At 37.6% G+C, this 72089-nt stretch overlaps 2 protein-coding genes across 5 annotated transcripts; one reads left to right on the forward strand and one right to left on the reverse strand.

The window, feature by feature from the left end:
- Positions 1 to 17739: 17739 nt before the first annotated feature.
- On the forward strand, positions 17740 to 29947 carry pnpla4 (patatin-like phospholipase domain containing 4). 3 transcript variants are annotated; one of them, XM_041781910.1, is made up of 8 exons: positions 17740 to 17925; positions 18787 to 18906; positions 19123 to 19311; positions 21392 to 21486; positions 23116 to 23251; positions 25861 to 25926; positions 26008 to 26160; positions 28446 to 29947. In XM_041781910.1, the coding sequence occupies exons 3-8, from the start codon at positions 19132 to 19134 to the stop codon at positions 28575 to 28577; spliced, it is 762 nt and encodes a 253-aa protein (XP_041637844.1). In that variant the 5' UTR covers positions 17740 to 17925; positions 18787 to 18906; positions 19123 to 19131; the 3' UTR covers positions 28578 to 29947. The 3 variants fall into 3 exon arrangements, with proteins under 3 accessions (XP_041637844.1, XP_041637845.1, XP_041637843.1); XM_041781911.1 differs by lacking the exon at positions 18787 to 18906; XM_041781909.1 differs by lacking the exons at positions 17740 to 17925; positions 18787 to 18906 and having other exon boundaries at positions 18950 to 19311.
- Positions 29948 to 30094: 147 nt separating this feature from the next.
- Positions 30095 to 51953, reverse strand: sts (steroid sulfatase (microsomal), isozyme S). 2 transcript variants are annotated; one of them, XM_041781907.1, is made up of 10 exons: positions 51856 to 51953; positions 45943 to 46121; positions 43755 to 43876; positions 43422 to 43544; positions 42934 to 43345; positions 42570 to 42706; positions 38308 to 38445; positions 36195 to 36354; positions 35822 to 35943; positions 30095 to 33879 (listed from the first exon to the last, which is right to left on the reverse strand). In XM_041781907.1, exons 1-10 carry the CDS (start codon positions 51892 to 51894, stop codon positions 33533 to 33535), a joined length of 1779 nt encoding a protein of 592 aa, XP_041637841.1. In that variant the 5' UTR covers positions 51895 to 51953; the 3' UTR covers positions 30095 to 33532. The 2 variants fall into 2 exon arrangements, with proteins under 2 accessions (XP_041637841.1, XP_041637842.1); XM_041781908.1 differs by lacking the exon at positions 51856 to 51953 and adding an exon at positions 51609 to 51723.
- Between the last annotated feature and the right edge of the window lie 20136 nt (positions 51954 to 72089).

Raw genomic sequence — 72089 nt, forward strand, 5'->3', positions numbered from 1 at the left:
CACTTTTTTGCCCATTTTGCCACTGTTTTGCCACTTTTCACCCAATTATGCTTTTCACCCATTTTTTTGCCACTGTTTAGTTGTCTTTTTACCATTTTTTGTGCCACCTTTTGCCCATTTTTATATTTTTGCTACTTTATTGCCCCCTTTTGCCATCTTTTGCCCATATTGTGATACTTTTTTCCCATTTTTGCCCATTTTCCCCAATTTTGCCCATTTTCTGCCAGCTTTTGCCATCTTTATCCCAATTTTCTGCAGCTTTTAACCACTTTTAATTGATTTTTGCCACTTTTTTTGTCCATTTTGCCACTGTTTTGCTACTTTTCACCCATTTATGCCACTTTTTCCCATTTTTACCCATTTTAGCCACCCTTGCCCATTTCTACCACTTTCAGCCGACATTTTCCATTTTCACTATCTAATGTATTTTTGCCACTTTTAACCCATTTTTTGTCACAATTATTCTATTCTCCAAAGAAAAAAGGTGCCCCATTTCTTCTGCATCATTTTGTGTCCTGACATTCCTGCACATTATGGCCTAGCTATGACGTCTGACATTACATTCCAAATGTAATGAACCCCAGAATCAGTAGACAAAAAGAATACAGACTTTATGTGCTACATTTACACACATCGGATTTTGGTTCTGATTTAGGACTCCAGCCAACCACAGTGAGAGCCATTATCCACACATTGAGAAAACTTGGAACAGTGATGATTAATCTAAGCGTGCATCAATGACTCACCCAGGTGGTCACAAAAGAACCCAGAACATTTTATGTATTTAATATAATCGAATAAACCACAGATTGGCAACTTGCCCTGGTATGCATGATTTTGAAGATTACAGGCCTCTTGAATTGTGTTGTTTAAAGTCTAAGTCTAATAGTTTTGCATAATCATGTATTTCACCAACTAAATAAGGAATACCAGATATTTTATTATAGACAGAAAATAATCAAATAGCTCATTTCTGATCCATGAGGTATAAAGTATCAGTATCGTGATATGAAACCTGGTATTGGCATTGAAATCAAAATGTAGGTATTATGACCACACTACACCCTACCACATGGCCATCACAGCCCAAACCACCTTCAACTGACATGCAAGATCCAGGTAGTGTCAATGCTGATTACTAGTATGAAGTCCATGAGTATCCATGAGCCCCTATGAAGACCAGGACCTTGGAAAGCTTTCCTCTTTTTCCCTCCAATGCTAATCACCACTTGCGAAAATGATCACTCTCCTTTAGTTGTTGCAAATTGATGTCATTAACAATTTTACCAGTGTTAAGAAAAATAACAAAACAATGACAGTTGAACTTTTATCGACTGATTTCTTCTGTTTTTAGAGGTTTTTTTTAAGAGACTAAAATCTGAGATTGCTGCAAATCCAAGGTCAGCCTTCTTCTCTTTTTGCTGCTTTATCAATGATGCTAAGCAGTGTGTATTCCAGGACAGGGTGTAAAATAAACCAGAATCATCTCATATGAAGCCCACGTGGAGCTCTACTTTATTTATTGATGACATTTGTAAGCAGAGCCTGAAGCGTGGGCCGTAGTGGAACGTAAACGTCACTCGGATGTGCCACAAAGACGAGATGAGAATGCGTTTTGGGGCTAATGATGACACAAAAGCCCATCTCTCTCTCTGCTCCTCCCAATCCGCAGATGGATTTTCAGCTTATTTTTGGAACAAAAGATAAATATTTAATCAGAGTGAAAAACCCACAGTGTCAGGACACGCCGCCGTCAGTAGCTTCGAGGTTTGGCAAGAAGCAATAATTCATGATGGGGTCTGTTTGATGTTTGTAGAAAGTTATTCTGCAGATTTTATGCAATAAAATATTACTATTAACCACAGAACATCCCAGTCTGGGTCTTATGAGTGCAGCGAGTGCTAACAAGTGTCTCCTGAAGACTTTTTCTCCTCTAAGGTCAACGTTAGAAATCAGCTGCATGTGCTACATCTACTTTCATAGATCATGGGAGAAGCATCAGGGGAAGGAAAGGAACTGGAGTGAGGCAACAAAAGCAAAGCTATTATTCTCAATAGTTAAAAAATAATCTATTTTGACTAACAAGGTGACTACCATTGTTAAGATGGCATCCCATGAAGATTTTCTTCATGTTTACAAGTTACTGATAATTCAAATTGGCTATCAGGAATGTATGTATAGTTTTAGAAGTAGATGCGTGTGTATGGTGGCTTGCTTTAGCTAACATAGCTACATAAGCTACGTAGCTAACGTTACTCTGTAAGACAATGTAGCAAAGTTAGCGTAAACAAAGTGAGCTTTAGAAAACATAGCTAAAGGTAACATACCCAAGTAAGTTATGTGGATAACATAGCTACATAGATTATGTAGCTAACATTGGCTTCATAGCCTTGTTAGTACATCCATAAGCTTCATAAGCTTTAGCTATATAAGCTACGTAGCTAACGTTACTTTGTAAGACAATGTAGCTAAGTTAGCTTAAGCAAAGTGAGCTTTCGAAAACATAGCTAAAGGTAACATACCTTCGTGAGTTGTGTAGATAACGTAGCTAACATTGGCTTCATAGCCTTAATGGCCTGGCTCCTACCTACATCTTAGATCTTTTAACCCCTTATGAGCCAGCACGTACCCTGAGATCCTGGGGCAGGGGTCTGTCTTCTAGTTGTCCCAGGGGCCCAGATGAAATCTAAAGGGGACAGGGCTTTTTCGGTCAGGGCCCGGGGCTCTGGAACTTCCTGCCTGAGGAATTCAGATTGGCTGAGTCAGTGACTTCTTTTAAATCTCTTCTTAAGACATGCTTTTATCGAAGAGCCTTTCTGGATTTTTCTTAAATTTTAACTCCTCTTATTTACCTGATTTTATTTGAGTTTGACATGTCTTGATCTTTTTACCTGTATCCAATTTGCTGCCTGATTACTGGTATTTTATTTGCATTGTATTTCCTTTTCTTGCAATGTATTTTTCGTGTGAAGCACTTTGTAACTTTGTTTTAAAAAGTTCTCTATAAATAAAGATTATTATTATTATTGTTATAATATCCATAAGCTTCATAAGTTGTAGGTATATATGCTACGTAGCTAACGTTACTCTGTAAGACAATGTAGCAAAGTTAGCTGAAGCAAAGTGAACTTTAGAAAACATAGCTAAAGGTAACATACCTACGTAAGTTATGTAGATAACATAGCTACATAGATTATGTAGCCGACATTGGCTTCATAGCCTCATTAGTATATCCATGAGCTTCATAAGCTTTAGCTATATAAGCTATGTAGCTTCGTTATCTATATAGCTTACACATGTAACAGAGCTATGGAAGCTTAGTTTTCTATGTTAAAATATTTTCATGGAGGTCAAGCTTTCCCCCTCGCCTCATATGGACATTTGCAGTAGATAACCTTTTTACTGTAACTCTTCTATGAAACCTACTGTGGTAAAATGCTCCACCTCATATGCACATTTGCACCAATTAAACAATTTACTGTAACTCAAATACTGTAAGAAAGCTCACTGCGGTAAAATGTCTTTCTTCATATGCTTATTTGCACTGATTAATCTAATAACTGTACTCAAATATTGTAAAAAACCTTACTGTGGTAAAAAAAAAAAAACCTCACCTCATATGCACATTTTATTAATGTAAACTATTTTAATTTATCTTATCTACTTGTTGTAAATCTGCCTACATCATTGCATAATTTATTCTTCTGAATATGTTTATTCAGTATTCTAGCACCCTTTTCACATCTTGCAATCATACTTTCAAAGTACGCTGACTTATGTGTTATAGAAAAAATACTTAACACAAAAAATTAAGGTTTATGGTTGAAATTCTCTGTTAATAAAATAAAAATACAGAGCTAAATATTCATTTTCAGGTTTCTAAATTGGGTCTGGGAATTGCTGAAACTGAATATTTTCCTATCATGGAACACTGATTTTTTTTTTTTCTTTCTATGTGAGCACTACAGGTAGAAAGCCTGGGTTTCCAACAACCTTACAGTGTTTGCATGCACAGCACACAGCCAGGCTACTTCAAAGTCAAGCATGTAAACATGGTGTGGGTCCAAGTCCCTGAAGAGGATCCCACTCTGCTTCTTCTGACCTGAAATGCTCGGCGTTTCACTGCAGCTCTCTTATCTAATCTGCATGAGATGATATCATGTTCTGCAGAGCAGAGATAACAGGAGTGCAGGTGTATATTAAAGGTTTCGTGATATTTCATGGATCATATCTGGATGTAGATTTAAGATAAAAGTGGGTGGAGATGTTTCTAAATCAGCAAAGAAAGATGCTGCTGCTCAGGGAAAGAACGCTAGTTCTCACAAACAAACCGACCCAAGGCTGTGTTTTGGTCATTTTCTTTGACAAGACTGAATTGAAGCTTAGAGTCGAGATGCTGCAGTCTTGTAGTTGGATGTGAACTTGTCCAATTACACAGACACCCTGAAACTTTTAGCCCTTTTCTTTCCAGTAAACTCGTCCCATCACGGGAGGCGATTGAGTTTCGACTGAGCCTAAATGTGATACCAAACAGCTTCTCTTTCTTCCCCCTGCCTTTCCTCCCCAGCCTGAGCATCCGTTGTAGGAATCACAATCACTGTTTTTCATCCTCTTTTCTCCTGAAGGATATCCAATTTTCCTTTCCTTACATAGTTTGTCCTCTATTTTCCCGAGGAGACGCAGAGAGATTTCAGAAATTGCTTCTGCTCGTTTCTGTCATCGTTGCAGTGTGAGGTTTTTTTTTTTTTTTGCTCGTGTTGTGCCCTCTGAATGCTAACGTCCTCACACGCTCGCCTGTATCTCTATCTTTGTTTGGATGATTCAATCAAAGCTGCTTGTGTGTGTGTTTGTGCAGGAGAGAAACTCTCTTTCTTCTCCGTCAGTAACTAATCTTTAATTAGTCCCATAGGATTCAGGCGCCGCAGTGAGAAGCCTGTGATACTGAGCTGATAGTCTGATGAATCATGTCCCGATGAGGTGAGTAATCCTCATCTGCTGGCGCTCTATCTGCACAGATATGACAGCTACATGTTTGAACGCCGTCGATGTTATTGTCCTAATGACCTTTTAGGCTGACATTCCGTCACCGCTATCATCTGCTACTGTTTGCTTTTGTGGGAACACTCTTTAATAAGATAGATGAAAAAATCAGCATCATTGCTGGGTGAAATGTGAGGTAGAAAATGCAAGTTAACCAGTGAACAAACTGCAAGAAAAACAGAGTTTATAACTGCTAGTTCACTTGGGAATTAATCAGAATTTAACTGCTAGTTAATGAAGAAAAGAATTATTAACTAACTGCCTTTTTACTAGGAATTAAACGAGAAACTAACAGCTTGTTTCAGATGAGTTTTATAGGCAGTTAGTGTCTTATTCATTGCTTCATAAGTAAAATAATGTTACTGTTCCCTACTGTAAAGCAGGGGTCATCAAGTAAATTTGCACAAGGGCCAGATTTAGTCTCAACAGAAACTCTGGGGGCCAGACTTTCAAATACACAAAAAATAAAATAACATTTTGGTCTGATTGAAATATTATTATAGCAGTATTTGTATTTTCCTTTAAAATACAGGACATTATCTATAATGCAGCAGGCCACAAGGAGACAGGCCTGACAACAGAATTGGACCGACCCCACTTTTTTACTATATGCCTCTTTAACCCAGTTTTTGCTTGATTTTAACCCCTTTTGAACCACCTTTCCTGCATGTTTTATCCCCTTTGTGCCACTCTTTTATCCATCTTTCCTACTTTTCTTCTATTTGTACTACTTTTTAATCCCGTTTCATTACTTTCTTGCACTATTTTTTGTCATTTGTAACCAATTTTTGATACCTTCTGCCCCTTTTTCCTCTTTTATCATTTTTTTCTTTTTGGCCACATTTTAACCTCTTTTCACAACTTTTTCAGCCAATTTTTGCGACTCTTCTGCCAACCTTAACCCTTTTAAAATATCTACTATTATAAAATTTCTGTAAAAACGGATAAAATTTTAAGTATTCTAAAACAATTTCAATGTTAATTGTTTGTGGGATGGATTTATCAGCTGCAGACATTTTAAGCCAAAGGATACTCTTAAAATTTCTTTTCGTCCTTTTCTGAATTTAATGATCTTTTGGAGGCTGGACAGGAAGAAGGCTGGACATATCAAGGAAGGTCCTGATATGGCCCCCGGGCCGCCAGTTGATGATCAGTGCTGTAAAGTTTTACCACAAAGCATTTATTAGAAATGAGGTGACCAAGGCCTACCAGGCAGCTCCAAAGGTTCTTTTCTTGGTCCCCTTAGTCAGTTCAACCTTCACGTCACTTTTTGGATATATCGTTACGCTGATGACACCCAACTGTACCTCTGTACACCCCCTTGATTGCTCATCAACTGCCAACACAACATAAAAGCATGGATGTTTTTGAAGCTACACAAACTGATCAAAAACAAGCTGTTGCTTTTGAGGCGCTGCTCTAGAACAGTGGTTCTCAACCTCAGGGTTGGGACCCCCATTGGGGTCGGGAGACACTGAGAGGGGGTCACAAGATGTTCTAAAAAAACTAACAATATTTTTTAAATTACACTGTTGCCACTTTACACCAATGTTGCTGATTTTTTTATTCAATTTTAGTCACTTTTTCAAACTAATTTTGTCAATTTTAAAATACTTTTTTCCTCTTAAAACCCATTTTTTCCCATTTCAAACTCTTTCCAACACTTTTTTCGGCCTGTTTTTGCCACTTCTAAACCAAGTCTTGCCATTTTGCACCTGTTGTTGTCTCTGTTGACCCATTATTGCCTCTATTAACCACTTTTTACCACATTTTATGCCCATTTTAACCACATTTCACTACTTTAGATGCTAATTTTCACCAGTTTAACCAATTTCTGCCAATTTTTTCCCATTTTTCTGTCTTAGTTAACCCTTTTTGCCAGTCAATATCAATTTTTCATCCCATTTCACCAAATTTACCACCCATTTTTGCCAATTTAAAGTCAATTCAGCCACTTTTTAATTCCGTTTACTACTATCTATGACCATTTCTCCACTTTAACCAATTTTGGACACTTCTTGCTTCTTTTTTTTGCCAATTATATCATATTTTTGCCACTTGTAACCAATTTCTGCTACTTTTAAAATCCAATTCGACCATCTTCTCCACCATTTTTTTCCCATTATTAACTTATTCTAGCCATTTTAACCCATTTTATTGCTTTTTTAACAAATGGGATCTAAATCCATTTTTAAGAAGGCTATCTACCACATAAATGAATAAAAATTATACTTGCTTCTTTGGTAAGAGCAGTTATTTTTCAGGGTAAAGCTCCCCCCTATATCCCCTTTAAGGGCGACCCACGTGACTAATCTTAATTGTGCATGGTTATGTTTAACCACCTACAGCTACAGTGAGGGTCCCCAGCCTCTTACATCTTTATTTTGGGGTCCTGGGCTGAAAAGGTTGAGAACCATTGCTCTAGAAGGTTGGAAACCTGGACCATTTCAACATCTAATCTCATACTTTTGACTTTCTGCCCCATGATTACACTTTTTTTGTTTGAATTTTATGTAATTAATTGATTGTTTTTCCCACTGTTCTAAAGTTTTTCCTCATAATTCCAACTTTTCACACCAATTTTGACTTTTTGTTTCTTAAGCTCAATGAATTTTCTCATTATTTCTGCATATTTTTCTCACAATTTAAGATGTTACCTTGCAAATTCTTTACCACTTCCTTGTTAATTCAGAGTTTTTATCATACAGCAGGGGTCATCAACTACATTTATCCTAAATAGGCATTGGAGGTTGAACGCTCAAATAAACAAAATAAATTTTGAAAATAGTCTAATTAGCATATTTTTTGACATATATTTTTAATTCTTTTAAATGTATGTAATTTTCAGGCTTCAAATGTGAGATCAGTCCCTATATTGCAGCCAGCCACAAGGGGGCAACTGAGATATTTTAGCTTAATATTTCTGTGGCTGTAGAAGGAAGCAGTTTTTAATCAAGAATGAACTAAAAATATATGTTTGAGATGCAATAAAAATGGAGGAAACATTGTCATTCCTGATTAAACTGTTTCAATCTCAGTTGTATTTAAAATTGTCTTAATAGCTGTAGGGAGTTTTTTTTTGTTTGTTTGTTTGTTTGTTTGTTTGTTTTTTAAAGATATAAATAAAGAAAAGAAAAAAAAAGTACCGCAACATTTGTCCTCTAGAACTCTTCCTCTGCACATATTTGAATTTGATCATGTTCTGGGGGCCTGATGTGGCCCGCAGGCCGCCAGTTGATCATCACTGTCGTCATTTTATCACAGTGGTTTGACCATTTTCTCCTCATTTTGTCTTTTTAATCTGAAAATTTCTTTTTTTTTTTTTTTTTTGGTTACTATTTTGATTTTTTTTTCCCAGTTATGACTTCTTTTCTTCAAACATAAAATGTTCACATTTTATTTCATAATTTTAGAGTTTTATATCATAATTTCAGCACGGTCATGTAAAGGACTTGTTTAACTCACATGGTTTAACCTTTTTCCTTGTTATTGTATGTATTTAGTAAAAAATTAAGTTATTATCTTACCATTGTGACATTTTTGCATCATTGAGTTTTTTAAAATTATTTTAAAATTTATCTTCTAATCTTCATTTTTTTCTCATTATTTCTACATTTAATCTCAGTTTTAAAGGTCACATATTGTACCCTTTTAAGACAAGTTTATATTGGTCTCGGAGGTCCCCAAAACATGCCTATGAAGTTTGTTGCTGAAAAAACACTCCAGTATTGGATTTTTGCATGTCTAAAAAGGCCCTCTGTTTCAGCCCTGCTCAGAATGAGCTGTGTCTGTGGCTTTAAATGTTACTGAGCTGTCTGACTCCACCCCTGACCACGCCCCTTCCAGGAAACGGATTTGGCTTAATGGATGTGGCTCTCCTGATCCTCCTCTCAGCTGAGGATCAAGAGAGGAGGGTGAAACTTTCTTCCCTGGGGCGGGGCTAACTCCCCACATGACATCATGAGGGGAGAACAGCTTGATTCAGCATGGAGAAAGAGGGGGTGAGGGAATGGATGTTTCTGATTCTGGGGAGATTACAGACTGATTTCAAGCCACCAAGTTTCACACTGACTATGTGTTGTTGTTCTCAATTAATTGTTTCCATGTATTTTATTTTATTTTATTCTAATATTATTCAAATATTTTTCATCATTATTAGTCTCAAACAAATTGAAATTTTTGTCTTCTAAGTTAAATATTTTTTTCCTAATTATTTCTACAATTTATCTGATGATTTTAACATTTAATCTTCAAATCTGAAATATTTTCACAGAATTTGATTTCTTCCTGTTTTATCTCATGATTTCAACATTATATCACACATGTTTGAGTTTTGTCATGATGATTTGGTTTTCATATCTTAAAATTTCAACTTTTTTCCCCCATTTTGATTATTTATCTGACAATAATGACTTAATATTTTCTTTAAATGTTGTTTTATCTATTGATTTTAATGTTTTATCTTATAGCATCCACATCTAATCACAGAAATTTGACTTTTTCCTTATTTGTATATTTAACTATATAATTTAAACGCTTATTCTCATAGTTTTAACATTTTATCTTACAATTATGAATTTTTAATCAAAAAATTAACCTTTATCTCATAATGTTGTGTATTTAATGTTAAACCTAAACTTTTATTTCACTCATTTGACTGTTTTCTTATCATTATGTCGTCTGATAACATTTTTACCTTTTATACTTTGTAAATTCACTTTATAAACTTGTCTTTTCATCTCTTTTATCCAACAGTTTTCTAATTTTGATGTTGAATTTAATAATATCAATGTGCTGTCACAACATAATTTGGATTTTTATCTCATATTTTTTATCTTTTAATGTCTACTTTTTATGTACCTACTTTATTTAACATCTAATTATGACTTTTTTTCTTTACTTTTTATTATATGATTTTAATGTGTTATCTCATAACGAAAACATTTTATATAATAATTTTGACTTTTTAATATATATTTTTTCAAGTTTTATATTTACATTCTTTTTCATACTTTTGACATTTAAATCTCAGAACTACAGTATGATGTTTCTTTTATGGATTAAAAAATACTTACAGCAGTTACAACTCTGAAAACTAAGGATGATAACATTGTTTAGTCATCTTTTAATGAATACATTTCAGTGTAAATGTTCTACAGCTATTTATTCACCTGGTACTTTATAAATGTGCCTTCAGTAGTGTGTCTTATTGTAAAGTGCGACCATTTTTTTTTTTTTTTAATTGTCTCGTCCCTCTGCAGCAGCCTCGCCCTCCCTGCTCCTCTTTCAGTCTCCCTTTGATTTCTGCCTCTGCTCCCTCTTTTTCTCCCCTCGGTCTGCAGGAACCATTTGATCTTTCCACAGATTTATTTTATCTCTGTGACCTTGCGCCGTCTTTTCTGTGGGAGGGAGCTTCTACTTTCTCCTCAATCTGTCCATAAAGGCCTTTATCACCCCGGCCTGAGAAGTGTAATTACGACAGTTACAGGGAAACATGCAGCCCTCTCCTCTCAGAACGGGACTCTGATAATGTTCCCTCCAGCGTTTTTCTCAAAGTGCCTCTTAATTATAACTTTGCTCTGGATAATGAGTCTGATAGCTGAAATTGGACTTCTTCCTTTCTTTTTATCCAGTATTTTTCTATGCACACTCTCTCTGGTTGCCCCCGGCGTTTTTAAAAACGGAAAAATCTAGCAGCTCCTTTATCTGAGGGAATAATTAAATCACAGCTCGGTGCTAAAGCATCATGACCTCTGCCGCGAGAACAATGTTGAAAGAGTCAGGTTAGCGTAGCGCAGTAATAAATGTCACTTCTGATTGAAAAGAGCTTCCTTAGAAGCGACAAGGCCACCGCACATTCTTGATTCATGTTTGTGAAAGCCCACTATCTCCTTTCATTCACTTCAAAGAGACTAAATGTCAAGAAAACGTTGCTTTGAAAATGTTCCAGAAAGGAGCCAATAGGTGCTGGGATTTAATTGGGACGAGATTTTAAAGCAAGTACAGCACAGTGGCCCTGAGAGGCTGAAAGAAAGAGACTAAGACCTTGTAAATTCATTGGAAAATCTACACATATGTTGAAGCAGTGCATGTTAGAAGCCCAATTAAAACCTGATCCAGGGTGTCTGACACCCTTTACAACATTTTCATGATACACTTGTCGCCATTCAGAGAATGACCAGACCAATCAGCATCAATTAAGGAGAAAGAGGTGGTAGACAGCTTACTGATAGTTGAGAATCTTGGACTCTTCAACACACCAAATCCAGTGTGAAGCACGGTGGCAGCATCATGCTGTGGGGGTGCTTCTCGGCAGCCAACCCTAGAGGGCAGAGGGTAAAATGAATGTGGCAATTCTGGAGGACAATTTTATTCAGTCTGCAAGAGAACTACAGAAGACTCACACTCACCAGTCACTTTATTAGGTACACCTGTTCAATTGCTTGATAACATAAATAGCTAACCAGCAAGTCCAATGGTGGCAACTCAATGCATTCAGGCAAGTAGACAGGGTCAAGACAACTTGCTGAGGTTCAAACCGAGCATCAGAAAGGGGAATAAAGTGGATTTAAGTGACTTTGAATGTGGTATGGTTGTTAGCGCCAGACGGATGGACTGCTCAGAGTATTTCAGAACCTGCTAATCTACTGGGATTTTCACATTTACAAAGAATGGTCTAAAAAAGGGAAAATATCCAGAGAGCGACAGTTGTGTGGACGATATAGCCTCCACAGTCCCCAGATCAAAATCCTATGGAACATCTTTGGAACAATTGCATCATGGATGTGCAACCAAAAAGTCTGCACAAAAGTTTTCAACACGTTGTTGAAACTATCCCACAAAGAATTAAGGCAGCTCTGAAGGCACAAGAGGGTCCAACCCAGTCCAACTAGCAAGGTGTACCTAATAAAGTGGCAGGTGAGTGTATGCTCCTTCAAGATGATTTATCTCAGCTTTTGTGGTTACCTGTGTTGTTGTTGAAAATCAAGCTTTGGCTGTTTGCTCGGTGTCGGAATCATCTTGAGCCTCACTCGAGCCCTGGGGGTCTCTAGCTTCTAGCTTTATGTTAGTCTGCTAGCTTTGGTGTTTGGAAAGACTTGATGCCGAGTTCACGGCGGTGGAGAGTTGTTTCAGGCCTGGGCACAGTTTACATTTCACTGTCATATTCCTGTTCTTTTGTGCAACAAATCCAAAGTAGTGTTCATATCTAAAGAACACATGGACTCTAGCTAATGTGTCATTTATGTAATTCAGCCAATGTTGAGTGAGCACATGTAAAAAGGGATGCCTCATTTGTTTACACCGGGTTACACCCAACAGAGCTTCTCATGTTTTAAACTACATGTTAGGTGTGTAATTGTGTTTTAGTCCAACTCTATTTGCTGTATCCTCCTTTTGTGCTCCATCATAGAAGCAAACATTTCAACATTCAAGATTAGCTAGTGTCCAGTTTTTGTGATTTGCATGTAGTAAGCATTTAGCATTAATATTTAACATTCATCCTGCATATAAGCTTCACATTTTCTCAGATCTTCATGGTTTGTGGTCTCCCCTCTCTGCTGCAGATTGTTGCTGTTTGGAAACTCGCGAAGCATCGAGTGTGTCCAGGGACCGTGAGGGAAACTTTCCACCCTCGGACTAATCAAAGTGTTTGAGGTGAGTCAGCAGCTCCTGGAGGCAGACCGAAACAGCTTAACAAACTGTTAAATAACCTCAGCTCCCTGCACACTGCATGCTTTCTCTGCTCTGACCACAGAGAAAATATCTCATCAGGTCATCTTTGGTCTGCTTTCATCCAACAGATGTCACAAAGATAAAAAAAAAAAATCACTGCACCTACCTATGGGTTAATTTGTTTGGAGTTTCAATGGAGAAATATCGAGATGGAAGTATTTCTACTTTATAACAACTTCATTTGTAGGGGGCTTTAAAAAACAAGGGTTTACAAATTGCAAAGTTTACAAAAGACAAAGAGAACAGAACAATGGCACCAACAACATCAGCAGAATCCAAAAAGTTCAAGAACCTCAACAAAATGCGGCAAAGATAATAATCCAACAGCTTCATAACACTTCAAGACCCAAATGTCATGAAACGGCATGCAAACTTAGACATCAAGGGTCATCATAAAAGCACAGAGGAAATGAAATATGCTTAAAAACTTGGGAAGATAGAAAATAAAAAAAAAACACAAAACAAATAATAAGTCAACATCACAGCAAGTCTATAAAAATGTATTTTAAAAAGTAATTTTCAAGATGTCACTCATCCTGCATGGCTTATCTCCTCAGGTAGGTCATTCCAAAGTCAAGTAGCCTAGATAGAAAATGCTTTTTCACCTTTCAATTTAAATCTCAACTTTGGAACAACCAAGAGGCCTGCACCCAAGGATCTTAGGCTGTGGCCACGGGCGAGGAGCCTTAATGGAAAGCACTAAGTGAACTTTGAGTTCAAGTCTAGACTTTGGAACGACCAGAAGGCCCCAGCATAAGGATCGAAGGCTGTGGCCTTGCTTGTAGGGGGTTAATAATTGAATATGTAGCTTTGAGCTAGGCCCATACATGCTTTTAAAGTAATTAGTAGAATATTAAAATCAATTCCAATACTAACAGGGAGTTGAAATTTGAGAGATGTGATGTTGTCTGTAAAAAAAAGTGAAGTAAAAGATCCAAAGCGTCCAAATAAGAAGACATCACGAAAAGTTAGTCTATAAAAGTGTTTTTAAATAAGTGATTTAAAAGATGTCCCTGATTTTGTTCGCCTTATTTCCTCAGGCAGGTCATTCCATAGTTGAGAAGCCTTGATAGAAAATGCTTGGTCACCTTTGCTTTTAAGTCTCAACTTTGGAATGACTGGGAGGCCTTGACCCGAGGATCAAAGGCTGTGTCCTGGCTCATCAGGCATTGAAAATTTTTATATATCGCTTGGAGCCAGGTCCAAAATCATGCCCAAAACTCACAGGAAGCCAATGCAGGATGACTAACATTGGGGCTGATGTGATGTCATCTGTTAAAACCAGGGAAATACAAGATCCAAACTGCCAAATGAGAAGACATCCCATAAAAGCAAGTCTAGGTCATTCCAAAGTTGAGGAGCCTTGATGGAGAATGCTTAGACGTCTTTGGTTTTAAGTCTTGAGTCTGGAACGACCAGGGGGCCCTCACCTGAGGGTCTAAGGCTGCTGCCTGGCTCATAGGGGGTTGATAATTCTGATATATAGCTTTGAGCCCAGCTTATAAATGCTTTAAAAGTAATTAGTAAAATCTTAAAATTAATTCTAAAACTAACAGGGCACCAATGTAGGGAAGCTAAAATTGTGGTGATGTGACGCCATCTATTGAAACCTGGGAAATGCAACATTCTAATCGCCCAAATAAATACACATCACACAAAAGCAGGGTGTGTGAAAAGGAATTTTGCCTTATCTCCTTGGGCAGGTCATTCTAAAGTTGAGGAGCCTTGATGGAGAATGCGCGGACATCTTTGGTTTTAAGTCTCGACTTTGGAATGACCAGAGAGACCCTCACCTGAGGATCTAAGGCTATGGCCTGTCTTGTAGGGGATTAATAACTAACAGGGAGCCAGTGTAGGGAAGCTTAAATTGGTGAGATGCAATGTTGTCACTTAAAAACCAGTAAAGTACAAGATCCAAGTGGCCCATAAGTATTCTCAAGACATGACTAGGTTCAAGTCCTTCAAAGGCCCCAAAATTTCCTCTTATCATATCATTCAATGTTCATTTATTCTGAACTTTTAGCTCCATTCGTTGTGAAACAATGCCCCAACATGTTTTCTCACTTGTGATTATTGCCCGTAGCAAAATGGAAAAGGACTTCACATTCATCTTCGCCTGGAGCCTCCAAAGCCGCCCCTGTTTGAAACAAAAAAAGAGGTTGTCTTATTTTAGCAGATGCACTGCATCTTGTACAATTTCTACCATGCACTTTGTGCTGCTTTGAATCTAAAACGGGAACAAAACTCTTTGAATTTTGACTTCTTGAAGACTTTTCTACTTTCAATAAGAGTTCTGTGTTACCCTGAGGACTTTATGAAAGAAAAAGGTTGTTTTTAGGGATTCCTCTTCAGTCAGATCATCATCATAAACGCAGCATCCATAAAAGCTCGTGTCGTGACTCGCTCAAACATTTCTTGCTTCTAAACCATCAACATCATCTCTCCTCCTCCTCCAAACAAAAACACATTATCCTCCCCGCGCTAACACCATCACCTCCTCTGATGGCTCTGCTTCTCCTCCACTGTGTCTAACCCCTAATCCACTTCAGGCGATACATAATCATAAGCAACACATAAGGAGCGGCAAAATTTGTGCTGACGTGCAGGGAAAGCAGGACGAGAGTGAAAAAACGAGGAGAATTCAGATGATAGCAAAGTCCAGGGGAAATAAATGCTGACTGAAGAGGAAGAGGAGGAAGAAGTGCACTCCAGGGAAGCTGCTTCAGGCGGGAAAACCACAAAGTAGGGCTGGTAATAAAAGTGCACTCGGGTTTATTATTTGGGTTACTATATGATGGACTATTAAACATCCTGTGGGAGGAGTTTTAATGCAACTTTTTGGGCAAATACTGCAAGAATGTAGGACATTTTTCATCCAGAAGTGTGCAGCTAACTCCACACAGAAATAGCTTTTCATTATGTTTGGAAGCAGCTGTGGATGTGAGGTGGGTTTCAAACAAACCTTGTGTTTTAACCTTGCACAAACGCAGCAGCTGCAGTATCACACTTTTAATTGGGCTCCTGTGTTTCTGTGAGGCAGCTGCAGCTCCAGACAAGATGTAATACATCGTCTGTATAAAGAGTGGAGATATCCCCATGATAGCAACCTGTCAATCACGAGGAAGCCCCGCCTTAAAGGAGCTCCCCTACCCTCAAAGTCGACTCCGACATCCCTCTCCCCAGCGACATTTCCCAGCTCCTCAAGAGATCAAGGGATTTCAAGGCATCTCAAGGCCAGATGGGATGTATAATCCCTCGAGTGAGTTCTGGGTCTGGCCTGAGGTCTCCTCCCAGTTGGGACGTGTGTGAAAGACCTCCAAAGGGAGGCAGCCAGGAGGTATCCTGATCAGATGCTGGAACCACCTCAACTGGCTCTTTTGCTGCAAAGAAGTGTAACTCCTGCAAACGTAATAAAACACAAATGTGATCAAAAATATGTAGCTTTGTGCTCACTGTTTCTCAAACATGTATTAACGTCCCACAGATTTAATGTGAACATGAAAAATGAGAGTTATGTTCACTGTTTGTCACCTTTTTGCAGTATGTTAAAGTCAGCTTAAGTTCAAGTCCCATCAAAAACAAAGAGATGGAGATTTTTGTTCGCCATGAAACAGGAAGTTTTTCCTGAGTCTTATATCTTAGCAAAAAAAAAAAAAACTTGAATGAGAAAAGGAGAGGATTGAAACCAATTTTAAAGATTCCACAAAATCCAAGAGGTTTCTTCTGGCATATTATAATCCACTCTGCTAAGATTCATGCTTTTACTAGTGTTGTAAGACACCAATCAAACTACTTCCTGATTCATGGCGAACAAAAAAACTGCCCTTGCTTTTTGTTTTTGTTTTTTTTTTTTGTTTGTTTGTTTGTTTGTTTTTTAAAGGAACTTGAGCTCGGGCTGACTTGAACCCACCGGCAGTTATGAAAAGGTCACACATGCACAGAGACGGGAAATCAATCCCACGACAAACGCATCAAAGCTTCAGCATATGGTGCCGACTCCACTATCGGAGCTAATCTTGTGGCTTTTTTCTTTCTTTTCATCCCATTTACTCGTGGAGAGGACAGTGGCTATGCATATTTCTAACGCAATATGTAGTATATAAATACTCTCACGCAAATGTCAAATTGGCCATCCATTTCCACACCTTAAATGAACATCATGCCGTATTGTACAAGACTTGATTCTGAGACCATAAAATTGTTAGGAAAAGGCATACTGGGGAAATAGATTAACTTACAAGTAGTCAGATTTTCAGAATGCATAATTTTTTTTAAATTAGGGAGGTGCTCCTGGATCTGCTAAGAAAATTAGGCCAGGAAAAAACAGTTTAATCTTTTACGTCTTTCTAAAATTCACCTGAGAATAAGTCTCTGAAGTTTTTTGTGTTTGTTTTTGTTTAATTCCCCCCACATTTTTACCTATATACTTCTGCTTAACTTTATTAAAGCTTTTTGTCTTTCCTATTGGCTGGTATGGTTGTTATAATTTTAAAGTAATGTGTTACTTTGTCTTAGTGTGTCAGTAAGCTTTTATTCATTTTCTTTCATCTTTTTGCATATTGTTGCTTTGCATTTTGCTTAGTTTTAGTTGTTTTTAACTGTGCTCCTAAACACTTTAATTTGGATAAGACACAGAAGGATTTTACTGGATATTTTTTTAGTTAAAAAACTTTTTATATTAATTTGTTGACATGTTTTTAAACATATGACTATGTCATAAAATATTTTTCTTGTTTAATTGATTGTAATTTTTAGATTTTAGGAAATGAAAATCCCTAACACTGCATTTTTAACAGCTCAGAATTAAATTAATTTATTGTTAGTACAATTATTGCAGTCATTTTCGGGATTTTATTATAATAGGGGAAAGTGAGGATACCTGCATTAAAGTGCGATTTAACACAAACAACGGAGGTTGTTTTACTTTGAAAGTCCAGACCGGAAGTGCCTTTGTTTACCTTTAGCAGTTAGCCTCACAGCTCTGATGCTACAGCGAACACTGCAGTTATAAACCGGTATTTTAGCTCAGTTTACCGACGCTAACTAGCCGTCCACTTCTTCAGGCACGTAACGAGGTGGTTTACCGTCGTTACGTTAAATTTTGACCTCAAAATGAGCTGACGTTTAATATTTAACGACACTTTTAACACGGTATGTCCACTATTCAGCCTAAAGGTGAAAATGTAACAGATAACATGATATAGGTTGTTTTTGGCACTAACTTTTATAAAAGTTGCTTTAATAGAAAATAACAGTTGAGCCTTTGACACTGAATCAGTTTGACGCATGTACGAAGACTTACATTGTAAATGTATATGTAATAACAGCACAATCTTTCAATCTAACCATATAATTAAGAGTATGGGTACATATTTTCAATGAGATGTCTGACGTAAAAGTGTTTCAGAGCTCCATATACTCTGCTTTGCTTCTGAAATAACACTATTTTGAATTTTACTGTGATTTAAAAAGAATATCACCCCTAAAAGAATCCTAACCACATAAGATACAGCAAACAAGCTTCATGTGCCTTTTCAGATCTAGAAACAGCTCTGCGACTATGATATTAGATATTTTAGCAGAAACCTGTGTAAAAACACATTTCTTTTCACAGATCAAGCTGTAATTCTGACAAACAGCTTAGATGATAACCTGAGTAAAGTCAAAATTTCTTTTTAAAATGCTGATTTCATTTATTAAGGGAAAAAAGACATCCAAACCTTCATTGAAAAAAGGAAAACTATTAAAACTGATGTTAATTTTTGACATCCATGTGTCAGCTTTTGTTTATATGAGTCCTGAGGCTCCCCAGCTCTTCTTCTGGGTTGGAAACTACTGAGCTAAAAGATCTCAAAAGCAACACCAAGAAAAAAATAGAAACAAAGCCATTGATATCAATCAGTCTGGAAAGGCTGGCAAAGCCATTCCTAGAGCTTTGGGACTCCAGCTAAACACAGTGAGCACCATTATCCACAAATGGAGAAAACTTGAAATACTGGCTTACCTTCCCAGGAGTGATCTGCCTGCCAAAATGACTCCAAGAGCGCATCGACAACTCATCTGATATTGGCAGAAATCCAGTTTCGTGCATCGCTTTAAATCACAGTTATAGAAGAGATCAACCTTTCTAAGGTGAGCTGATTTGACATGCATTTTCACCCAATCGCATGGCAAATATCCTCGCAATCGGTGCTCTGCAAGCTGCAAGGATACCAGTTTTCCAGCTCTGCCTTGAATCAGTTCTTTGCTCTCACTTTTGACCTCATCATCCACCTGTAGTCTTCGATGAGGGGTTAAGCAAAATTAAAGCGTCAAGCCTTGTTGATTTTTATCATGGTGTCCCTGCAGGTCTTTCTGATGGCGATCCTGAACCTGTCCTTTGCTGCGTGTGGATTCTTGGGGATCTATCACCTCGGGGCCGTCGGGGCTGTTCTCCGTCACGGTGACAGGCTGGTGGGCTCCCTCAGGGCGTGTGCAGGGGCCTCAGCCGGGGCGCTGGTGGCTGCTGTGATGGTTACAGCTCCTGACAAGTTAGAGGTAGATTTCACTTCCTCATTCAGACACAGAAACAGAGAAACAGGTGGTTAGGGGAAACCTCAGGGGGCTTTAGGAGGTTTTCAAAGACCCAGAGGACAACAGGGATAGAAATCTTCAGATCATTGAGAAAAAATCAGAATGTTAACAGCTGTAGCTCCACTGTCGACATTGATATTTCCTCCTTCTGACAGTTAACAGATCGTGAGTGTTGGATTAAAGACTCTGTCAGGATGAAGTGCTTCTCTCAGATACTCGGCATCAAAGATCTGACATCAAGCAGGAGAAAATGTCTGTCTTATAAATATTTAAGCACAGCAGTCTTAAAAAATGCATAAAGTAACATCCAAAGATCACAAAAAGGGAAGGATATGCGGCTAACTACATTTCAATTTCAAATAATGATAGTTTTATGATGTTTCCTGGAAGTAAGTAAAGGTTAACGAGACATGGCTGAGATTATTGAAATGCAAATTCACAAAAAAGGACTAAAGTGATTTTTAAGTGGATTGATTTGAATATTCAGGAAGATAAAGATGTTCAATCTCTAAAACTTAATTCCATTTTGGTGTTTTAGTTTGTGAGGGAGAACTTTTTTTTTAGTTATACCATTTTACATTCACTTTTAATCACATTTTAGTTTATATTTGTAAATCTTTCTCAATATGACTATCATAATAACTGTGCTGGCACAACACATTGACACCCCCATCAAAAGTATGAGCTGTTTTCAAGGGGAATTCTCTTATTTTAAGATTTAGGCTCCATTTTTTTAAGAGTCACAAGGGTTGAAAAACAAAAAAGTACAAAAATATCAAAGTGGGGTGTTTTTTTAACCCTTTACCTACTGCCGGAGCGGCGACGCTATGTTTAATATGTCCGTAGTATTATTACCGTAACTCCGTCAAAGTTTGTCCGATCAGGAGAAGACGGGGTTGGAAAGCTGAGAATTGTGGGCATGCGCACATATATGGCTCATTACGGTACTCGCAACCATATGACATGGGCATTCATAGCAAAACACCACTTTTGTATTGTTCTTCTTTTAAACTGCTGACAATTCCATATAATGTGCGATAATCATTAACCAGATGTTGAAAAGTCAAGTTCAAGTACTCCTGGGAAAAAAGGGACCAAAGCTCTCAGCCTTACAGCCATAATAACAAAATATGTCCAAATCGCCATTTTAAACTCAGTAGGTAAAGGGTTAATTACTTGCAAGTTGCCCAAGCTTCCTTAACCTTGCAAAGCAGATGGATTGTCCAGATTCCATGTCCGTCATCAGTTCCATCTTGCAAAGCTCCAATCTGATACACTTGTCCCCAGTCCGAGAATGACCAGACACGAGGAAAAACACAAGGAAAACCCAACAAACATCTGCCATAAAAACGTGAAAAACAGAACTATTAGAGAGAAGGGGGTTGGCATACCTTACCTCCGGAACCCCTGAAATGTAAAGTTGGATATCGTCTGCATAACAATGGAAGTGACGACCATCGTAACGGATGATGTTTCCAAGGGGAAGTTGGTAGACAATGAAAAGGACAGGACCAAGCATTGAGTCTTGAGGGACACCTTGAGACAGGGGAGCTAATGAGGATGTAGTTTACTCCATCTACATCATATATTTTGACATCTTTTGAGATCTTTTTCAAAGGTTCTTCCTGTCAACGCCATTTGTGAGGTGTTGCCTAGATGGATGTGAGATCGTCAAAGATTGAAACTGCTTCACTTTTATAGGTTGCAAATTTGCAAAAAAATGACAAAATCTCTCCATTTACACCTTAATGTACATGTTCCTTCTGATTTTAGTTGGCCTTTTCTTCAAGGACTGATATTAAGAACTCATTAATAGGAGATCAAAACAAATCCAAAGTCCGTCCTCTGCTGTCTTTGGTACTTTTAAAAATACCAGTGTGTGCCAAGCAGAACTGGTCAGCTCCTCCAGGTAAATTTGCAGAAAATGCATGAATGGAAACATAGTAAGCATTGCTGCAATCACAGCTAATTTAGGAAGACAAAACAAAGAGTGACTTAATAATGGCTCTTGAGTCATAACAGTATTTGTTTTCTTTTCTTGCAGCATTGCAAAGATTTCACTTACAGGTTTGCCGACAGCGTAAGACGACAGAGATTTGGAGCCGTCACACCGGGATTCAACTTCATGCTCACTCTAAGGTTAGGAGACAGTATCAGCAAATAACAGGGTTCCCACAGATTATTAGAACGTCTTTAACCCTTAAGAGTCCTTTTAATATCCCAACACATTTGTCCCTAACGACAAAAAATGTCCGCTTCCCAAAAACTGCGGTAAAAATTATACATATTATTATTTTTTCCTTTTAAAAGAGTTAGTCTTTTAAAATGAATTCAGCCCGAAATATACATATAAAATATTAAGAATAATTTTGGGATTTCAACCCGTTATGTTTACACAACTCTACTGTTTATCTTTAAAAGATAAAAAAAATTAAAACAAAATATATGATTATTATTGTTATAAGGCACTGAGATAGGTCAATGATTGGCAGCAACATCGATTTTGATGCATTGGTCTTTTTTTTTTGTTGTTTTTCTTTTTTTTTAACCTCACACTCATGCTTCTAGCTACAAAAAAATGTCAGTTCTTAAAATCAGCTATAAAAGTTTTATATATTACTATTTTTTTTTTTTTTTTTAAAGTACTTCAGCCTGAAATATACATATTAAACATTGATTATATTTTGGGGATTTTTAATCCTTTAAAGGCCAGTATGTTTACACAACTCCACTGTTTTTAATAGAACAAAATCATGAAAATTAAATACACATGGGAAAATGAGGAATGGGGAAAAATAGCGCCATCTGGTGGACAATTATGAAAACAGGAAAAAGTGAATGCTAGTAGTCAAAAATGAAATCTTAACATAAAGGAATGCATTAGTTTATGTGAAAATAAATGTGGGATCATAAATGACATTTTCAATGGTTTTCAATGGGACATTTATTGTCCTTAAGGAAAAATGTGTAAGTTTTTGTGTAGCTTAGCCGTTTTAGGCTAATTTAAGGAACTGAGATGGCAATTCTAATACATTTTAAAGTGAATATCCTTTGGCAAATTTGAGCTATATTCATTCAATACAGCCAAAATGGCTTGAAAATAAAAAACTGAAGAGCACAAAATATCCCTAGGATCTCGAAAGGGTTAAATTTCTTAAATGTCTTACGTTGAGATCTGAAAACTTCATCATGTTAGCATCGTAAGAATTTTGATTGTGAAACCTTTACAGTTCATAATTTAGCTGATAAATTCTATTATTTTTCCTTTTTTTGAGTTAAAAAAGTGTCCAGCAACCCTGGAAGGAACCTACACTCCAACAAGCCAGGCAGTCATGCTTTTAGCCCCTCATGGCGCTGTGATTTTACATGAAAAATATTCCAATCCAAGCTCAAAAAGATACGGAACAACCAGGGAAAGTAAATCAAACATGATATGCCAAACATGTGGACTGTTTTAGGCACAAAGCAGCGATAACAGACATCCTGTAGAGAACAGATGTGTAGAAAAATTGCCTTAAAATCAAACCATGACATTAGTTTATCAGCACCACAGAACCAAAACAAATATTCATCAGCTGGTGGCAGAAAAAGGTTTATATAAGCCGACTCTGTCTTTCCCTTCATCAGTATGCGCTAGCAGTAATGTGTACGTTGAACAGATTGAGTAATAATTACACGCCGATATAAAAAGCCGTGTTTTTATAACGCCCCAAGGGGATTTCATTTCAAACTCCTGACAAACGAGCGTCTGTGTGTGAACGTCTCCAGGGAGGGGATTGAAGAGATTCTTCCTGCCGATGCTCACAGCCTGGCCTCCGACCGCCTCCACGTCTCCATAACGCACTCAAAGAGCGGGAAGAACCACGTGGTGTCCACGTTCACCTCCAGGGAGGAGCTCGTAGAGGTAAACACCTCATCCTTCTAAATATCACACCCATCCTTTAGAGGCTTTGTCATAAATGTTTTACATCTTTGTTTTTATTCATTTTACTGCTCAGTGTTTGGAGTTTATGGCTTTGACCACAAAATGACTCCTGCAAAGTCACTGCTCATGTTGTAAACGTCGGCATTTGATGTTTATCAGTGAATCAGAATGACATGTACATTCACTGAAAGTTGAGCTTTTTTAAATCAGTGGGGTGACCACAAAAATATTAAAATTCTGTGACGGTTTATGAAATATCACATCTTTCCCAGGTCTGCATGGTTCGGGTCATTGTCTTGCTGGAAAATCAGTCTTCTCCCAAGCCGTAGTTCTCTTACAGACTGAAGATTGTCCTCCTGTATTTTGCCGCATTCATTTTCTCCTCTACCCTTACAAGCCTTCCAGGGCTGACTGCAGAGAAGCATCCCCACTGCATGATGCTGCCACCACAGTGCTTCCCAGTGGGGTTAGTGATGTGCAGAGTTTGGTGTCTGCAAAACATAGAGTCTGGTGGCCAAAAAGCAACTTTTTGCTCTCATCAGGCCAAAGAACTTTCTTCCCCTTGACCATGGAGTCTCCCACATGCCTTTTGGCGAACTCTTTGACTGGTAAAGAACCCGAGCAACAGTTGTATGCAGAGTCCCTCCCATCTCAGCTGCTGAAGCTTGTAACTCCTTCAGAGTAGTCATAGGTGTCTTGGTGGCGTCCCTCACTAGTTTCCTTCTTGCACTGTCTCTCAGTTTGTGACGGTCTAGTCTAGGCAGATTTACACATGTGCCATAGTCCTTCCATTTTTTGATGATGGATTTAACTGAACTCTGGGAAGGGTTCAGTGCCTTGTAGGGGTGTTGTGAAAATAACAATACACTGAGATATCACGATGTTTCGCGGCATGAAAATGAATAATTTACTTTGTTGGTGCGGTAGTTTGTGGTGTAATTCCCCCCCTTGACCACTAGTTGGTGTCAGGCATTAGACTCTTCCCTCTTCTCCTTTGTTTAGACAATGAGATCACGCGAGCCAGTTGCTTGTGCCGACACAGAGCTTCTGCTGCATTTAGAGTGATTATGTGAACTTATTTTGGCTTCCAAAACATTAAAGACGGTACAGACTTAGACAGGAGTCAAGTCATTTGTAAGATATGCCACGCCAGGGTGAAATACTCAGACAGGACGACAAACCTGAGAGCTAGACATCATAGCAGTAGCTTGGCAGCTAACGTGAAAGGAGCCTGTAGAAGCTACCGCTGATCTTAACACATACAACCATAAATACACAGTCAGTTCTTTGTTTTATGTGTAAGGACCTGCGCCGGTTGCCCGTCACATCATACCGTCATGCCAAAGAGAGTTAAAACGCTAGATGATGCAGGGCCATTTATTTTATAATACACTATATATATTTTAATTAATATACTATATATTACTATATATACAATTTTAATACTTTTTTATTAAAAGCTTAATTCTGTTATGTTAAATTCCATATTAACTTAAAATTACATAGATAGATAGATAGATATATATCTATATAGATATAGATTGACAGATATAGATAGATATAAATATATATAGAAATATATATAGATATATATGAATAATATAGATAGATAGATAGATATAAATAGATATATAAATATATATATACATGTATGTATATGGATAGATAGATATAGATATATAGATTTTGTATGGCAATATATCGATATCGGCACCCCAGTATGAGGATAGGTATCCTATATCCTGATTCTTGCCAATACACACCCCTAGTACCTTGGAAATTTTTTGTATACATCCCCCAACTTAAACTTTTCAACAACCTTTCCTCTGAGTTGCTTGGAGTGTTCTTTTGTCTTCATGATGTAATTGTAGCCAGGAATACTGATTTTTTTTTTTTTTTTTTTTCAAAATTGACATTATACCAACTATGATTTATTTATAAACTCAGTAAAAGGGTAAAACATCCAAGGGATAAATACTTTTTATAGGCACTGTATATTCTGGTAGAAGCCTCATGACAGCAGCTCAAGTTTTGTTGTTTTCTTCTGAGCAATGACAGTTATCCTTTCTGTCCTTAAAAGAATCAGCAAATGTATTCAGTCTGTGGCAGGATGTAAATGGAGCAGATGAAGCTGGCAAACACCAAAACATAAAAGAAGATGTCAACAAAAACTTCAGAAACTGCATGTTACAAAGAGTATTTTCAATAATTCATGGCTAAAGAGACAGAGACTGGAGCTTTGCTCAGTGTTAGCAGCATGGGAGAAAACATGAACAGACCTTCAACATCAACGGCAACAATCCCCTAAATATTCCAGGCAAACTTGTCCGCCTGCCGGCATGGTATACATACAGAGTTACAGCATCATTACTCCTCACTGTGATTGCTTTAGAGAGCTTTTTATCACAAATGAGTTAAAGAGAGTCACAGAAATGGGCGAATTATAGCAAAAAGCCTGAAACGTTTTAAATATTTCTCACACATCTTTGCTTCATGCACATCTTCAGTCTCACATGCAGCAAAATCTTTCATTTTCACGTGAATTAAAGACAAAGTGTTCATTTTCTCTCATATTTTACCTTCTTCAGGCTCTTCTCGCCAGCAGCTTTGTGCCTGTCTACGCCGGACTCAAACCTGTGGATTTCAGAGGACAGGTAAAGATCAAAAACAGGACATTGGTCACAGGTATTTGATTTTGCTCTGCCTGTCTGCATAGATTATTTTCCTTTCCTCAGAAATGGATCGATGGAGGATTCACTGACAGTCTACCCATTCTGCCTGTGGGACGAACCATCACTGTGTCCCCGTTCGCTGGACAGCAGGATGTTTGTCCTGTCCACAGGGGGCGCTACAACACTCAGCTAAGACTGGCCAACATGAACATAATGGTGAATACTGGATTGTTGTATCACATCAGTCAGGAATGAGCTCTGTGTGTCCTTAAATTTGTAGACTAATCGTTTAGTTTGTTTTGAGACAGCCACCTTAAAGGTTCGAGCATTTAGATACCAAATGGTAATCCTTAGTGTTTGATATCTGATAGCTAAGACTTCATAGAGTTCCTGTCTGGATTGGCTTGGTTGTGGAGCTGCAATGAATAAAAAGGAGGGATAAAGGGGAGAGCTACCCAGCCAAATGGGGGTCCATGGAGATCAGGAAAATCATGGTCCATTTTGAAAGCTGGGATATCCATATTTGATTTTTTTCTTTACCTGAATAACAACTCTTATCAAAGCAACAAATATTTTTGTATTTAGTTATGCCATGGTTTGTAGCCATTTTCATAATGTTAACCCCTTTTCTTAAAACAGAATAAAAATGGGTTCAAAGAAGCAAAACGGTGTTTAAAGTGGCACAACTGGGTTAAAAGTAACAAAAATGGGTTAACAGAAGCAAAATAAATGTCGTAAAGTCAGAAAATGGCTTAGAAAGTATAAAAAAGAGCAGAAGAAAGGTGAAAAGGGGGTTACAAGTGGCAAAATAATGGTTAGGAAGAGGAAACTGCAGTTAACATCAGCAAAAATTAGCATAAAAAATTGTGAAAAGAGGTTACCAGTGGCAAAAGAGTGGTGAAAAGGGTGAAAAAGGGTTCAAAATGTGCAGAATGGGCAAAATAGGATTAAAAGGAGCAAAATAGGTCAAGATTGCCAGGAAAAAGTGGATAAAAGTGGAAAAAGGTTAACAGGCAAAAGATGTGTGAAAGTGAAAATGGCAAAAATGGGTGAACAGAAGCCAAAAAAGTCACAAAAACAGCTTAAAAAGTATAAAAACAAGCAGAAAAAAGGTGAAAAGGGGTACAAGTGGCAAATAAGAGTAAGAAAGAGGCAACTGCAGGTAAAATCGGCAAAAAATAGCATTAAAAAATCAATGAAAAGAGGTTAATTGTTTACTGAGTAAAAATGGACATAAAGAGTGATAGAAAGGGTTCAACATGTGTCAGAATGGGTGAAATATGATTAAAAGGTACAAAAGTGGGTCAAAATTGGCAGTAAAAGTGGATAAAAGTGGATAAAAGTGGAAAAGGGTAAACAGGCAAAATATAGGTACAAAGTGGCAAAAATTGGTTTGAAAGGGTCAAAATGGGTTTAATTTGGCAAACAGCTAAAAAAAAAAAGTGGTGAAAGGTGATGAAAAGTTGCAAAAATGGGTGCGAAAATACAAAAAGTATTAAAAAAAATGGCAAAACAGCAGAAAAAGTAGTGAAAATGGGTTAAAAAGTGGTAAAAACAGGGAGGAAAAAGTGGTTTTAAAGAGGATTAAGAGGCAAAATGAGTTTAAATCAGCAAAACCTGGCATAAATGGGTTCAAACTGGCAAAAACAACAGAGAAGTGGTGAAGAGGGGTTACAAATGGTGAAAGAAACAGGGAGAAAGTGGCAAAAGCAAAAATGGCTTAAAAATTAAAAAAAAAACAAGCAGAAAAAAGGTGAAAAGGGATGAAAGAGTGGCAAAAAATAGAGAGAAAGTAGCAAAAATTATTTGAAGTTGCAAAAAAACAGCAGAAAAAAAGTGGTAAAAAGGGGCAATTTGGGTAAAAATTGCATAAATTAAGACTAATAAAAGTGTCAAAAATTGACTGAAAAATTGTTTAAAAAGCGGCACAAATAAATATCCTAAACATCAGACCCAATGATAGCTTGATACACTCTCCAGCTCCAAAATGAAGTAACTGTTAGCCGGGATAGCTAGCACCAATGTTACTGGTTGATATTATCAATAAATCACAGCTGGGGAGGCCCATTCGCTAGGTTTACAAGCCAGCCAAATCTGTGGGCGGGTCTGATCTGTGGAAGTCAACCAGTGAGCAAAAAGCAAAAGGGACGGCTTGTTTACATCCTGTTTTTATGTCTATAATCATCCTTGCTCAGAGAGATGGAAATTGTGGCTCTTTTTAAAGCTCCAGACCATTTGACTCAATCTAAGTGCCACCCAAATGGCTCTTCATTTAGTACCACTGTGGCTTTTTATGTCTACAAAGGTAAAACCACACGAGGGTTTAGCTGCCCAGTGTTGTCCTGATCTGGTCTGAATCAAGGACCAGTCTGTTACGAGTAAATCAGAATAAAATCATCTGGCATGCAGCCATCTTTACGCTTGGTTTTATGTGTTTTTTTGGCAGATCTGTCAGATGGATGCCTTGTAAATTGTGACATAAATCTGAAATTTTTTCTCAGCTCTCTGTAGAAAACATCAAACGTCTGAACCAGGCCCTGTTCCCCCCGTCCAGCAGCAGCATGACGTCCTACTATGAGGAGGGTTTCAACGACGCTGTGAGGTTCCTGAAGAGAGAAAAGTGGATAAGCTGACATGAAAGAAGCAATTTTTAGACATGTTGGGGAACATTTTAAGGGTTTTAATGTATTTATTCACTGCATGGTTTTGATTTTTTCCTGATAAAACTGTAAAAGCACCAAACAAGGATGCATCTTCACCAAAGTGGGTTTGTTTGGATCCTTTTTTTCTCCAGGATCAAGGCCTTAGTTTTTATTTATAAAGCTGAGCATGAAAGAGCGCGTGCATGGCTGTGAGCCTCAGTCAGATAAATGCTATCTGCTCTTTCTCCTCGGCTCTGTGTGACAGCAGCAGAACATGATGAAAAGCGCTCATGAGAACATGGACTCCTCATCAATTTTCCAAGGAGGCTTTTAATTTCCCCGCAGCTGGAAGCGTTGAGAGAGAGAGACAGAGAGAAGAGGGGGGGGGAGAAATATTGGACAGTGCAGCACTTCACAGGACATCATGGATGTTGGCACTCCCTCCGGACTGGAGGATGGAGCGTCATCTTTGAAGTGCCGGCCGTTTCCGCGGGCTTTCTGTGCTGCAGGGTTAGCGTTTGATTCCCTCCAGCGGTGGGAGACGTGAGCAGGTTCTCCATCAGCTGGTTACGTGAGAAAGAGCGGCTCCTCCCTCAGGACGCTCGCATGTTGAAGGAGACGCACCAAGCTGCTGCTGCTCCAAGGAGGAACCAGTGTAATTGATTACCTTGTAGTAGCTACACAGACGGGGTATTAATGCTCAAAGGGAGCTGAAATAAAACCTTTGCTCTTTTTACTGCAGAGAAAAGACTTAAGGGAGGGGAAATCTATACTTTTAGCAGATAAAATACTCTAAAACAGCCTACAAAAACAGATCAAGGCCTCATTTCCCAGAAGCTGCGTCGATTAGGAGGCATTTCCCACAAGCCTTAAAGCTCAGCGTATATGATTTGAGCAGCTCATATCCTGAAGGCTTAGGTAGGGCCATGCTGTGCAAAAAACAATCAGAATTTTTAGTCAAATTTGTTTATTCAAGATGCAATCAACCATCAAAGTACATAAAGCAAACAGAGCAGAAGTTTCAAGTAGGTCAGCTGAGTCTGAAATTAAATATGTCAACGTACTGCAATGTTCAGCTCTACACATCATGCTAACATTCAGTTGTTCAATTATTTCAGTTAATTTCAAAGCCTCAATCTAGCTGTTTCCATTGTCCATTTGTGGGGGGAAAAAGGATGTAGGGCTGGGCAATATGTAATCTTTTCATGGTGTATCCAGAGATGTAGTTTTTTTTTTTTTTTTGCAGTTCCATTTCCTGGTTGAAACTCTTTTTATTCATTTTTTTTTTAATTTTCCAGATGAAGACTCATTAGAGTCGAAATGTGTTGAAACCCCTGCTTAAATAAAGGATTTTTACTACATCAGAGTGCCTCGGATTCTCAGTTCTGACTGCCATCTACACTATAGACTTTTACTGATAAGTTAGCAGGCAAGTCATCGCCCCTTTTTTTCTGCATATGATTAATTTTCTTTTATTTGGAAAAAAAACTCAAAAGAAAGGAAAAAAGTTTTTTCTCCCCCTTTTTTCTAGTTTATTGACAGAAAAAACAGTTACCATTACACCATAAAGACAAAAGAACACTCCAAGCAACTCACAGAAAAGGTTATAAAAAAGTAAGAGGAGGATACAAAAAAATTTCATTTCAATCAAGAGTATCCAAACTATGGCCAGGGGGCCAAATGTGACAGGTGAGCCGTTTTTTATTGGCCTGCAGGAAAATTTAAAAATGCAAATAAATGTAGCCCACATTTTAACCCAAAGCATGTACTTGACAGCTTTGGTCTTTTCAGTTGCAACATCAGACTGTGCTGCTATGTTAATTCTGTAAACAAACATTTTGACAAGAATTTGTTGATGTAGGGTTTTTTTCATGACTAAGTTGAGACAACTAGGTAAATGGTAAACATATTGACTAGTAGGGGTGCACCGATCGATCGACCAAAATCGGTATCGGTGCCGATTTCCTTAATTTTGGGGGATCGGTGATCAGCCGATACTTACATATGAAACTGATCTTATCCGCCAATCTTATCTACCTCTACCTACTAAAATGTGAAAAATAAAGACTAAAGGAACTGATATAATTTAGTAGTTTGGACAGTAATGCTCTAAACTTTTCAATTATATTTGAGAGAGCGACCTCGTGCAGTTAAAACAACAAGTTTGTATTGTTTCACGGGTATTGTTCAGTGTTTTTCAATAAAATAAGATTGGAACATTGAAGGTGTATGCTGTCAGTTATAAAAAAATCAGTATCGGTCAAAATCGGAATCGGCAGGTCAGGCTTTTTAAAGATCGGTGATCAGCCAGAAAATTGCAATCGGAGCACCCCTATTGACAAGCAAAGCAAGGAAACCTTGATTGATGAAACTTGATGATGGAAACAAAAAGATTAAAGCAGCAAATAACTGTGCTACTTTGCTATTCTATCTGCTCCCTCCCAAGGTCCAGTTTATAAAGCATATTATGCTAATCAAGACCAAACACTTCTTAAAGGTCCTACAGCTCCATGCAGTTGGCTCTTTCTTTTTTTTTAGATGGCTGTTCCTCAAGTTTATCAGTTAAAAAGTGCATCTTAAACTACATCAGACTGGTTTTACTAAGTTTTATTAACTACAGGTGAGCTATGTCTAATTGGCCCTGTCAGCCTTGTGTTTTTCTGAATGCAGTCCTAATTGAAATAAGTTTTGACACCCCTGAGTTAAATCCATCAGCAAGAAACTGAAGGACTGTAGCACATGTGTAAATCTGCCTAGATCAGGCTGTCCTCACAAAATGAGTGAGCGTGCAAGAAGGAGACTAGTGAGAGAGGCCACATACTTTTGTTTAATTGACATTACCTTGTTGAAATCTGCTTTCATTTTCACTTTGACATTAAAGAGGATTTTTTTTTTTTTCTCGAAAAACACGAATTATTTTGTTCATTCAGGTGTGTTTATACCTTCTTCCCGTTTTGGGTCAGAAAATGTGCATTTATAACCTTTAAAAGTTATCCAGATTTCACATCTGTCATCAGTTCCAACTTGCAAAGCTTCAAGCTGACTTGAGAATGACCGCACCAATCAGCATCACTGAAGGAGAAAGAATAGGGAGCTACAAGGGCTGAACGATTTGAGAAAATAATCTAATTGCAATTTTTTCCCCAATATTGTGATTACAATATGATATGCAATTATGTCTTGCATTCCTCATCTTATGTATTTTCCAATCAACACAAGCTCTAAATCATTCTGTATTAAAATCAACACAATATTAGACTAAACCAGGATTGAACAATTTTGGGAAAAAGCTGTAATTGTAATTATTTTGACTCCTTTTGCAAACTGGATATGAATTGTTTTAGTTAAGAGAGTGATCATTGTTGTGTCATTCTTACATTTATTAAGAAAAACGTACACAGATGAAGCATGATATGTAATGCATAACATCTAAAGTTTTAAACTGGTATTTTTACACTTAGAAATTTAAGGATTTAAAAACTCGAAATTTTTTGCATCACAATGTAATTTTTTAAACTCCTCTTGTAATTATATGACTTCATAATTTCAAAAGTTTACATTTTTTTGCGCATAAATGTACGTATTCTCTCTTTTTCCATCTTTAGATGGCTTTAACATGTTGTCATATATTTTGTTTCTAATATTGATTTTAAAAATAATAATAATAATAATAATTCTGACCAAGCAGACCTCCTTAGAGATCTTTGGCGCCCCCTGGGGGTGAAGTGACTGCAAGCCTGTTAACAATGGTGGCTGGTAGAGAGAACTGGACTTTTTTTATTAAAAGACAAGCAAAACAGTATGGACTAGGAGGTTGCAATGTGGTTTGATTAAAAAAAAAATATACTAAGGTTTATCGCTTTGGTATTGTGAAAAACATTTATATACTATATCAGTGGTTTTCAAATTTTTTTGCCCCAAATCTCACAGCACACCATATTCATATTCATGCAAAGCAGCACGTTGGTCCACGTTGCCCAGCCCTAACAGGAGGATGATTTTTTAATACTGTTAACTTTGTACAGTTTTCTCACAAATCAGTCATATAAAAAGATGTTATTTGATACTCAACTATTTCAGAGATCATTAATATAAACATGTAAAGCCCTAAAATGTTAGGAGAGTGCAATTTTAGGAGTCATTTTCCTGGTTGTAATGCATCAGAAAATCAAGAAATCACAGTTTATTTTCAAGATTTGGGCAAATTTTTTAAGAGCATGTGCTCTAATTGTTTCTAAATTGAACAAAAATCCTCTATAGTTGCTTTTATCTACTTTATGTTAACAATGAAAGAGCAAATTAGGAAAGGTTCAATTGTGTTTTTGTCACTGAAGTTCAGGGTTACGGTTTCTAATGAGCCCTTTCTGTATTTTAATCCAATTTACTGCTGTACTGAAGCATAACAGCAAATTAATACCATATTAAAACAGAAATATCAACATGTAAAACGAGCCTTCCAGTGCAAACCACAAACAACATCTCCTGCAGTGCTTCCCCCCGTTGGCATTATGTAACCCCACCTGCTGCTCCTGCTAATGAGGCTCAATTAAGACTTCCCTTAAATTACTGTCTCCACCCGGGGCGAGAGATTCCCCGCTTTTGTTTATTATTTGTGTTGTTTTTTCAGCTCGTCTTGTCGGAAAAAATTCAGGCCTCCGCCTGGAAAGAGGCCAGCTAAAGGAGCAGGTTTATTACAGTAATTATTCAGCTGCTGACTTCAGGCTGAAGAAGTAGATGAATACACACACCTGGGATGTGTCACAGCTCTGATAAGCACAAAAAAACACAGTGGGAAACGTACCTAATGGGTAAGGCTTACCCATTGTGTTCTTTGGCTCTTTTGCAAAAATGCATTCATGCAATGATCCCCTAGAATTCTTCAGTGCATTTAAGTCTCCTCTAGTCACATCAGGAGCTTAAATTTTACCTCCTAAATCACCGTCTTCCTACTCGTCCTCCTGGCACTGACAGAGCTGTGAGAAAGTGGAGCAGCAGGGCTGCATCCAGGGCCTCCACACCACGCCACCTGCTGTCATCTGGCTCTCTCCCGGTGTCACTGACCTCCGATGTGTCTCTGCGGCCTCGTTCATCACGGCCAGGATGGAGCTGAAGGCAGGCTCGGTGTCAGGAGTCAGCGGCGTGGTCTCCGATGGGTCCCTGGAGAGGTCGAAGAGAAGTGGAGGATCATGGTAGGTCACGTCGCTGCAAAAGCAGACGTGAGTGTGGAGACACGATGTTTCGTTCTCTGGATAGAAGTTTGGAGTGAAGAAAAAGGATTTCCACACTGAGCTACCTGAAGAAACAAAAATACTAAATTAAACTTCCTGCATTAAAGCAAAGGGTTTTTATTTTAGTCGTTTTTCAAGGAAGGCATCGATGCCATCAGACTCACATTACTTCACATAACACTGGAGTTACAGGTGTTACCAGAATTTTTTTTTACTTTTCTTGTGTGACTTTCTTTTAGAACTGTTAACAGTTCACCACAGTATTTGTAAGCTGCTGCACATTCAAACTGAAAGGAACCATCTGAGGTGGTTCAATATTTGATCAGGATGCCTCCTGATCACCTCCCTTTGGAAATCTTTCAGGCCAACTGAGAGGCAGACCCAGAACTCAATGGAGGGGATTTATAACCATTTCTACTGATCCTTATCCATTTCATCTAAATCTACTGGATGGTGATTGATAACGTCAATTGAGGGACCCCTGTCTGGGGCAAGTTGCATAGCCTCCTGAAATCAAGGCCTGACGCTGAGAGGGTGGAAGGAAGGATGGATGGATGGAATGAAGGACAGACAGAGGGATGGATGAATGAATGGATGGATGAATGGATGGATGGATGAATGGATGGATGAATGGATGGATGATTGGATGGATGGATGGATGGATGGATGGATGGATGGATGGATGGAATGAAGGGCGGACAGAGGGATGGATGGATGGATGGATGGATGGATGGATGGATGGTTGGAGGGATGGATGGATGGTTGGTGGGATGGTTGGATGGATGGATAGCTGGATGGATGGATGGATGGATGGATGGATGGATGGATGGATGGATGGATGGATGAACAGACAGAGGGACGGACAGTTGGATGGATTGATAAATGGATGCATGGATGAATGGATAAAATTTTGTTTAGCTGAATGGCTTGATAAAAGGTTGGATAAGTTGTTGGTTGGATGGCTTAATGGATGGATGGATGGATGGAGGGACAGACGGATGGATAAAAGTTTGGTCGGTTGGATGGCTGGATAAAAGGCTGGATAGATAAATGGATGGATGGATTGATTAAAGGTTAGATGGATGGATGGATGGATGGATGGATGGATGGATGAACAGACAGAGGGACGGACAGTTGGATGGATTGATAAATGGATGCATGGATGAATGGATAAAATTTTGTTTAGCTGAATGGCTTGATAAAATGTTGGATAAGTTGTTGGTTGGATGGCTTAATGGATGGATGGATGGATGGAGGGACAGACAGATGGATAAAAGTTTGGTTGGTTGGATGGCTGGATAAAAGGCTGGATAGATAAATGGATGGATGGATTGATTAAAGGTTAGATGGATGGATGGATGGATGGATGGATGGATGGATGGATTAAAGGTTGGATGGATGGATGTGGCTGAAAGCTGCATCCTGAAGGCAGGGTTGGATTAAACCAAAGACATTAATGCTAGCTGCTTTTAGGTGATAATGCTCTTGTTCACTGGTTTCTAACCTGCGGCCCGGTCCTTCTATGGAGGTTACCAAAGACCTGTGGGGGTTATTGGGCTCTGCCTGACCAAGGTTGTCATGATTAGATTTACTCATATTGACAAAGTGTTTGAAAACACACTTAGTAAATAGTTTATATAAGCTCTATCGGCAAACATAGGCTTGTCTAGGCCTTGGATGTGACTTTATCATTAAAATCAATAAAAAATATGTATTATTTTTGCAGCAATGCAACAAGTGTGGGACCTAATGTGTGAAGGAAACAACGTTGGGAACAATTGTGCTTGTTGTTGAGACTGTAAAGTGATAATAATAGTAATGGTGCTTTTTTAGCTGATTTAATAAAGCAGCTGGTTAAACTGTTGTGGGCTAGAGAAATCTCCTGGAGCTATTGCAGAACTTCATGGACCTTTAAGTCATTAAGACCCTCAAAAAGAATTAAAATGGACAAAGTTGGTGAGCCAGTGGCCTTATGGTTATGTCCCCACACCCTATATCTATACTTACTGTTTGGTGGGTGCCATCTGACTGCGTTCAGCTGGTTGTTGCAGTAGTGGAACATAAACTCATGGTCTGATCTGTCTGTTTTTCCCTGGAGTAAACCCATCAGGTCATGACCGTCGATCTCCCTGCAGACATTCAGAGGACAGAAATTATCCCTGAGAAACCCGTTTTCGACTTTTATGAATCACCGTGACTGATCAAAGCTTCTGGATTACCTTAATACCCGCTTTTCATTTTCAAAAATCTCTCTTTCTGAATCACTGTGAGCTCTGAGAGCCACTCCAGCTCTCTTTTCAAACTGTGACCCAGATTTCAGACTTCACTCATTTTGACTGACATGTTGAAGGAGTGCTGTCTCACTGCGTTGCATCCTCACCTGTCCTCAGGGGCCGACGCGCCGCTCAGCCGAACTACCGTCGGAAACACGTCCATGTTGCTGGTGGGCTCGTCTACCTCCCTGCCAGCTGGGATCATCCTCGGCCAACGAACGATCCCCGGCACCCGGATCCCTCCCTCCCAGTTTGTGGACTTCCCTGCTGCTCGGAGGAAAAGAGAAGAGTCATGAAAGCGTCTGAGCACATTCAGTCTCAGATCAGAGATGACTTCTTCACTAAAGGACCAAGTTGGGTCTTCAGACGGGCCGCTCGCAGAGATAAAAGAGCAGAGCAGAGAGTGTCAGCCTTATAAAACTGTCTCTGCTCTTTGAATGAGGTCGAAACAGAGACGTTACTACAAGTCAGCCCTCCTCTAGAAGACACTCTTCTGCTGAAAACTGAAGATATCCTAGTTTACTGTGAGTCCAAGGTCACTTGAGATGCATTTACACCCAGCAGTCTGGTTCAGCATGGTACGCAATTATCAGCATTTCCAGTCTTAAATTCCTCACGACCCCATCTTTTCCATTTCCTGCCTATCATTTGGGCAAACTACCCTGACGGATTACTCTTTAAAAGGACCAAACGTAGCCAACTGATGCACTGCAAGCAAGACTGGATGGACATTGGCTTAAAAAGACAAGGGTTTACTGAACAACTGAACCAGACCACTTGAAGGAAACTCTCCATTTCAGGATCAAGGTCTAGGTGCAAGTATTAAGGAGGGAAGTTGCTGTTTTTTTCGTTTGGTTTGCACTTTGTCAGTGATACTGTACCAGGTCAAATGTTGAAGAAACATAGCCATCCACCACTAGTCAGTGGCCATCAACCATAATGTTGCACTATGACCCAGAAATACACGACACAACTGTGAAGAATGGGATCTCTTATGGTGAAGTTTGGCAGGATTTTTATCTATAAAAAGGAGATGAAGTTGGTTATAAAACTGGCTTTTCTTTCCTGAGGAATGTGTAAACACATCCAGCACAGCCAGACCGACCTAAACCTCCAACGATGGCCAAAAACTGCTGGTGTCATTGATGCTAATGTTAGCCACACTCAAGCAACCATGCTTTTCTGAAATATCCAAATACAACCCACATGCACTGATTTTTAATTCACCTTTCTTGTTTGCTCTTTGTTTGGTTTGGATCAAACCAGGACTCGTGTTATCAAGTGGGCCAGAGTTCAGTTATTTGGTCAGTACCATTAGCTAAACTCTGGTCCAACAGAGAAAACAGTTTGGTACTTTTTGCAGAAAAAGCAAAGAAATGTTCTGAAAGTCATTTAGGTTTGGTCATTTCTGCTAGGTTTAATCTCCAGGATAATTTCCCTAAAAATAAGCCCACTGGAAACCAGTAAAATGGATTATTTCTTAAAGTCAGTGTTTTTTTTTTTGTTGCTGGATATACAACTTAATAGAAGATAAAAGCTGGGTTTCCATGACAGTTTTTCACAAAATAAAAGCAATATTTCATAAATTCTGACTAAGTACAATTGCGCTTTGGATGTGTTTCCATTGAAGGGAGTTTTGGGCATGAACCGTATTGGTACGGTTATTACATCTACAGTGGTTGCCTTGACATTTTTTAACAAAAGACAAAGGCAACGGATGATAGTTCAGAGGCAAAGTTTGTATGTCTGGCAAAAGCCACGTATAAGGGTATAAGTATGATGTTAAGAAAAGTCTCGGTTTCCTCTTCTGTCCACACGTACCACACCATGTTGCCTCAGAGTGACTGGTCACATGACACTGTACGTCACGTCCTGTGACATATAAATGCAGAAAAAGTGTTTCCATTACTTTTGCGATACATTTCTATATCGAAAACATTTGAAAAACCCTCCTCATGAGAGCATAAAAACTTTTCAAGGATATTTGAAAGGTTTTTCGAAATTCAGGTGTTTCCATTACCAGTTTTTTATTGCGCTATTTAGAGTTTGCTCATTTCTATGGGTAATGGAAACGCAGCTACTATCAGACACAAACTTTGTTTTTTGGATGTACTTCCTAAAGAAAAACCTGTAGCCCACACAGAAATGTGTATTTCTGCTATAGACAGACTTCACATTACGGCTCCTGGATGAAATACAAAGATGGCCTTTAATTTGTACCTTTATAAATGCCATTCCATCCTCGGTGCACCTCTCCTCGCGCAGAGATTTCCTCCAGGTGAGCTCCCTGATCTGATGTCAGATACACCACGGTGTTTTCACTCAGACCAAGTCGATCCAGAGTCCGCATGAGCTCACCTGCAAACACATAAAATACGACTTAAGTCCAACCTTTGCTTCTGTTACAAATGTCAGACTTGTTAATGATCTACGATACTTGCTCTTTTATACGCTATAATTCTCAACAGAACAAACAGAAGCATAAAGGCTGTTGTAAATGTAAATGGCTGTTTTGAGCATTTTCAAGGTGCAATCTAAAGCTTTTCCAGCTTTTTCAGCTAGGTTCTCTATTTCATGAAATACTACGTGGGCAAATAGTCCAACAGTTTATGAACAATCTTCCTCAACTTGTAACTGCAGCAAATTTGGAAGTTTCACCATAAATTCACCAAATTTCACCAAAAGATTCACAGAATCTGGAGAAATCTCTGCACCTAAGGGGTACCACCCAAAGCAAACATTGAATAACAGTGGCTTTCAACTCCTCAGCATTAAAAACCATCATCATTCTGTTTCAGAAAACCATTTTCAGTTAACACAGTGCATCATTGCGTCTACAATTGTAAGACTACCATGCAAAGACAAAGCCAGATATTAACAATATCCAGAAGCTTCACCAGCTTTTCTGAGCCAGAGCTCACTTTAGCTGGACTTACCTGAAGTGGAAAAGTATGTCTGACAAGTCCACATTTGAACCATCTAGATTGTTACTAAGGTGCATAAGCCAGCACCTGTGATGGTGTGGGGGTGTATTAGTGTCCATGGCATCGGTCACTTGCACATCTGTAGAAGCACCGTTAAAACTGAGAGGTTCAGGGGAGCAGGTGGCTTAGTGGTTAAAGGCACTCCCCATGTACATGGGTGGCCCGGGTTCGAATCCGGCCTGAGGCCCTTTACCGCATGTCTCTCCTCCACTCTTGACCCCGTTTCCAACTCTATCCACTGTCCTCCTCTATCTAATAAAGGCACAAAAATGCCCAAAAATAAATCTTAAAAAAACAAAAAACTGAGAGGTTCACACAGAGCAACAAATGCTTCCATTTAGGATGGTTGTTCTTAACTGGGCTAGCCTTAGAATCCCTGAAAGTATTATAGAAGATTCCTGAAAGTTTCTGGGGAGAAATCCCCAACAGAATCCACGAAACTACTTCTGAAAATACCCTAAATCTTCCTTTGAAAATTCCTGAAATACTACTAGAGAAGACTCAGGGAAAAGTCCTGAAAGTCTCCTATTCCTTGTGAAATTTTCTTAAAATTAGGAGGAAAAGTCCCAGAGAAGAGTAGCTAAAGTTCAGGGGAAAGACCCAAAGAAAACCCCCTCAAAAAAGTTAGGAAAACTGTTTAACATATTTGTGAAAATTACCTTGTTTCCCTAAAAATCAAGGAGAACAAATACTGAGTTTGGGTATATTCATTATGAAAATTCTTCAATAATTGGCGGTAAAAATATATAAATCTAATTACATCCTTTGCTGTCCAAAGCTTAAACAATGGGAAAAAAACACTTAAAAGACCCTAAAAGACTCGCACGAGTTACAACAGCATGGCTTCACTGTGAAAGAAGGCCGGGCCTGGCATTGTTCAGTCCCCAGATACTTAAAAGTGTCATTGTCCACTCTTGTCCCAACTATTTTGGAACATGTTGGAGGCAATAAAGTACATGAATAAGACCTTTAAAAATCTTGTATTTGTGCTGTTCCTATTGAAAATAGGTTGAAAAGTAGTTGTAAATCACTGTATTCTGTTTTTGTAGATATTTTAGACTACGTCCCAACTTTTTTGGAATCTGTGTTTTTACTTTTCTGTCTGAAAACAAAACTAGTCAGTCCGATAGCTATTTTCAAGAACTCATACAAACCCTGATTGTGGTCAAATTGAATAAGGACAACCAAAATTTCATAGATAATTTTTGGTCACCATAAACAGGAAGTTTCTCAGTGTCTGGGCATGTAGGACTTCTAGTTTAGTTGCTATTGTTTGAAGTTTAAATCGTGCCTTGGTGACGACCCTACTTCATGCTGAGTTTACACGGATCACAGCTACACACAGCTAGTTTCTCTTAATAAGCAGACTGAACTCATCACATGCATACGATGCGGTACTCAGGCAGAATCAGTAGATTTGAACTTTTCAACCCGGCGCAGGTCAATGAAATGTTATCATACATAATTCTCTTTACACGTCTGCAGCTGCAGACCAAGAGCATCAGGTAAAAAAACAAAAGAGCGAGGGAAGAAAAGACGGAAACACTCAGTTTCCATTCAGCAAACAAAACGAAGCGTAATCACTCCCTGCTCTATGTGCTCTTACAATAGTCCTCCAGCTGAAATAATTGGAGTAATTACACGTTTATTAGGAAAATAACCCCTCAAACATTAAGCCCATTGAGGCTCTATGTCGTTCTGAGGCCGTCCTTGAGACTGAACAGCAATTACAGCAAGAGAGGGAGACAGAGCGACCTGTTTCAGATGATTTCAACAAAACCTCTTCATCATAATGAAGGCCCAGCTAATGTTTTTACAGCAGCTTACATAGGAAACATTACAATGATTCCTTTCTTTGAAATTATAATAAAAAACACCTCAATCTTTCAATAAAAGATTTTTCTGTCTTTTATTAAACATCAAAACAAAAAATTAAAAGACTGTTATTATTTTCCAGGAAATAAATTGCTAATTTGGAGGCCTTAACATGCCCTAAAACTCACTAAAATTCACAGAGTACATCAGTACAGAAAGTTACATATTTTGCTGGCCAAAAGCGTCCTTTTTTTTTTGAGGGCCCCTTACCAAATTTTGAGCTACATGCATGAAAATCTGTACACATACTGTATGCTTCATGTCCAGATGAACAAAAAACTAATTTACTCTTTGTTAAAAATATGTACAGGAAGTGAGATTAGATAGAGTAAAGTTTATTTTTTGTTGTTGTTTGGGCTGATTTACAGGTGCTACATCTGAAGCAACCCCTCAGAGGGTTTTTATCTGATGGACTTCAAATTTTTAGTCCTTATTCAAGTCAAGTGGGACATCTGAAGTTATCAAAAGCTTGAGTTTTCACCATAGGGCGGAGCCTCAATAAGGCGCCAAGGTTGTAGGACACATCTTGGCACTGTGCCAAAAATATAATTCATTATAACTTGATAGTTTTTCAGTCAATCATCCCCAAACTTCCCAGCCGTGATAAGACTACCATCCTGAACACACTCATGCTCAGTACTTATTTTTTCACAGCATACTCTGTTGGCAACAGGAAGTGAGTTGGATCATGACTTCTCATTTCTACATGGTTGGTCAGATCTGCCTGAAATTTCTTGTGGACCATCCTAACACCTTGTACCAATATACCACAAAACAGGAAGTAGATTTTATAAGGGCTGAACATGCTTGTAGAGACACCAAATTTCACACACATGATTCTTGTAGGTCTGCCATTCTGGTTATATGATTTTGGTGGGTAGGCATGGCTTAATAGGCCTGTGACGCCCCCTATATTTTGAACCTAGGCTTTTGATATTTCTATAGCATATGTATCACTTCAGGCCCTACAAAAAAGCTTTTTGGACTGTTAAACCAACAGGTAGCCCACATTTTAATTTTTTTCATGATAGTCTTATATTTTTGGACAATCACATAGGTCATATTTGATTGAACTCCTTTAAAGGCTTTTATCCAAACAACTTCGTCTAAGTTATATAGTAAGAAGACAGGCCATAGATGAAAATCTATAAAAGACAAAATCGGGGGCCAAAGTTGGTCAATTTTTTCTGTGGATGTGAACCAATGTCCGTTTCAGAAGTTTATTATGTCTCATCAATTTGTATCTGGCATCTTGCACATCTAACTGATTATTCAGAGTGGTTATTTGCTATTAGGCCAAGGTTGTACAATTTTGGTTAAACTCTGATCTGTTTTCATGGTAAATATGAGAGAAAATGTTCACTTTTTGGGAGGGAAAAAGGTGTGAAGCCCAAATCAGCAGAAGGATTTGCACTATAAGATTCTTGTAAGAAGTTGCAGGGCAAAACTATTAAGTGTAGTCAACTAAAATGCTTTTTCCCATCAACAGGCTCAAATTGTGTCTGAAAGCATTACAGAAAGGATCCCTGCAGAGACAGACCTTTTTGTTAAAAGATAAAGTTGCCGTAAACACACACTATAATTGCTCTTCAAGGCCCCAAGACTCCATGGATTCGGACCTACCTACGCTCCAGTCCACCTCATGGACAGCGTCTCCGTAGATGCCGTGTTGGCTGCTTCCTCTGAAGGGTGCAGAGGCGAACATGGCTGTGTGGACTTGGATAAAAGAGAAAAACAGCAGGAATGGCTTCTCAGAGTTCCTGCAGAAACATAAAGTATTATTATAAGAAAGTCTCCAAAAGTGGTTGAATACAGTGGCACTTTTCTGCAGCTGTATACGTTGAAGAAAGGTGGAATTTAATCAGTAGGACTCTGAACTCTCACAGTTTGCACAACCAAAGCTGAAGATTCTCCAGTTGTTTTGTCAGGGTAAAGACCATCAAAATGACAGACACATCCTTACTGATTAGAGAAGGCTCATACGTACTTCTCCATAAAGTCAACAGCCTCCCGAGTCATCCTTTGCGTCAGGTTTTCAGACACAAACGGCTGCTCTATGACTCTGTGGTCCCTCATCAGGATACAGTTAAAGTACGGGATGACTGTGAGGAATCCTGCAACCAGTCCTGCAGCTGTGATCAGCACAGCCAGCAGAGCCAGGAACAGCCTTCTGTGGACTGGGATGAAGCCGCGGTAATGGAGGAAAACTGCTGTAAGTAAGACAATGCCAAGTGTCTTTAATGGTAGGTATTTCTGGATCTGGAAGACTGTGCCGTGTCCAGGTTGGCAGTCGCGCAGGTTTGTTAAAGGGATCCCAAAGAAATAGTTAAAGCCGTGATTGTTAGGGTGGTGGCAGTGATCATCGCTGCTGTGGCAGTTTAGTCCGAGGTGCCACTTTCCTGCAAAAAAGGAGATAAACATGCAAAGATATTTCAAAAATAAACATTATTTTGGGTCATGATGTTGATAGCATACCAATGAGTGCTGTTTCGTAGCCTTGTTGTTGTGCTAGCTTTGCAAAAGTGATCTCTCTGCTGGGGAGGCCTCCAGGAGCTGCGTTCAACATGAAGACAACATTTTTGCCAGTGCTGTAAATCCCTATAAGAGAGGAAGAAGAAGACTTCAGGGCTTTACGTCTTTCCCTGAATTCTCTCCAAGTTTGATAATTCAGTCGTTAAATAAACGTCCTCTCTGCAAGACGTGGTGTAAAGATCCATAATGTGACAGTGTTAAACAGTCGTGTTGTCCGCCTGCACAGCAGAATTAACCACCGTGTCAGTCAGTAAAGGTTTTTCTAGGTGAACTGGCCTGATCGTATCGGGTACCGTCCAGTGAGGAATGCAGCCCTGCTGGGGCTGCAGAGGCTGGCAGCAGCGATGTGATGAGTCAGCTTCACGCCGTCCTCCGCCAGCTGGTCGATATTGGGGGTCCTGCAATCACAATTTAATCAAAGTCAGAGGGCAGATTCAACACTCAGATGGACAAATGTACCACTTTTAAGAGTTGTTGATAATGCTGGTTGAGTTTAGTACTGAAGGAAAAAGTCGAGTACAAACAGATTGGTTCTGTAAAAAAGCATGTTGGCTCCAAAGTAAGCTTTCAAAGAAATAAAAAATACTTGATTCAACACCTAATTAAGAATTAAAATCATCAATCTCAACATTTCAGAATCAAACTGTCCAATAAAAACAACAAAGAAATTGGTATGGCTGTAAAATTTGGCCTATATCAGCTTTACATCTCAACTTATATCCACTGTAAATATCAGCTTATAAAATCAGTAAATATTGCTTTATATCAGCTGTAAATGTCAGCCTATATCTGCTGTAAATATCATCTGAAGGTAGATGTAAATTGACCTATATCAGCTGTATATATCATCTTATTTTGGGTTCACATATCAGCCTCTATTGACTGTAAATATCTATCTTTATCAGCTATCAATATTTGCCTAAATCAGATGTAAATAGTGGCACATATATGCAGTAAATATTGGCCTACATCAGCTTTAAATATTGACTTAGCTGGTTGTAAATAATGGCCTATATCAGCTGTAAATATGAGCACATACCGGCTGGAAATTTTAGTCTAAAAAGTTGCTAATACTGGACGATATAATCCTCAAATATCAGCCATCATCAGCTAAATATATCATCCTGATCAACTGTAAATAATGGTTTAAAAATCAGTCTTCATTGGCTGTAAATATCAGCCAGTATCAGCTGCAAATATCAGCCAAATAATCTACTAATATTGGATGATATCAACCATAAACATTGACCTAGAATATCTGTAATCATCAGCATATATCATGTGTAAATATTGTCCTATATCAGCTATAAATATCTGACCAGATAATCTTTATATATCGGCGGTAAATATTAGTCAAACAAGCTCCTAATATTGACTATAACACCTGCAAATATTGGCATAATCAGCTGTAAATATCAGTGCAACTAGCTCCTAACATTGACCATATCACCAGCAAATATTGGCTTAATTAGCTGTAAATATCAGTCTAATAAGCTGCTAATATTGAACTATGTAAGCTGAAAATATGGGCCTAATTGGCTGTAAATATCAGTCAAATAATCTACTGATATTGGATGATAACAACCATAAACATTGACCTAGATCATCTGTTAACATCAGCATATATCATCTGTAAATATTAACCCAGATTATCTGTAAATATCTTCTTATATCAACTATAAATATCTGCCCAGATTATCTGTAAATATCGGCTGTAAATATATAAAATAATCTACTGATATTGGATGATATCAATCATAAACATTGACCTAGATCATCTGTTAACATCAGCATATATCATCTGTAAATATCTGCCCAGATAATCTGTAAATATCTGCTGTAAATACCAGTCAAATAAGCTCCTAATATTGACTTTATCACCTGAAAATATTGGCCTAATCAGCTGTCATTATCAGTCTATAAAGCTTCTAATATTGGACTGTATCAACTGAAAATATCAGCTGTAAATATAAGCATATATCGGCTGTAAATATTGGCCTATATTCCGTGTACAAATCAATATATGTTAGATGCAAAAAACAGTCCAAAATTCTGCTCATATTGGACTATATCAGCTTTAAATATCGGCCTATATCAGCTGTAAATATCAGCCTAAAAGCTGCTAATGTTGGCCTATACTGGCTGTAAATGTTGTCTGTACAAGTCAGTTTGCAGAGTTTAAGAAGTTGTTGTTAGTATTTTATGTCTGAACTACATCTATTTATCATTATTTCTTTTGATGTAAGACTCCCAAAATCAGAGTTTTAGAGCAGGTCACATCATCTGCCTGATAATAAAACTCTTCCCTGAATCAGCAGTCATCAGCTGATGTTTGTCAAAAAAGCCAGCTGATACTGACGTTAAACTGATGCATCTATACATCCCTAAAAACATGATTGAAATATCAGAAATATGCTGGGAGTCACAAACAGATCACCTGGTACCATACAGTGATGTTTTTTACCGTAGAGTTTTGTTGCCATAGCAGCCCAGGTCTCCGATCCCGAGGTCGTCCACCATCATGAGGACAAAATTCGGCCTCCTGCTCTCCTGCAGAGACACACCGCTGAACTCCAGAAGGAGCAGAAGCAGCAGAGACGGTGATAATAAACTCCTGGACTTCATGTTGCTGTAGCAGAGACCCTGCAGCAAAAATCACAGCACACGTTCATGCAGTTGCAGAAACACCCACTGATTCCTTTACAGCAGCCAAAAACAGTCGATAAAAGTGGGCGGATGATGATGATGATGCAAGAATTGTTTGAGGTGTCTGTGGAAAAGTGCAGGAAGTTGGCCTTTAATTTGAAATCTGATGAGCTGCATCATTCCTACATCACCAACAGTTAATTCTCCATGTTTTATAGAAGGTGATGGTGCTTTTGCACTTTGGATATGATATAAAATTCCATTAAATTTAATGCATCATATATTATACTGTCCTATATGGAACAGCGCAATGCACTCTGGGTAGTGATGGCTGCATTGTTCTTTATCTTAACCTTAAACAAGAACAGATTAAAGGATAACACAGGAAGAATCAAAATCAGAATTAAGGCTCATTTGACCAGTTCAGGAGCTCATTTTACTGTTCAACACAGGCAAATTATTGATTAATCTGGTGTTATTACTGTGCGTTCTTTGTTTCTGGCCTGGAACATTGTGTCCCGTGTCTCATCGTAAAAACATTTTGACTTCAAAGGCAGAACTCATGGTTAAATAACAGTTGGATAGTAAAATAAAAGGAATAAAAACTACCACAATGATAGCAAAATGCTTACTTTATTATCAGTCTGATGTCAGCAGGTATGAGCTTAAAAAAGTTAATATCCATATTTGCAGATATGAAAATTTCCTGCATATATATATTAGTACAGGGCTGTATCACCAGTAAATACTGGTACACATCTGCTGTAAATACTGGCCTATATTGGCGGTAGATATATGCATTTACCTGAAATTATTAACCTGTACTGGCTGTAAATATTGGCCTATATCTGCTAAATACATGGGCCTAAATCTGCTGTAAATATTTGCCTGTACAGGCTGTAGATATCGGCCTAAATCAACTGTAGATATCAGCATATATCAGCTGTAAAAACAGTCTTTATTGGCCTATGTCAACTGTAAATATTGGTCTATATCAGACTTAATAGTTGGTAGATAACAGCAAATATCACCTGTAAATGTTGGCCTAAATTGGCCACAAATAATGGCCTTTACCGACCGTAAATATCAGCCTATATCCTAATATTGACTTATACTTGTCAATATCTACTTTTGTCCTCTGTAAATATCAACCAATATTGTTTGCAAATATCAGCCTTTATCAGCTATAAATATCGTCCTATATTCTCTGTAAATATCGCTATATCAACTGTGAATATAGACCTAGGTCATCTTTAATATCAGCATATAGCTATCATCTGTAAATATCTGCATTTATCATGTGCAAATATTGGCATATATCATCTGTAAATATAAGCATATGTCATCTGTAAATATCAACACATATCATCTGTAAATATCGGTATATATCATCTGTAAATATCGGCATAAATCATCTGTAAATATCATTATATCTCATTCGTAAATATTGGTATACATCCTCTGTAAATATCGGCATATATCATCTGTAAATGTCAGCATAAATCATCTGTAAAGATCATTATATCTCATCCGTAAATATCGGTATATATCATCTGTAAATATCAGTAATATCATCTGTAAATACTGGTATACATCCTCTGTAAATATCGGTATATCTCATCCGTAAATATCGGTATATATCATCTGTAAATATCAGCATATATCATCTGTAAATATTGGTATACATCCTCTGTAAATATCGGTATATATCATCCGTAAATATCGGTATATATCATCTGTAAATATCGGCATATATCATCTGTAAAGATCATTATATCTCATCCGTAAATATCGGTATATATCATCTGTAAATATCAGCAATATCATCTGTAAATATTGGTATACATCCTCTGTAAATATCGGTATATATCATCCGTAAATATCGGTATATATCATCTGTAAATGTCAGCATAAATCATCTGTAAAGATCATTATATCTCATCCGTAAATATCAGTATATATCATCTGTAAATATCAGCAATATCATCTGTAAATACTGGTATACATCCTCTGTAAATATCGGTATATCTCATCCGTAAATATCGGTATATATCATCTGTAAATATCAGCATATATCATCTGTAAATATTGGTATACATCCTCTGTAAATATCGGTATATCTCATCCGTAAATATCGGTATATATCATCTGTAAATATCAGCATATATCATCTGTAAATATTGGTATACATCCTCTGTAAATATCGGTATATCTCATCCGTAAATATCGGTATATATCATCTGTAAATATCGGCATAAATCATCTGTAAATATCATTATATCTCATTCGTAAATATTGGTATACATCCTCTGTAAATAACGGTATATATCATCTGTAAATATCGGCATAAATCATCTGTAAAGATCATTATATCTCATCTGTAAATATCGGTATATATCATCTGTAAATATCAGCAATATCATCTGTAAATACTGGTATACATCCTCTGTAAATATCGGTATATCTCATCCGTAAATATCGGTATATATCATCTGTAAATATCAGCATATATCATCTGTAAATATTGGTATACATCCTCTGTAAATATCGGTATATCTCATCTTTAAATATTGGCATATATCATCTGTAAATATCATTAAATATTATCTGTAAATATTGGCCTATATCCTATGCAAATATTGGCATATATCATTTGTAATTTTGGCATATATCATCTGTAAATATCGTCATATATCAACTGCAAATATTGGCATATATAATCTGTCAATATCCCCATATCTATCATTTTTAAATTTCGGCATGCTGTCAGAATGCGGGAAGTGGGGCACAATTGCGGACTCGGGGGGGTGGGGGGGTTCTTAAAGCTATCTCAGAAGGATAACCACTAAAATTGCAAGCAATATTTGGGAACGGGAAGGAGAGAACCCAAATTGGTAGCAACCCAAACTAAGAATCTCCCCAACTAAAATAATACTGAGAAAAGAGAACAAAACCACCGCTGCCTAGCAGCTGATTAGAACCAAAGCTCTAAGGGGGAAGAAGAGCTTTCTCCCATGAAACACTATGGTCACCAGAGCAGTGAAAACTAAACAAAAGGACTGGGCAAAGACCTCCAGCACTAATCCACTTCAACTGTTAATTCACAGGTAATATTCTCAGGTAAGTTGTCAGTAATGTTTGTGCTGACTTTCGCTCAAAACACAGGAAAACACAAGGAGATGCGCTCACTAACTCTGAAGGTGGGGTAATGAGTCAGCACAGAGTGCTGCAGCCCAGGTGCTTAAATCAGTTTGCCACACCTGGCCCTCATCAGTGGCAATCAGTCCTCACACACCTGGCACTGCACTGATTGACTCACACTCAGTGAGAGGCCATGCTGAATTCTCACACATGCATCATCTTTCAATATCCCCATATATATCATCTGTAAATATCAGCATTTATCATATGTAAATTTCGGCATATATCCTCTGCAAATATCCACCCATATTATCTGTAAATATTGGCCTATATCAGTTGTAAATATCAACAAATATCCTCTGTTAGTATCAGCCTATATCATCTGTATATATAAGCATATGTCATCTGTAACTATCGTCCTCTAACAGCTGTTGATATCAACCTACATCCTCTCTAAATGTTGTCCTATATACTTTGATATAGGCCTAAGTCATCTATAAATATGGGCCTATATCATTGGTTGATATCGACCTATATGTTCTGTAAATATTGTCCTATAGCTAAATTGCATTTATATGCGGATGATACATTGGTCTATACATCTGCTCCCTCTGCAGCACAGGCGATTGAAGAACTTCAGACTGCATTTCAGCTGTTACAAAGCACTTTGGAGGGTCTAAAATTGTCTTTAAATGCCCATAAAACCAAGTTTATGATTTTATCAAAGTCTTGCTTGCAAAGCTTTGGCGATTTAAAAATCTCTCTGTCTGATGGTACATTGATTGAAAGGGTGTCCTCCTACAAATATTTGGGAATATGGATTGATGAAAAGCTTTCATTTAATGTACATATTTCTAATTTAATGAAGAAACTCAAATTGAAGATCGGCTTTTACTTTAGGAACAAGTCATGCTTCACATTCTCTGCAAAGAAAAAACTTGTGGAAGCCACTTTTCTATCTGTGATTGATTACGGTGATATACTGTATATGCATGCAGCCTCCTCCTCCTCAAAGAGACTGGATTCAGCGCATCATGCTTCTCTACGTTTTATTTCAAATGCAAAACCTCTCACTCACCACTGCATTCTTTGTGATCTGGTTGGTTGGACGTCACTAAGCATTCGTAGACAGCAACACTGGTATATGTTCATCTATAAAGCTCTGCTAGGTAAACTCCCAGAATACCTCAGCAACCTTCTCTCTATCAGCTCTAGTAGTCACTATTTGTGAGCCTCCAAGTGGTTGCTTCTAAATGTTCCCCGGTTTTTGACGGATCTGGGCAAAACGGCGTTCTCCTATCATGCACCATGGTCATGGAATAGCCTTCAAAAATCTCTCAAATTAAAAACACTCACTCCTTTAAGGATCTCAAGAGTATCATAAAGAATGCAGTAAATAAGGAATGTTACTGTTTTAATGTTTTTACTGTTTTTTATTGTTTTACTGATCATTTATGTATCATGTATCTGTATCTGTTTTATATCATTTTTTACTTTGTATGGCTGCTACCTCGGCCAGGTCTCTCTTGTAAAAGAGATTTCTAATCTCAATGGGACTTCCTGGTTAAATAAAGGTTAAATAAAAATAAAAATTGCATCTGTAAGTTTAGGCCTAGATCATCTGTAAATATCAGCATACATCCCCTGTAAATGTGGGCATATCTCATCTGTAAATATTGGCCTATATCAGCTGTTAATATCTGTCTGCATCCTCTGAAAATATCCACCCAAATCATCTGTTAATATATGCCTATTTCACCTATAAATTTATGTCTGTGAAGTTTTGTGATTCTTAAGGACAAACAGGAAGAGACAGAAAGCCACCTGAGTGCAAACATGTTTTTGAGATAGATGTAGAGAGATAAGAGGAGAGCAGACAGAGGATAAACTCTGCACAGACTTCCTTACTGTCAAATGTTTTTTCAGCCAACAAATCCAGCTGGACGTGTCAGTCCTGAATGACAGCAGGATTAAGCCTGCAGAGGCGTGCATGTTTAACACTTCACCACAGCAAAATGGAGTTTTTTTATGAGAAGTTTCTTTATAAAGTTTCATGTTGGGGTTAAAAAGTTTGCTCAGAATGAAAAAGAAAGGATTTTACAGGCTCAACAAATTCACTTTATGTACAACTATGCAGAAAACTTGAAGGCCTGTGGCATTAAAACAAACAAAAGTGGCAAAGATGACTCGTAAAGAAGCTGTTTTACTGATAAAGGCACCTACGTATTTAGAAATACGATTTTAAATGTACTTTACCAGCATATGAACAAGAAGCAGAGTATTCTAGCAGGACATTATTTATATTTTTGCTTCCATACATGTAAATTTTTAAACATCTTTCACCTCTGCAGTCACACAAAATCTTCCACTTTATTTAGCCATTCAGTTTTCCAGTCCTTGAAAAGTCTGCATCATAAAAATACACTCCAGTGCTCCTTAATAAGGACACACCTGCTCGCGACTCAAATGATGAACACTAAAGTAAACATGAATCCACTTCCGCTCGTCAAAGTTCGCCCCCTGCGACTGTTTCCGTGTTAATAACATAACATAAATTGTCTTTAAGGAGTTAAGTTCGTTCAACACTCACCTTTACTTTACCTGCAACTCTCCTGTTCACAGCCAGCATTCAAAACATCCGGAAATGTGACTCTGAAAAACGAGAATTTCATGATACTTCCAGTTTTTAAGCTTTTCTATCAAGTTAGTGGAGTCACGACGAATACACTTCCTGTTTGGCGTTTCAAAATAGAACTGGCCAACACCATGAGCTGGTGAAAAACGTGTTCAACAAATAAAGCTAAAATTTGTTGGCTCTATAACGTAAAACAAGTCCTAAATTTACTAAATACCAAACGTATGATATTTATTTTATTTTATTTTATTTTACTTTATTGGATTTGATTTTGCTTAATTTAATAGATTCATGATACAAAAATTTAACATTTTTAAATTGAATAGTTGTAATTTGAAAAGAAAACCCCACATTTGCAGGTTTGAAAAGAAACGTAGAGAAAAACTTGACATTTTCATGTTTTAAATATAACTTAACAAGAAACAAATCTCTGATTTCTGAGTATTAAGTTGATAATTTACAAAGAAAAATTGCACTACAGAGGCATATCAGGGCCACTTAAAAAAATGAATTAAAAAAGCATCAGTTAATCTTCCTAAGTTTCACTTATAAAAAAACTTAGAATTTTGGGGGTTTATTAAGTTGTCATTTTTTTGAGCACTTGAAATTTTTAACTTGAAAAATCATGACCTTACTAGAAAAAGCCAAATTTTCAAGTTTGAAAAAATAATTAAAAATGAAATTTTAAAGTTAAAAATATAAATTTACCATAAAAAAATCCAAATTTTGTGTTTATTATATCGTAAATTTATGATAAAGTTAACTACAAAAAATTTAAGTCTAAAAATTTAAAAAAAATCTGAGAAAACTTTACATTGGCTTTAAAAAGTAATCAGTTTTAATTGAGACAAACAAACCTCTAAATAATTGAAATCATAAAAGCCTAAATTTAACAGGAACCAAAGTTAGAATTTTAGGGTTTCAGGGTTGTAAATTTTTTAGAAAAATTTTGAAAATTTAATGTTGTAATATCATGAATTTATGAGGAAAAAACAAACATTTTCAGCTTCAAAAATATATTTAAAAAACACATAAAAAAAAGAACCTTGAAATTTCCAATTATTAAAAAAATAAATTAACAAGGTCCCAAATTCAGAAATTTTTAGTTTATTAAGTTTTAGATTTTTAGGGAAATAGAATCAAAATGGTCAATTATAAAATCTTAAGAATTTCTGAGAAAATGTAAAATTAACTTTAAAGTGTGATGAGTAAGGTTTTGAGAAAAAACTAAAATTATTGAGGTTAAAAGTCATAAATTGTAATGAAAAATAATTTGTTGTTTTAATTCTAAAGTCCTACATTTACCAAGAACAAACTAAGATTATTTTTATAATGCAGACATTAATGAACAAACAAATTCAAAGTTTTTAAGGTACAAAAATCTAAAATTTATGAAAAACTCATGAAAATTTTAGTTAAAAAAATGATTATTTACTTTAAAAAGTCATTAATCTACAAGAAAAAAATAAAGAAAAAAGATTCATTTAGTTGAAAATTTTAAGGACAAACTGTACTACAGAGGCATATCAAGGCTGCTCTAAAAAGATTTTTTTAGTGGGAAAAAATATAATTAACAATAAAGTTGAAAATTTAGAAGGAAAAACACTATGCAGGCATAACAAGACCATTGTAAAATCAATTAATGAATAAAAAAGGATCTGTTCATTTAAGGCCACCTGCAGCTACCTCCTCTCTCTCCTCAAATGATGCTGATTGGTCCGTTAATTCTCTGATCTGGAGCAACACGTTGAGAGTGAAATCTGCCTGACGACAGCCGTGAATATCGACCACCAGTTTCCCACTCGTGGTCACTGACTGGAGCTGTGATAAACTGTCAGTTTATGTGACAACAAAAGCAGTTCTCTTCCTGTTTCTGGGGTAAAGGCTGCTTCTATAGCTCTAAAATGAAAAGGTCTTACCATGCAGAGTGACTTACTGCACATAAGTATACTTAAAAACACATGATCGCAGCTGTCAGTGTTGTTCTTGCTGCCTTCAGATACACTCCACATCTCTGCATTTACTCCGGTCCTCAAGAACTAGATTAACTAAATGAACTAAATGTACTGAGTGTACTGGTAGAACTCCATGTCAGGTACTCTTCTTGAACTTTTCAAATGCGTTTTAATTTCCTTTCACTGGAATCACTCTTCAGCTCTTTTGCAATAATTTTCTTTATGGAACGTTTCCCAGTCCATAAAAGCTCCTATAATGTCACGTACCACATAAAGAGACTCTGATTCATGATGGTGTTACGGCGGCCTTCACATGTTTTCAGTTTAAGCCAGCGTCCTCGCTATTTAGTCTCTTTTCAGGATTGCTTTGACTCTTTCATTTCTCCAGGTGATGAGTTTAAAGGCAGAGGAGGTGTGGAGAAATACTGGCATCTGTTGTTTCACTGCAGAATTACACTGTCTAAACCTGGAGAGGGGTTAAAGGAGGGTTATGTACGGTGGCCCTGAAGGTCAACTGCAAAAACTTTTCACAAAACACAAAAATCATTTCATGAATAAAGATTAAAATATATATTAATTTTAAAATTTTCTGTCTAATATAATGTGGAAAAAAATGAAGGAAAAATATCAGAAAATGCAAAAAATAAAATAAAATAAAACATAAATTAAAACAAAATAATTACATAAATACAAATAAATAAATACAAAATTAAATAAAACACGAGAACATTCACTAATTAAGGAAAATATGGATGGAAAAATCCTGAAATGCAACAAAACATTCAACTGAAAACTCAAATTTATCATTCAGAAAATGTGATGAAAGTCATATGAGATCAATATAGCATTTAATAGATTATTTTAGATATTCAATAAAATGCAAAAAAAAATTTAAAAATGTAACGGAATGTAAAAAAATGAACCCAACCAACAAAGAAACAAAAAGTAATTCACAATAAGTATTTTTAACATATCTCATGAAATGCAAAAATGCCTCATACAAAAATATTTACAAAAATTCTGGAAAAAAGAGAATATACAAAAGCACTTAATGAAAAGAAAAATATGTTTTATGGAATGCAAAAACACAAAAATATTTTTGCAGAGAAAAAAAAAACAATATTCAATAAATTCTTATTGACTCTAATTTTTATTCAATAAAAAAATTTAATACAATGCAAAAAAGAAAAAATGTGATTAAATATTTTTTTAAAAAATTATCCTTAACCCTCAAATTATAATTAGAATTCAAAAATAAATAAATTTAAAAAATTGAATTCACACTATGGATTTTTTTTTTTTTTTTTTTTTTTTTTAGAAAACGCTCATCTCATTAAATGCAAAAAAAAAATCCTCTTCCTATTAAATAATTACAAAGAATCTGAAAAAAAAATCAAAATTTTTAAATAAACAAGAAAAAAACATTTTTATGGAATAAAACAACATGAAAATATTTCTGCAGAGGAAAAAATTGTCTTGCCACTTCTCTTCGTTCCAAGTGGAATTCATATTTTACCATCGTTGCTCATTTGCCGTTTTTTGCCACTGTATTTTATCTGTTCAACCTCAACTCCAAAAAAGTTGGGGCACTAGAAATGTAAAGAAAATTAAAGATTTTTAAATCTCAAAAACCCATTTTTTCACATTAGACATAAAGAACATATCAGATGTCAAAACTGAGACATCTTTAAATTTTATGAATTTTGAATTTGATGGCAGCAACACATCTCAGAAAAGTTGGGACGGGGCAACAAAAGGCTGGAAAAGTAAGTGGTACTGATGAAAAACAGCTGGAGCAGCATTTTGTAACTGATTTGGTTAATCTGCATGTTACTCCTGAATAAACTGTCTGCTAACTGCCCCTAAGAAACCCTCCACACTTGTCTCCTCTAAGCCTTGCCATGAGCAGTCGAGTCACATCCCTACAGGTGAGTGCGCCGCCCGCTGGGCACGCCACTTAAAAAACACGCTCTGTGGTCGCTGCTTTCTGATGCATTAAAGCTTGTTCTCCTCTTTCAGGGGCCTCTTCAAAAAGACGCCTCCTTTGTTAGAGCACGCTGAGTCACGCGGGACTCCTGCAGGTTTTACTCTTCTTGAACACAGAGGAGACCTGAGAGGAGGCTGAAGAATCACAAAGACGACAATCAGAGGCGTTTGTTGTGATTAAAACGGCACCGCGGGCTGCGGGGCGTGCAGGTGGACTCTGGTGGCGGCGTGGAGCAGAGAGAAGAGCGTGTGATGTGCTGCCAGGAAACTCCTCAAATCTGCATTCAGGACAAAAAAGTATTGGTCCGCCAAACCTCAACACCAACAGGGACTGCGATGACATCATATTCAAACCCATGTACTTAAAAAATGGAGTTGGCCCTCTTTTTTTAACACCTCCTGGCTCCTACAGCCAATCACAGCTCTTCCTCTCAACACAATGACGAACTCCCTTCTAATCCCTGCTTGCATTAATGCTGATGCTAGTAAAGCTTCACCTCCTCCACCCCAGCCTCCTCCTTTATAGTATAAAGCTACAGCGCAGTCAGGCAGGTGACGCTCTCCTCAGGTTTTACAAAAATACTCCTTTCATGTCTTGTTGGCTCTTCCTTCTGTTTGCCAGGAGGAGGCGAGCGTGTTTGAAGGTCAAAGTTCGATTCATGCCTGCCTCACACCTGGTGTTAAAAGCTCAGCCGATCAGACGTTCATGTTGAGGTCTCCCCTTCATGTCTTTTTCTCCGTACACGGTCAAACAGAAGCACCCTAAGGATTCTGGGTAGTGCTTTTCTTACCAGGAGTCCATATCCCTGTAAACGCTAACCCTGCAACTATAAGCTCAGAAGATTTCCCCGTTCTCTCGGTTCAGCAGCCGTGACCGAATCTCGGAGGAAGAGGGGGGAAAATGTCAGAGAAATGGAGGGCTTTACCTCGAAGCTCTCACCTTTGTTTTTATCTTCACAGGAGCAAAAACCTCACACAGAGGCGTGCAGTGATGTCAGTCTGAGAGCTGAAGTCTGAGGTCAGAGATCTGCTCACTGCTGCACGAGCCGTTTCATGTTTAATTGCTTTTTAATCTGTAAGGAAATCAGACGAGGTCCAGTTAGGGGTAAATGTTGGGTGTTGCAGAGCGACCAGCAGGGAGCACTGTTGTTGTTGTTTTAATCCCACAGGGCTTTCAGAGCGGCATGTCAGAGGGACTGAGTGCTACACCTTCAACAGAACACGGATATGAGACGCTTTCATATGATGGAGATCTGCAGCAAAGATTCATTCTGATTGTTCTAACACTTTAAATAACACCCAGCTTGCAGCACATGTTAAATTTATTCACGTTGGCCTTGTCTTGACCAAGTCTTCATGCACAAATGCAGTGATTGCTGTCATGTGATTGGTTGATTTGTGCCAGTGAGCAGTTGAATAGCTGTACCTAATAAAGTGACACAGCAGAAAGGGTTAAAAGTGTTTAAGGTAGTACAAATTTGACCCTAGTGGTGGTATAAAAGGTTTGATTGGTTTGAATTTGACCTAAAAGTAACTGTGTATGGAAGCCCTGAAGGTCAAATGCAAAAAATATTTCACTGAACACAAAAAAACATGATTAAAAAAAAAAAAATCAGAAATGCAAACTTAGAAATATACAACAAGTATTTAAACCATGCAAAATTTAAAAGGAACAGATTCTTACTTTTATTTTAGCAGTTTGTTAAATTCTTATATTTTGCAAACTTTTTTTTTTCATTCAGTGAATTTGGATTCTAAAGGGGTTGTCAGGGTTTTTATTGGCATTTTGTCAGTTTTTGTTTACAATGATTATGAGGTTTCTATGTGAAATGTTTTGCATTTTGTGAATTTTATTTAGTTTGATTTTGCATTTCACAGATTGAATAAATATTTCTCAATTTTGTTAAAATATTGGTTGTAAAGTTATATATATATTAGGAAGTGGAGTATTTTGTCATCAGATTTTTTTATTTTATTTTATTTTATTTTTTATGATTTGTGAAATAATTTTTTATTTTATTGAAGTTTCTGCATTTCATTAACAGTTTAAGCATCTCTGATTTTTTTGTTTGGTTGTTTTTTCTTTTCTTTTTTTTTTTTTTTTATTTTGGATATTTTTTTAGACCAAATTGAATTGTTTTTGTATTTGTCAGATACTTTGATTTCACTGAATATATTTGCATTTTATGAAATATTTTTATGGGTCATTTCATTTTTATGTCACATTTCAGAAAATTCATTTTTGAATTTTATCATTTTTGCGAAAACACTTTATATTTAATGAAATGTTCTGCATTTCATAAGCTCTTTTAGCAGTTTAACTATTTCAGAATATTACTTTTATTTTACACTTTAAAAAGTTTTTGCATTACATTTGATGTTTTCTGCAATTTGTGAAACATTTTTTTTTTTCATTTTTTTCTGAAATATGATTTCATCTTATGACACAATATTAAGTTTTATTTAATTTTACCTTGTGTGTCATTAGGACATTTTATTAGGACATCTTAGTGGAGTTTATTAATTATTTTAGCAAAAAGGTTTATTCTGTATTATATTTGATGTTATTTTCCTCTAACTGGTTATTTTGGCATTTTATTTATTATTATTATTATTATTTATTTATCTATTTATTATTTTATTTTTGGCATTTATTTTTGAATTTTGTAAAATTGTGTTAATTCAATTTTATCCTGCATTTCATTATTTTTCCTTTTTGTTACACTTTTGCATTTTGTGAAAATATTTTTTATTTCATGAATTGTTTTCTATATTTTTACACTTTAAAATAGTTTTTGTCTTAAATTTGACGTTGATGGCAATTCATGTAACATTTTTTTCATTTTTCAGGTTTTTTTTGTGAAATATTTTCAAGGTTTTTTTAATTCAATCAACTTTGCACATCATACTTTTTTGCATTTTCTGATTTTTATTTTTTTAATTGCATTTCATTAAAACTTTTCTAATTATGTGTAAAGTTTTGTGCACTTATTAAATATCTTTGCATTTTGTATTAAATCCTTAGCTTTGAGCCAAATGTATTTTTTTTTTTGTTTGTTTGTTTGTTTTTGTTTTTGTTTTTGTTTTTTTGCATTTTGAGTTCATTGACATGTTTTTGGCAGTTGACCCTTCGAGGCCACCGTAATCATGGGCAAAATTCGAATTCAACACTGAGAAATTTAATGCCACATCATCAAAACTGGCAATAATACCAAGAAAATGAGTTCTGAAGTGTCGAAAAAGCAGAGGAGTGGGGCTACAGGGTTAGAGAGTGATTTGTGACCCGTTGGTTGTCTAAATACTCCACTTTTGTCCTATCTTTTATTGAAAAGCACATTTAAAGCAGAGTGCTAATCTTTTCTCTGACCTACAACAAGAAACTTTGAGAGTTTTTATGGAGAAGAACTCGGGGTTAAAGGGGTAACAACGCAGCAAATATGCAAAGTGAGTGAAATTAAAATTCCCCATTCGCTGTGACTGGAGTCGAGGCGACAAACGTGATGCATGGGTTTGTTGTTTTGAGTCTGAACTGCAGCAGATGGCTGATGGCTTTGATTTCCCTCACAGCGAAATCAAACACTCAATAAAATCCAAACTGCAATTATGAGACAGCTCGGATCACACTGCAGCACTTTCACTCATACCAACATTCAAACTGTACATTTAAAGCCATAAGGGCCTGTATTTTGGGGGTGAAATCCCACAATATGACAGGGGGGTTTCTGCACACTTTTTTTATTTATTTCTCCCACCCCATCCGGGTCAGCACCATGAAAGGCGTCTGCAGCCTACGGCAGTTTTGGAACGCTTGCATGTTCCAGAGTCTGACTGCAGAATTAGGGCAGAGCGTGCATGTGACAGCGGGGAGATGCAGTCAAACACGCACGTGAGTCAATACAGCTCTGCAGCAACACCAAAACAACACAGTTGGAGTGAATCCAGGCCTCATCCTGTCTTATAGAGAAACACCCCTGCACAAAAAGCCTGAAAACATTTTCACTTTCCCTCAGAAATAAACCACTTCTTCACATTATTCGGCCTCCTTTGACTGTGCTTCCCCGTACATTCACTCCCTTTTCTACCAGCGTGTATTTGTTGATTGCAGAGATCAGAGCACACAGCCAGAGTTGCACTAATTAGACGGATGTTCGCTTCTGGCATGTCGACTGGCTGCACATGTTGATTTGATTTGAGGACGTGCAGAGGTTAGCGGCATTCATTTAGAGGCTCCGCTCCCCCGTCCAACGCTGATGTGAGTAAAGAGCCTGCACTCAATTTTCACAGCCGAACCCTGAGCTCTGCAAGTCAAAGTGGAAATCCTGAACCACGGCGGTGACTGAGCAGCCGGGGGGAAGTTTTGAACTCGGATACGTCAAGCTGGAACTGAAGGGGCAAAGATTTATAATTGGGGAACGCAGATGTTTAAAGAGAAAAGTGGTGTTGTCATTGCTGTTCAGTGATTGTTATTTATACAAGGAGAGAAGATGGTGAAGATGACGCAACGGCAACGGCGGCGCAATTATGAATATGCAGTTTTTCTGACAGTCAGAACTTCCACATCATACTTAGACAAACTTTCATTGTTCCACTCCTCTTAAACTCTGTGAAAGTTTGGCTCTTAGTGGAACTATTCAACCATGCAGTACGCCATGAAAAAAGGAAGTGCACATAGCCATGCCCAGTTCTCTGTTGGATTGAGATCTGGGCTTGACTCGGCCTCTCCAGAACATTCCTCTTGCTGTCTTTAACCCTTTCTACACAGCAAAATAAATCTTCTCCCAAGCTGTAGTTCTCTAAACCTTTATATCTCTCCAAGGGCCGGCTGCCAAGAAGCACCCCTACAGCATGATGCTGCCACTTTGACTCGTTCACTCCAGAACATCCATTAATCTTTAAACCATTCCTGTGTATGCTTCTGGTCATTGTAATGCTGGAAAAGAAATCTTCTCCCAGCCTGTAGTTCTCTCAACCTTTACAACTCTTCCAGCTGCCAAGAAGCACCCCCACAACATGATGCTGCCACCACCATGCTTCACAGTGGGGATGCTGCGCCAAACGTCTTGTCTGATGGCCAAAAAGCACCATTTTTGTCTCATCAGCTCTCTCTCACTCTCTGAGTTGCTTGGGGTGTTCCTTTGCCTCCATGGTGTAATGGTAGCCATGAATACTATTAACCAGGGATGTGGTGACATTCATTGCACTCAGGTGGTCCTCATTTCATGAACTGGGAGACTACTTGCACAAAAATAGCTAGAGCTCTGCTGAAATCAGGTCAGTCACTTCAAAAGGGGTGAATATTTTTGCGATCAATTATACTAACTTGCATATTTTTGTTTAATTGACATTACAATGTAGAAATCTGTTCTCACATTGACATAAAAGAGGTGTTTTTTTGGAATTTTTTTGTCAAAAAAGCAAAACCATATCGACCATGATTGATTTTATAGAGAAATTTTTCTCTATTAGACTGTGTGTCTTTGCTAACTAACCCTTGTATTGTTTTGACCACCATTTCCACCTGCAGCCAGACTAAAACTGCCAATTAGCCCTTATCATTTGAAGTTCCAGATAAATGTGAAAATAATAAGAGGCAAAACTGTAAAAAGGTCCAGTGTTTGGACTAAAAAAAGGCCTGATTTCATTCTGCAAATCTTTCCTTTGAGTCTCTGCCTCAAGCACTGCCAGGCTCTCCACCTGAAAGCTTTTATGAGATGTAAAATAAACCTCACACCTCACTGATATGCCATTTTTCTGCTTTGTAAGCTTGAATCTCTTCAAGACGGAGTGAAAGGGCTCCTGTTGATCCCAGCATTCACTCGCCTACAGGCTGCACGAACGTGTGAATGGATGCTGATGCTCCAAGATGAATTCCTTCAGCTGCTGTGAGAGACGTGGTGAGTGTGCAGCCGGAGGACAGGATCAGAACATATTAACACCTAAAGGTGGGAAAAAAGCGACTCCAGCGTTGGTAACTCATGCTGCACGTAAACATGATCATAGCACCATCGATTCTTCTCACAACAAGGCGTCTTTCTTTATGATGCCGTGAAGCTTTCAGCACTACAGCTCCAGGTGATTCAACAGGAGGTGTGAAGAGGATTTATGCTACATCTGTGCAGCATTAAAATGTAATGATATGAGGTGTCTGCCCAAACACCTCTACTGTAAACTGTGGACAGTGAATGTAAACAGCCTCCGGTGTGATCGTAAAATCACACTCAGGCTCAGGAGGTCGTTTCCATGGCGATGGACATGGAAAGAACGCCATGGGAGGAAAAAGAAGGAGAAATGTTGCGAAATATTTAAACTATTTCAACACCTTGTGTAAATGCCACCACCAGGGGGCTCTCAAGCAAAAGCAAAAGATGACAAGAAAAGGCTTGCTTTTTGGATGAAATGGTGATTCATTCAATAAAAACTATACTCCATAAAGCGAAAAAGTAAACCACTGTTTTGGTTTCATGGACGAGTTTCACATAATGAAGGTGAAAAGCTGTTAAAAATGGCCTTCCTGGTTCTAAACCACCTGATTACATTAAAGCAGAGTAGACAGTCTGCTTAAGCTCGTCCTCCATGAAAGCAATCTAACATAGCAAATGTAGCTTCTGTAGCTCTGTTAGCTACTTAAGCTACATATAAAACAGAGCTACATCACTAATGTAGTGAAAGCTAAAGCTCAAGGACATCTATTGTAATGAAGCTAATGTTAGCCATATAAGCTACGCAGTTACGTTGTGTTCATAGCCTACTTAGCTACCTTAGCTGTAGCCAAGGGTCATGCAAAGACTACATTGCTAAAGCTAAATTTGATGCATTCACCGCATAGTGAACGTAGCTAGCTTTGGCTAAATCTAATGAAGCAACGAATACACAGCAACTTGAGCTTTAGCAAAACTATCTAAAGCTAATATAGTTACGTGGAGAACATATCTATGTAGGTAGCATAGCCACTGTGTGAGCTTAGCTCTAGATACATCAGATACATAGCTACATTATACACGTAGCTTAAACAGCTAACGGAGCTTTGTAAGCTAAATCTGCTACTTTTTACCTGTAAGCAGAATGAGTATTCTGCTCTGTTAAACATTTTTTTTAAAGGTTTTGCCCATCAGGTTTTTGACTTTTAACATTTGGTATCCTAACCATTACCTTAACCCTAAGTAGAAGTTTCATCAAATTCATTTTGAAAGTTTTATTTTGTATTATTAATTTATGTATTTACGTTCTAAAAGAGTCAGCGTCTCAGATTATGGTCTACGACAGGGGCTGTCTGAGATCTACGGTGCAGCCAGCCGTCTTGGAGCAGTGAGGATGAGCAGCAGACGCACAGACATCACTGTGAACTGAACACGGAGCTTTTTAGGGATTATCAGTCCCTAAAGGTTTGATCGAAGCTCACAGTCTTTCAGGTTGGTAAAAATGGATGGTGCTGCTTAATGTTATGAAAGTCAAACAGAGAATTAAACATCTCATCAACTCCAAGACTTTGTACCAACTGAAATGTAAAGAAAATAACATTTGAACATTGAACTTAATAGTCGCTGTTTTTGTGATTTGAGCTACCCATCCTGAACATGGCCCCCACAGGATGCAAGCAGCTTACAAATAAGATACTCAGCAGCCTTAGCATGGCTGCCATAGAAACTAAAGGAAATAAAAAAACAACTTTTTATTTCCTCTAAATCACAGGGTGGATTAATGATGTCGAACGCCTCATGCCTGCAGCTGAATTAAAGTTTTCCAATAAAATCTGCAGCTGATCATTAACCAGCGAGGAGACGTCATGTGAGACAGAGACATCAATAACTCCTCCTCATCACCATCATCCTCATATTCATCATCGTCAGCTGCCTGTGAGCTTTTAATCAGTGACTAAGAGACAACACAGCCTGGCATAGGTGCACCTTTCTGCATTTGATGGAAATTTTCTCAGTCATGACGAGAGATGATGAAACGTGCACGGCTCTGACGAGCTCCATCCACAGAAATGAGCCGAGGGCGGCTAAATGAAGCAGACGGCTTTAAATTCACAGAGCTCCGGGAGAACGGCGTGTTTGCTTGCCATGTTTAAAACCAGGTCAGCTGTCTCCGCTGACAGGTGTGATGTGTTCACAGAGTCCAAGTGAGGGTGGGCTTTATCAGTAAACATGAGGAGGTGCAGTGTGACAGCAGGGTGCTGGATTCAGGCATACATAGCTTAATCGTAGCTTTATTTAAAGCTACAGTATGTAGAATTTTGCACTGGAATTGTTTGATTTAGAAATTACTACTCCTGTCAGGGTGCCTGTTGTCATCCAGGATTTTGCCAAATTTATTTTACTCTCTACCTTTGCAAGCCTGCCAGGGCAGGCTGCCAAGAAGCATCCCCACAGCATGATGCTGCCACTATCATGTTTCAAATCGGGGATGGTGTGTCTGTGGTGTTGTGCAGTGTTTGGTGTCTGCCAAACATAGTTTCTTGTCTGATGGCCAAAATTTCATATCATATCAACTTCATAATAATATTTGAATATCATTCCCCCAGAAAACCTTAAAAAAGAAAACGTTTTTGCCGCTTTTTCCCTACTTTTGCCACTTTTGTTTTTCCCAATTTTTGCCACTTTTATCCAATTTTTGCCCATTTAAGCTACATTTTGCCATTAGATACCATTTTGTCCCTACTTTTTTGCCCATTTTTGCCACTTTATCCCATTTTTCCCCATTTAATCTACCTTTTGCCATTAAATACCACTTTTTTTCCCATTTTTAATCTTTTGTTGCAACTTTTTACTCATTTTTTTTAACCACTTTTATCCCATTTTGCCCTTTTTCAGTTTTTTCTCCCCATTTATACCCACTTAATTGACCTTTTGTCATTAAGTACCACTTTTTGCAAGTTTTTGTCCATTTTAGCCATTCATTTTTCAATTTTAATCCCATTTTTGCCCTTTTCACCATTTTTTCCACCACTTTTCACCCATTTAAGCTACTTTTTGCCATTAAATACCACATTTCTTCTATTTTTTGCCAATTTTTGCCACTCTTGACTGCTTTTTGCCCATTTTAGTCACTTTTCACTCATTTTTTGCCATAATTTTGCCACTTTTGGACCATTTTTTGCTACCTGTAACTCATTTTTGTCACTTCTCACCCTTTTTTTGCTACTTTCTGACCCTTTGTCCACCTTTTCTTCCCCATTTTCACCAATTTTCATCCTTTTTTGTTGCTTTTTGACCATTTTCGTGTTGGCCAAAACTTTCTTTTCAACATTTCCTCTGAGTAGCTTGGAGTGTTTCTTTGTCTTCATGGTGCAATGGTAGCAAGGAATACTGATTAACCAGTGACTTGGCCTTCAAGACAAAGGCCTTTAAACAAAAGGAGTGGGCAGAGACACTAGTTGTGTCTCCTTTCTTCCCTGTGATCCATCAGCTCAGACTTTCATGATCAAGAACAAACGCCCCTTCTCCTCTTCCTTTAACTCTTTGGACCTTGGAGCCTGTTCAAAGAGCAGCGACTGCTCCTGAAAGCAGACGGAGAATAATCGATCCACATCTCCTTTGTGAGGCCTCCTCTCTCTTTCTCACCGTTGGGTAGTGATTCTTCAGATCTCTGAGGACGTGAAGCCGTGTTGGATCAGACACGCAACACAGATCAGCATTAAGAAGAAACAGCAGACAGCACTTCGTCAAAAAGAGCTCAATGCTTTGGATCTGGATTACCAACTGTGGCATGTTCTCCTTGTTCTTTTTCATTTATTTCAAGCCTGCAGATTTGAACATGCGTGTTTAAACACTCGTCTCTGTATGTTCTCCGCACACTAGCAGCCATTTTTCACACTCCATCTGTTTAACGCTTCAGCCGGTGTGGAGGAAGCAGCTGGTGAGGAGGACGGAGATGAAGAATGGAGTGTCACCGGGAATTTAAGTTAGTATCTCTGCACAGCTTTGGTCTCTGTGTGCCAGAATGCTGGGGAAAAAAACTACATTTTATGGTGTTATTGTGACAGGTTTAAACATTACAACCCCATATCCTGTTAAAAGAAAGAAAGTAGTGAATTTAGAGTGCATAAGGAGGTTAAAACTTGTAAAAATCATAAATCTTGAAACATAACTGACTTACACATGCCTTTATTTTTTGTTTTTATGTACCAAACCAGTGTCCCAGTAAATCTGGTGTTGAATTAACTGGTAAACTATAACTCTGACTTTACCAAAGTGAGTTTCCTTACGGCATTTGAATAGAGTTTATAGATTAATTGCTGCAAATTTTATACCAGTTGAGGCATTTTACCACAGTGTTAATTTTGACAGCACTTTTTTATTTAGTTCTAGTTATAGTCTTTTGCCAAAAATATATTTTAGTTTTAGTCATAATTTATTCATCTAAATTGTTTTAGTTTAAGTCTAGTTTTAGTTGATGAAACTTCCCAACATTTTAGTCGACGAAATTGACAATAAATTTAGTCGACTGATTGGATCTCTCCCCAATTTACCTCGCTACCACGCAGCAAAAGCAGTTGTGATTGGATCTCCCTCATATCTCATTCCACCTTTCCATACAGCCAAAGTAGCTGTGATTGGATATATGCCTAACTTGCCACTACTTTCTACATGACAAAATTAGGTCTGATTGGATAAAGTCTCTGTCAAACATTTTAGTCTTGTTTATATTTGTTGACTAAAATGCAAGTTAATTTAGTCTTAGTTTTGTCTATGTGCTCTTGTTTTTGTTAGTTACTGTCTAGTTTTTGTCAGGGGAAAAAAGGCTATTAACGAAAACTATAACGAAAATAATTAGTCAACAAAATTAACATTGTTTTACCAAAGTGAGCTTTCCCACAGTAATTGAGTCCAGTAAATAGATGAACTGGTGCCAATTTCATACAAGTTGTGAATATTTACCACAGTGAGCTCGCTTACACTATTTCAGTGGGGTAAATCAATAAATTGCTGTACATTTTTGTACGAGTTTAGTCATTTTTACCACAGTGAGCTTTCTTACAGTATTTGGTGTAAAGTAAATATAATTGCTGCTCAGGTGAGGAATTCTAACAAAGTGAGATTTCTTAAACTATTTGAGTACAAAAATAGAATAGTTGGCACAAATTATCATACGAGTTGAGGAATTTCACCAAAGTGAGTTTATTTTTACAGTTATTGAATACAGTAAATAAATTAATTGGTGCAATTTTTTTGACAGAAATGATTTTACCATAGTGAGCTTTCTTACAGTTTTTGTGTACAATCAACTGGTGCAAATTTAATAAGAGTTGAGAATATTTACCATAGTGAGCTTTCTTACAGTTTTTCAGTGGGGTAAGTAGATTAATTGGTGTACATATATTTATAGGAGTTCAGGCATTTTACCAAAGTGAGCTTTGTTAAAGTATTTGAGTACAAACAGTAGATTAATTGGAACACATTTTTATACATGTTGAGTAATTTTACCACAGTGAGCTTTCTTACAGTACTTAAGAACATTACTTAGATTAATTGGTGTAAATATTCATACGAGTTCAGGCATTTTACCACAGTGAGCTTTCTTACAGTATTTCAGCAAGGTAAATAGATAAATTTGTGTACATATTCATATGAGTTCAGGCATTTTAACAAAGTGAGCTTTGTCACAGTGTTTGAGTACAAAAAAATAGATTAATTGGCAAAAACGCGTTGAGTAATTTTACCACAGTGAGCTTTCTCGCAGTATTTGAGTACAGTAAATAGATCAATCACTGCAAATTTTAACATCAGTTAAGACATTTTACCACAGTGAGTTTCATACAGTATTCCAGTAGGGTAAATAGATAAATTGGTTTACATATTCATATGAGTTCAGGCATTTTACCACAGTGAGCTTTGTTACACTGTTATAGTTCAGTAAATAGACTAACTGCTGGTGCAAATTATTTTGCAAGATGAGGATTTTTTTTTTAAAGTGAGCTTTCTTACAGTATTTGAATATAAACAGTAGATTAATTGGCAAAAATGTTAATACTCATTGAGTGATTTTACCACAGTGAGCTTTCTCACAATATTTGAGTGAAGTAAACAGATCAATCACTGCAAATTTTAATATCAATTGAGACATTTTACCACAGTGAACTTTCTAACAGTATTTGATGTACGGTAAATAAATTAACTGGTGTACATTTTCATGCCAGTTCAGGCATTTTACCACAGTGAGCTTTGTTACGGTATTTGACTACAGTAAATAAACTAGAAAAACACTCAGAGAGCATAGACCTCCACCATGGCCCTATCCCCAATAGTGAAGAATCCTTTGATAACATTCCTGGATCCAGACGGTGATCCGGATCACTCCCAAAATCTGATTCGCCGATTTCTCCCTCCCCAATGGGATGGAGACACATTGAGACAAAGCATTGGCTTCGCTACGTGTGGAAGTTATGGCAGAGGGTGAATATTCCTCTATTCCTCCCAGCATTGTGAGTATTCTCGCTACAATTTGCTGTCTTTCCCTCTGCTACGCTCCGACTCGTCTCCTCGAAGGGGCGTGCTTCTTTCAAACTCTGTAAAGTCCAAAATGTTGAATAAGTTACTCATGTCTGCCATCTCCTGGTGTAAAGTGGTAACAGCGCAGACCTCTGCCATTAGCCCTATCTCCCAATAGTACAGAATCCTTTAAAAAATTCCTGGATCCAGACGGTGATCAAGATCACTCCCAATATCTAATCAGTTCTTCCTTATGCCATTTCTGACATTTCCTGAAAATTTCATGAAAATCCGTCCACGACTTTTTGAGTTATGTTGCTAACAAACGAACAAATGAACAAACAAACAAACCCACCCCATCACATTACCTCCTTGGTGGAGGTAATTGATTGCTGCAAATTGTCATTCTAGTTCAGGCATTTTACCACAATGAGCTTTTTTCACAGTATATGATTACAGTAAATAAATTTATTGGTGTACATTTTCAAACAAGTTGAGGAATTTTTCCACAGTGAGCTTTCTACAGTATTTGAGGACAGCCAATAGATTAATTGGTGCAATTTTTATATGAGTTAAAGCATTTTACCACAGTGAGCTTTCTTACAGTACTGGAGTAAATAGATTAATCACTGTAAATGTGCATATGAGTTGCATAGAGGATATAGAGGAATACATTAAAATACAGTGCATTTCTTGTTAATTTTTTCATTAATATTGAGCATGAATAAAAATAAGTCATAGTTGAAAAATTGAATTGAAAGGTTTGAATGAAATCCATCAAAGTGCTCCTGATATTGCGTTCACAAAAAGGACATTTATAATCTTTGTTTACTGACACATCCTGTTTCATTATTGATAAAAGTCATTGTGAGATGATTCTCTGATTCCATATGAATAATTACAGGTTAAATTTCCTGTGCAGTTGCAGTAGATGTTGTTGTATCTTTTTATTTTCTACAGCAGAGGGAGCGAATCAGATATCACAAATATTTCACAAAATGACAGCTTCCTGCCCGGCTGTAGTAAAATAAACTGACAGGTGTGATGAACTCATCTGTCAGCGGTGAAAACGAGAGCAAGATCAGAAATGATTCATCCTCCTGCAGTGAACACAGCAGCTCCATAATCAAACACTAACACTGGTGGTTAACAGGAAGCAGAGCTGAGTCTGAGCTGAAGGTAACACAGAGTGAATGATGCTGACCTCTGTCAGTCTGAGCTCACCTCTCATCAATAAAGACTCACTGTAGGGGAGAAACAACAGACACAAAGAGACCTGGGCAGGATGGTTGACCTTAGTGACACAGAGCCAATAACAACCTTGAATTAAGTGATCTCTGCTCTTCTGCTCCCAGTTATACACACACCCATGTTAATAAAGCCTTTAATTAGGCGACAGATGTTGATTCAGACGGGGACAAAGACACCTAGAGTTACTAAGAGTAGAATATCTAGTTTACAGGCATTCATGCAGGAGAAAATACTGTGATCAGGCTCTGTAAATGGACAGAAATAATGAAATAGAGAAAGGAGTATTGTCAAATGGAAATCTAACATTACAAACATAATTCACAAATAATCACAGTACAGGAAATATCTGATGAGACGTTAGATTTTCTCAAACACTATCAGACACAAGATGGCCAGATTGAATAGCAAATAGGGATAGGGGGAAATTGGCAGGAAACTGGCATAAGGAAGCAAAATGTTGTCAAAAATGGATTAAGTGGAGCAACATGGGGAAATAAGTATCTCAAACAGGCTAAGCATTGCAGAGATGTTGCAAAATGACCAGTTGACGTGGGAAAAAGGGTAAAAGTGGGAAAAAAGGGACAAACAGTTGCATCACTGAGTTAAGAGTGGCAAAAATGTTGCAAAAATGGCTGAATGAAGTAGTAAGAAGGGGTGAAAAAGAGGCAAAAACTGGCAAATAGGGTCAAATGTCACGAAAATGGCTGGATGGAGTCATAAAATGGGGTTGAGTAAGAAAAATAGGCAAAAAGAGGCAAAAAATGGGTACAAAGTGGCATCAGTGAGCAAAACAGTGATGAAAAGCAGTTAAAAACTTGCAAAAACTGGCAAATAGGGTCAAATATTGCAAAAATGGCTGGATCAAGGGAAAAAATTGGGTTAAAAGCAGCAGAAATGGGCAAAAAGACGCAAAAAATGGGTTGGAAATGGAATAAAACAGTGATGAAAGGCAGTTAAGAAGTAACAAAAACTGGTAAATGTTGCAAAAATGGGGTTAATGTGGTATGAAGGAGGGAAATGTTGCTAATACAGGCTAAAAATGGTAAAAACAGGCAAAAATGTTCAAAAACAAGTTACGCATGGGTTAAGCATGAAGTAGTGAAGTAGTTAAAGGTGACAAAAGGGGCAAAGGTCGGGGCGCAGGTGGCCTAGTGGTTTAAGGCACACCCCATGTACGCGGACGGCCTGTGTTCAAATCTAGCCTGAGGCCCTTTACCACATGTCTCTCCCCCGCTCTTGTCCCTGTTTCCAACTCTAGCCACTGTCTTTCCTCTTTCAAACAAAGGTACAAAAATGCCCAAAATACATCTTTAAAATAAAAAAGGTGCAAACCTTGGTTAAGAGGGGCCAAAAAAATCTGGCTAGATGAAGTTGTGAAAGGGACTTAAAAAGCGGCACAAATGGTGAACAATGGCAAAAAAAAACAAAAAAATAGGATACAACTGGAAAAGGTGAAATAAATGAGCAAAACAGAGATGAAAAGGGGTTTTAAAGTGGCAGAAAGTGTTAAAAGTAGTAAAAAAAAAAAAAGGCCAGCTAAATTTGTGGAAAGAGGTTAAAAGGCAGCAAAAAGTGAGAAAAAAAAATGGTTAAAACTGAAAAAAGCGTCACAAATGAGCAAAAGAGTGGTGAAAAGAGGCAAAGAGTGGTTAAAAAAACAGAGAAGAGAGTTAAATGTTGCAAAATCTGCCAGATAAAATAGTAAAAAGGAGTTTAAAAGTGGTGAAAATTTGCCAAAATGGATAAAAAGTGGCAAAAATTGCCAGGCTAAGTAGTGAAAAAGGGTTTAAAAGCTGCGACAAAGGTCGGGAGCTGCAAAAAAAAAATGAGTTGAAACTGGAAAAGTGGCATGAATGAGCAAAACAGTGGTGAAAAGGCGTTAAAAAGTGGTAACTGTGGCAAAAGTTGGTTTAACATGGAAAATAGGAGCAAAATGTTTGTAAAAATTTGTTAAGAATGGCAAAAAGGGTAAAAACGGCCAGATTAAGTAGTGAAGAGGGTTAAAAAGCAGCAAAAAATGGCAAAAACTGGGAAAAGTGGCATTTATGAGCTCAGTGATGAAAAGCGGTTAAAAAGTGTCAGGAATGGCGCGCCAGTAGTCGAGTGGTTAAGGCGCGTGCCGTATACGCAGGCGACCCGGGTTCAAATCCGGCCCGTGGCACTATTTCCTGCATGTCTCTCCCCGCTCTCTCCCCTGTTTCCAACTCTATCCCCTGTCCTGTACTATCAAATAAAGGCCAAAAATAAATCTTTAAAAAAAAAAAAAAAAAAAGTGTCAGGAATAGCGTATTCTGTGGACAGGCCTGCTTGAAGCAAGAGAATATTTACACAGTCACTTATCTTACATGACATGTTTGTATTTAATTGACATTAATTTTTTTACACTTTGACATTAAAGATGATTTTTTGTCATTTTTTTATTGGAAAAGCCAAAATACACTGAGAATGATTGATTTAGAAAATCAGTAAAAGGGTGAAACATCAAAGGGGTGAATACTCTTTATAGGTACTGTTGTACTGAGGTCAAACATCCAATAAAATAATGTAATGTATAAGCACAAAAATA

The sequence above is a fragment of the Cheilinus undulatus genome, linkage group 24 (assembly GCF_018320785.1).
Source record: "Cheilinus undulatus linkage group 24, ASM1832078v1, whole genome shotgun sequence".
Lineage (NCBI taxonomy): Eukaryota > Metazoa > Chordata > Actinopteri > Labriformes > Labridae > Cheilinus > Cheilinus undulatus.

Coding starts and splice junctions, on each gene's coding strand:
- pnpla4 (XM_041781909.1), top strand. CDS start 19,108: ATGGTGTCCCTGCAGGTCTTTCTGATGGCGATCCTGAACCTGTCCTTT. Junction 25,927..26,007: donor CTGTGGATTTCAGAGGACAG/GTAAAGATCAAA, acceptor TCCTTTCCTCAG/AAATGGATCGATGGAGGATT. Junction 26,161..28,445: donor TGGCCAACATGAACATAATG/GTGAATACTGGA, acceptor ATTTTTTCTCAG/CTCTCTGTAGAAAACATCAA.
- sts (XM_041781907.1), bottom strand. CDS start 51,894: ATGCTGGCTGTGAACAGGAGAGTTGCAGGTAAAGTAAAG. Junction 36,355..38,307: donor ATGGAATGGCATTTATAAAG/GTACAAATTAAA, acceptor TCCTCCGAGCAG/CAGGGAAGTCCACAAACTGG. Junction 33,880..35,821: donor CAGATGGCACCCACCAAACA/GTAAGTATAGAT, acceptor TTGTTTCTTCAG/GTAGCTCAGTGTGGAAATCC.